A 72,089-nucleotide genomic window follows, 5' to 3' on the forward strand; every position below is an offset into this window, starting at 1 on the left:
TGTCCATTATTTTATTATTCATATCACTATTAGTTGATTATGTAATTATTAGAATTTTAATTAAATTAAAGTACAACAATAATTATATCATATTATACTTGTATTATTGTCTATTATTTTATTAAATGTTTGTATATTGTCTATTATTTTATTATTCATATTACTATTAGCTGATTATGTTATTATTAAAAAAAATTGAATTAAAGTAGCACAATGTATAGTATTATACTTTTATTATTGTCTATTATTTTATTATTCATATTACTATCAACAAGACTATCAAATATATTAGTGGTGAAAGTTTAGATAGGCAAGTATATAGATAGTATTTTTTTTTGTTAAATTGTTTATGGTAAGAGATAACTAATGATAAATATTTTTAAAAGGGTTATTATTTCATAATAAATTTTGAGGGGCAGTACGTTAGGGGTAATATTTATGTTATAATTGATCAATAATTTTGTCTAATACGGTAAATAAGTTCCAATTAGGTCCAATAAGGTCTAATAAGTTTCAATCAGATCCAATAAGGTGTAATAAGTTTCAATCAGGTCCAATAAGGTCTAATAAGTTCCAATCAGGTCAATAAGTTTCAATCAATTTCAATAAGGTTCAATCAGGTCCAATAAGTTGAATCAAGTCCAATCAGGTCTAATAAGTTCAGTTTAGGTCCAATAAGTTCAATTCAGATAAGTTCAAGTCCAATAAGGTGAAAAAAACACGCCCGAAGTCAATGATATGCATATGCAATATGAGTAAGATAAAAAGGGATATTTAAGAGTGGAGGGTTTGGATGTACATATATTTTGAAAATTCAACTTTGGTCCCTGAAATTCGGACAAATATCACTTTGGTGACTTTTTTTTCATATTCCTTTTGGCGACCCAAGGTTTAAAATATGTTTCAAATTTAATATCTTACCTACTTTTATGTTTGGTAGGATGTGAAATGTTTTCTATGAAAATGAGATTACTTTTTCTCTCATTTTTCGTTGTTTGGTTTTGTAAAGGGTGTAAAACAAGTGTTCCTTCAAGGGAAAAGAGGTGTTATACAAGTGAATCGTTTTCCTTTCAGAAATTAAGGAAAAACACACTTGGCAACCTTTTACTCTCCTTTTATCTGTTCTCTACCTTGCCCTTCCATTTTTCTTTTCTCCATAACTTTTTTAACATTGAACCAAACAACGGAAAATACATACCTATCATCTGGATACAAAATGATAAATACATCATATAGGACCCATATTAGAAACCCTGTCAAAGGCTTTCAATAGGAATACACCCAAATTTTACAGGATTGGGGGGGTTGGGGGGGAAGGGAAAGATTTTCTCTGACAATAAGTATCCACATGCAGGCTTTAGCTTCTCAGCCTGCCAGTAGAGTATGGCATTGCAGTAGGCAGCAGCCTCCCACAGCTCGAACCTCCAAAGTTGTTTGTCAAGGATTTTGAATAAATTAAATGAAGGAGAGCAACAAACTATTGCTTCATCTGTAAATGCAGCAGCCATCTACAGCAGCATTGTACAGTACCAAGATCCCCCCAGCATAAATAGAGAGTGACCAGAGGCTTGTGGTGCAGTTTTTCATCTATATACTTACAAAAAGAAGCTACAAAAGGTAATAAAAACTCGTATAATGTCATAGATGTTAGCTGATCATTCCTGTCTGATCAATTACTGTACCGACTTGCTCACCACATAGCGCTCCTGATATGTTACCGGGTTCAAGAAGATTGAAAACCACAACTGCACAAAAGAAACACAATCTGATCTGATCAATTACTATACACTTCGCGTAACTGAATCAATAGAGCCACTGGTACCCTTTAGTTGTGGCCTGTGGGTATTTTTGATAATAATAAAAATAACAAAAGTGTGATAAAAGGCACTGGTATCCCAGAGGAGAGGATAGAGGTGTAGCTATGAGCCTGTGACTTTAGGCCAATTCTATCACCCTGTAGATGTGGGTATGTTGATAGATCTTCTCAGTGTTGCCATCAAATTTTTCTGCAGCTCCACTTCCAAAATATGTAAAGTTTTAAACTATAAATCTGAAGGTAATCTAGACTATTGTTATGCCACCTTTCATCACGAAAACAACAATTACAAGGTTTATATAGTCCACACTGACTGAACCCAAGCCAGGCCAATTTGGATTTATCAGCTAGCCTACTTGATCCCAGCAACCTAATGTGACAAGCAGCATATCAGGCAAGTCAAATCCATCACCATTCTTTTGACTATTTTCCAATTATTTCAAAACTCAGATACTACTTGTGTACTAGCATAGTATTGCATCTCCAAACATTGGCCTTCCCTTTCCAATAAAAACAATGTAATCATAGGAAATCTTGTAACCTAAAATAACTCAGAATATTCTTAATCCCAACGAGGTATAAGACAGTATTGCATGACGCTGGGTGCCTAAGAGGAAATAAACATAAGATACAGAATTAAATTTCAATTTCAATGTAAACAGATGTATCTATGCTGTCCATGGTGTCAAATCAAGGCCGCATCACATCGTATTTCCCGTGTCGTAAAGGTTTTCAAATTTACTGAACCGATATTACCCGCATAGTAAAGCTGTAAAAAAAAAGGCATTTTAGACGGGTTTTAGCGATGTTTCATTGTTTAAGCCGATATTTAGCGGTACGACAACCGCATCATTACCGTTCCCGCATCACCGTGACCATTACTGCGACCGTAACCGAAATCGTATTTTCGAACTATGATGCTGTCTGCTAAAAGAAGTTTGTTGCCTTGATTAGGAATCTAACATGGTAGCATTATCAAATGTAAATGTACCAATCAGGTGTTGACAGTTAAGCTGCTTAAACTAACCAGGAATAGCATTCTCTTCACAAATGTCAACGCCGTCATGTCCATAGATGTGGAAACCTCTGGAAGCAGCTTCTCTAAAAGAAACGTGAACAAACATAATGCCATTGATTCTGGAGTTACAGTCATATATAGTATCAATATGGGTGCCTTTGACAACTGCCTGGGCATTAACTGAAAGAAAGAGGACAAGGATGTACTCTGGACATGAAACTAAGTGTGAAGGATCCCTGAACCACCACCAACTCCAGCAAAGATCACCACTCTGCCTTTCTCTAAATGTCTAACTGTCCTTTGTCCATTGTATGGCTCACCCATCTTCTCCAAGGCTGACTGGAGCAACACCGAGTTCATTATACTTGCCATCAAAATGCCAAAGAGTGTGCAAATCACTGTAAGACATGGTATTATAGAAGTCAAAAGTGTCTTCAAGCTGCTAAGACAAACTTGAGATTAGCATAAAAGTTTAAGATTGCAATCCACTTGGAACTGAAATAATCACATCTTAATCTTTAGTGCGTCCTACCAATCACAAAAGAAAAATATCAAATCAGGAAATTTCAAATGGTGAGGCACTGTTTTTATGTGCTACTAAGTCTGGTGACAATCTAGCTCCTGCTGTTCTAAGAAACAGCAACACAAATTGAGTACTTTTGTGCTTGTGTCCTGTTAATGTAACTTGCTTCTACATGAAAACTGTACTTATTTGAAGTGGAGTTCTGAACTAATAAAACCTTTATACGTCTAGATGCTATATGTTCAAAAAAAAACAAATCAGTTTACACAACTTGAATTGCAATTAAAAAAAATAACAGCACCAAGAGCCTTATACCACTTCAAGGGTACCAACAGAAAGTAGATATGCTGAAAAGCTGAAGGGCTGGAGAAAGAAAGAACTAGTCCAACGATGAAAGATATTAAAAACAAATAAGGCTCACAGATTTTAGGCAACTAGGATTGTTCAAATAAGTATCTATCAACACCACAACACTTCAAAATTTCTTTCCCATAAAAGCAACAACACTCTTACAGTGTACTCGGTTTAGAATTTTTTTTGGACCGAGTGCATTAATGAAGCTTTAAATTTGTAATCGAATGGGATTATATTGATACTGATATCAGCATATTGCATCGCATTCTTGCAAAATCATCACAATTTATTCAAATAAAGCAACCACCAAACAGAATTGAGCAACTGACCTCGTCATCCAATTAAAAACTAGCAACTGACCTCGTCATTCAAATATACGTCTCCACAAATATATTCTTTCAGATGAAATAATCACAAACACTAACCAGGATATTATAGATTGCACATTCTTTTTTTGGAAAAAAAGTACAGCTAAAAGGACTTCCTAGACTTAGCCTTCACATACCAGACATCCGAGGCGCAAGAATAAATCCTTCTCTTATTCAGTTAAAACAAATCCAACTGGGGACACTATTTTCTTTAGTGAAGGCCATGAAAACACCATCCAAGCAACAATGTCAGGAGCCATACTTCGACACCAGTTCAAGTTTATCTCCTTCAACCTTCGACAATGACAGACCACTTCTCTTGCCCCTTTGGAGGTAACTCCAGAGCAACCCATGACATCCAAATACAAGAGGGCACGACACTTCTTGGCAATCACTATGAGCCCATCATCATTAAGCCCTGATCCCGCTGCTCGTAGAACTTGTAATAAATGAAGTTTTGCATCAATGCCAAGACTTAATTGCCCCACATCCAATCATTACTATTGTAGACAATGTGATAAGCTTTTCGCAGAGATCAATACACCATGAAATGGTATAGATGAGAGATCCCATAGTTTGAGCTCATGAAGTACTATATTATCTAAATATTCTCAAGCTGAGACTACATCGTAAGTGCTGTACTACAAACATAACAATAATATCCTTGAGTTACCTTCTTAGGAGGTTGATCATAAATCCGATAGGAGCCCTTTAGGATATAGTGGAAGGAAATCTCATATACTGTACTAGAGTAAAAGCAATCGGAGCATTTCAACTTATACATCGACGGACTTGAATATCTCCAAAGTGACGAGATCGAAGAGAAGTAAAAAGAAGCGTGTATATTTCTAATTTCCAAATTATCAGGCAACTTTGCCTTGCTATGTGATTATCTAATGGAGTATGAATTCAGATCACAAATACATTAAAGAAAAGAAAAAATCATATAATATGAAGTACTGTAACAAACAGTGAACACTACCATTTTCAAAATCCTTCTCAATCTTTAGTAGGAAGAGTTAAACAGAGCTCATACAAAATAGAGAAATTTACTGAACATTTTAAGTCTTGCCTATTCTTCCATTTTATTCTCATCATTTACAGTATTATCTTTGTTATTATCATCTTTACCTCCTTCTTCACCTTCACAATCCATAGAGCTATTACTACTATCTTCGTCTTCAGACTCATCAACACTATCATCTACAACCGGTACTGCTTTTCCTTTCCTGAGAAATACTCGGCTACCCGTGTAAAATCCAACTTTACTACCTTCTTCATCTTCAGAGCTATCTTCAGACTCATCAACGCTATCATCTACTACCGGTACTGCTTTCCCTTCCTTAAGCAGTCCTAGGCTCTCTAAATACGGACCTAGGTAAAATCCATATATTTGCCCTTGTACTTGTCCAAGACATTTCTTACTTCTAGTAGATCTCAAACGATAAGTTTCATCATCTGAACAATCAGACACTTCCTCTAATATCAATATATCTTGTTGATGTTTTCTTAACCAAAACCTCTGAGGCTGAGCACAATCATGAGGGACAGTAAACTTGAATACACAATTCCAAGATTCAACTACACCATACTCTTTCATCACCCAAATACAATAACTCTTAGGAGTTTGATCCTCATTGTCGGAAAACAAGCAGCAATCGATCTTAACCAAGGCTAACATATTTTGTGAGTCCATGACTTTTAAATCCATCTTGAAAAGATTACCGCCTTCTAAACAACTTGGCAGCTTAATCTCCGTGAAAACCTCTTGTTCCACATCAAATTTAACAACACTTTTCCAATTCCCTCCTCTCCAACCCACCCAATGGCAACCTCCTTTCATGAAAACTTGTGTATATGTCTGATGCACATTCGGGTTTCTAATGTCGCAACTAACGTTCTCGACTCCTCTAACGCCTTTCCACACTCCGGTTTTCACCGAGTAAACCTCAACACCAGGAGGAGCACGGCCGTGTGGAAAGAGATTCTCTCCACAGTACGCAAGACGAACAACCTTATAATCAAAACTCCTTCCAACAAAACCAAAACCTACACAAACTTCCATCGACCTACCGTGGGTTTCGATCGTGAAATTCGGCTTAGGAAGCTTCACAAACTTCCTTATACAAGGATTCCATAATACAATCGAATTATACCCTTCATATAAATCATCAGATAAACATATTACACCATATAAACTGCCAACAACATTGAAACAACGGCCATAAAAACAATCAATTGGCATGATTACTTCATGATTACCAATAGTAAAAGATTCATGATCACATTGTAGTGAATAATATTGTCTACTTTTACTTTGAGAGTAGTATCTGAAAAATATATTAGGGTTTTGTAATGATTTCTTGAGGTGGGCAACCATGAAAAATCTACCTGTTATAAAAGTGAATAGGGTTTTACAAGTGCAACTACATGATACCAAGCTTTTTAAGGGTAATTGCAAGAAGATGTCGACTAATAAATCTGTAGGCAATAAATCGAACAACATTATTACCTGATGAATTTTGACTTTGTTTTTTCTTGGAAATTAAGATGTTTTTTTCTTGTGTTTCGTTGATGATTTTCTTGAATTCGTATGAGTTTCTTCAATTATATAGGGTGTTTCGCCGTCTTTGTATCGAAATATCGGAAATGAAGACGATAAACCGAAACCAGAACGGTTTCGGAATTTTCTTTTTTTTTTATTTTTTTACATCAGGTTTCGAATTTTTCAAGATCACTGAATTAACTGAGCTTAATTTTTGTAAATCAAACTAATTTTTTAAAAAAAAATTGAACATCTTTTTTGCTAAATTGAACTCAATTCTACCAAACTAAAAATTTTATTGAACCTAGACCTGAATCCTTAGGGTCTAAATAAGTTGAATTCGAACCCAAATCCTTAGGGTCGATAGGGTCTAGGGTACGGGTCATCTAATAAGTCTCTAATTACTCTTTCAAACCAAAGAGGGTCACTCAAATTGGAGATTATGTCCTTTTTTCGTGCAACAATCCCAACTCAAGAATATGAATAACAAGATGAGTAAATACATCCCTTAATTAAAAGGAAAAATGGATCAGAATACCCCCAACTTTGGGCGGTCCGCTTTTAATACCCCCAACTTTGGATTATTTTTAAATACCCCCAACTTTGGGGGTGGTCCACCAAAAATGCACCATTTACCTGTTATGACCGGATGAACTGGTAAACCAAAAAACCTCCCCCCTCTGCTCATCTCTCTCTCCTCTCGTCATCCCCCCACCCCCCACCCCCCCTGCCACCTTCCCTGACCACCACCACCCATCGAATTCCCCCTTTCCTAACCCCCTTCGAAACCCCTACCTGCCCCCCCTACCTGCACCCCCGTCGATTTCCAGCAAACCCCCACCGAAAGACTTCAGTACTGTGACGAAGGAAGAGGTCAGAAACCGAGAAAATCGAGGGGGATGGGAGGGAGATTTCGACGAGGATTAGGGGAGGGGGTTCCGAAGGTTGTTAGGGCAGTGGGGGGGATGCTGCTGTGGGGGTGGGGTTGGGGGATTGGGGGCTGCTAGGTTAGGAGTGGCGAGGGGGTGGCGAAAATCGAGGGGGAGGGGAGGGAGATTTCGACGGGGGTTAGGGGTTCCGAAGGTTGTTAGGGCAGTGGGGGGATGCTGCTGTGGGGGGTGGGGGTTGGGGGATTGGGGGCTGCTGGGTTAGGAGTGGCGAGGGGGTGGCGAAAATCGACGGGGGTTAGGGGAGGGGGTTCCGAAGGGTGTTAGGGAAGTGGGGGGCTGCTACTGTGGGGGGGGGGGGTGGGGGATTGGGGGATGCTGGGTTGGGAGTGGCGAGGGGGTGCGGGGGTGGAGGGAGGTGGGGGACTGCTAGGGGATGGGAGGGGGGGGGGGTTCTGGGGTGGTGGGAGTAGGGGGATGGTTGGGTAGCATGAGGGTTTGCAGCCAGGGAGGGGGGAGGGAGGGTCTGGGGTGGGGGGAGGGGTGGTTGAAGTGGTGGTGGGTAGGAGTCAAAATTAAAAATAAAAGAGAAATAAAAAAATTACCTTGTTAACAGGTTACAAGTCATCTGGGTGCATTTTTGGCGGACCACCCCCAAAGTTGGGAGTATTTAAAAATAATCCAAAGTTGGGGGTATTAAAAGCGAACGGGCCAAAGTTGGGGGTATTCTGATCCATTTTTCCTAATTAAAACCCTTATTTCGATGCAAGTTTAGTTAAGTGAACAAATAGAGAGTCAACTCTTCAATTTTATCTTTCAATATTTCATTGAAGTGACTATTAATTAAGTTTTCATGGAAGCAGTGGCGGATCCAGGATTTTGAATTCGGGAGTCCTAACAAAACCATTTAGGAACATACGAAAGAAATTGGACAGTAATTTCGTGACACATATTGAGAATGAGAAATTGAGTTCTTTGATGACAAAGCTAAAACTTTACACTCGATATATCAATTATTGTAAAATGATTTTCTTGTAATTTATTTTAATACGTCATCTATCTTTTTAACATATCTAGCCATTTGACTTTATACTCTTAAATAACAAATTTGACTATTCATTTCTTAATACTTAACTTTACTAAAATGTATGATATTTTATGTAACACCCCGATAATTAATTCTCTCTTTTCAAAAATACATTTGTAATATAAAACGTAGAGAATCATCAAAGCATTATCGCATGTGTGATAACGTATCGGCTTATTTAGAATTTTGCGACGGAAAACATATAACTAAACTTTAGAATTGAAATATAATAAATAAACAAAGTACTTTAAAAGCCAAACAACAACACTACTGATGTTAACTTCAAATCAAACTTAAATAAAATTTATCTAATAAAATCATAATTAAGTCAATATGTTACACAAGTTCTCCATTCACAAATCCCCATGATGCAACATCTGCAAATTTGTAGATGTCAATGCACTAAAGAATCTGCTCACTAATAATGGGTCATCACTCATCACAGGATCAATAAGGCAAAGCGATGATCAACATATACAAATAAAGCGCCTAATCAGCAAAGCTGAGTACTACATAAAAATAATTAAACATTCCTAACATGATATTAATAAATAATAAGCAGGGATAAATAATAGCATAACAATCTAACAATATGTAGATAACTTTTACTGAAATATACTCTAACCATCTTTTTATTACTTTAATGGAATAGTTATTGGACCGAGTTGTCTAACTAAAAACCCGCCTTCACCTAGGAAGACGAAATACGGGCGCGACTCCGTATTCCATAATGACCTGCGATATCGATGAACCTTTTAATAAAAATAGGAATGGTGATCAATTTAATTTACAGAAAAAGCCATGGCACACTCACCAGGTACCCCAACTCCTGATTGTCCAACTTCACCAGTCTAAAGTTTATTACTATCCACGTTACACTTTACATGATTTACCAATTATTACTTGTTATGACACATAAGCAATACAAACACATATAATCAAACATTCACAACTTAATTCCTTTTTATCTTAGGATTAAATAGCGAACATACAACTTACAACCCAAGATTAATTCCTTCTTATTTCAATCCTTATCTTATTTGTTGAACCTAGCCAACAACCAACTTACCTCTCAAAGGCATAAATTATCAACTTACCAAATAAGGCACACAGTCCTCATTAGAGTAGTGAAAATCTCTATTATATAAGCTAAGGGGGGAGGTGTGTTGTCCTTTTTTGAAGTGACTAGAATACCCTCTAATAATTTAAAATAATGTTTTTCTTTTTATACAAAATTGAAAAATGAGAATCAATGAAACTTGCCATATGAGTAGGTCAAAATAGAATATGCAATATAATTAATAACTTGACAAACTAGATTGACACAATCAATTCACGAAATCAATTATCAATTAGAATCTTCAACCAAAGAAAGTTAGCAATATATCGTGATAAGATAATATTTCATATTTACAAATTTCAAACAATATGGTTTATTAATATTTGTAATTGTTAAGGAACTATATTAAAGTCGTTGAAAAGAAATTATTAAGTCATCGACCAAATTTTTTAGTGACGGTATTGAACAGTTAAAAATCATTCACCTTTGATTTAAAAAGATAATAACATCTACAAAAGAACCTCAATAATTTACACTACCAAAATAATTTTAGATAAAAAAAACATGTCCATTTATATATACATACATAAGATTGTCAACGCATGCATCGCGTGTATATGCAACTAGTAATAATATAAGGGAACTCATGATTTAACTCATTAAATATATTAATTCCCCCATATGAACTAATAAATAAAGTTCCCAACCAACATGCTTGCATCAATATTTTATACAAACATGATATTCAACTTATAATTAAATCTTATACTCAACATGTTCGCACACATGCATAAAACATGTAATATCCAATCATAATAGAAATTATATATGAACTTACAAAGTTCCTATACATGATACTACAACTTTTCCTTCCTAAAAGCATGATACTACATCAAACATGTACACCACATAGGTATGTACGTACCTTATGTAGACAAATTGGTAAGCCACCTTTAACACCTTAAAAATCGCCTACAGAGTAATCTCCGCCTAAAACAACCAATAGAATTTAAAATCAATACTCTAAATAAATTCCAGCAACTTTAAAATATTTTAAATCTCCTTTAAAAATATCTAAAAGTTGTTTTTATCATTAAAACTTCAATTACTTATATTACCTTGCATAATACTACTATACTAGTTATTAAAATCCATAAAACTCCCTTAATAACAACCTTTTTAAAATTACAAAAACTTATAAATTATTAAAACTTCCTTTAAACATACTTAAACATGTTTAAATTCATAAGTAAAATCAATTTCATACTTTATAACATGCTACTGTGATTTACCAATCTTTAACACCCTAAAAATCCATGCTTTGATAATTAAAAACTCAATCTAAATATAATAATCAAATCTGAATTTTTATTCTTTCAATACATAATTTATATAATCATAGATTCATCATTAAAACAGTAATTTAAAACTTCTAATCATAATTAATACTAAAATAAAACATAAAAACATAATCTTTAATCAAAACTTAGGGAGGAAGAAAAGAATTAAACCAAAACCATCAATGAAAACAAAGGAGAGGTCGTCGGTGTAGGAAGGACAGCAGCGACGACAACACATCAACTCGGCGATGGTGGAAATTGTGGTGTTGTGACGTTTTTGGTGAAGAAGAAAGTGATTCTTGAAGAAGAAGAAAGAAATAAGAAAAAGAAAAAAGAAACGTGAAGGAGGAGAGAGGAGTAGTAGGGGTGAGCACAATTGGGTACCCAATATAATTTCATAGACCCAGACCCAGAACCGGACCCAGTGGGTATTAAAAATCTGGAATTGAAATTGGAACTGGTCCAACCGGGTCCTAAATTTTTGGACCCAAACCTGGAACCGGTGGGTAGCAGGTGCAGAACTGGGTACCCAGTTGTAAGTGTAACAACATACTAAGATGAGCCAATTGAGTTATAAAATTTTAAAAAAATAATTAAATGGGCCTAAAGGCCTATTAAATACTATCTTTTTACTACAAAACTAGGATTTATCATATCAATTTGTGTTTTTCGACCCACGAAACCTCTCTAGGCGCATGATAAGGTAACTTGCTATTGTGCACCTGGTGGCCAAATGGGCCGGAAAAAGAAGAACTCCGGTGCTAGTGAGCTGGCAACGGGATCAGGAAGTCAAGGGAAAGCTTCTTCAAGCTCTCAATCGCATGTAGTTGGGGCAGAGTACACAGAAGGCAATGGACAGTAACCCGCAATGTAGAGGTGGAGCCGGTGGTCCCTGAGACTACGATTCAGGCGATCGATGGACGGAAAAATGCATAGGAGCTAGTTGAGGAGGCCCGTAACAGTTGGAAGAGCTTCACTCAGAGTAGGATATCTGATAAAGGTATGAATCTTAGCTTTATTGCTCCAATGGTCGTTAATGGTGAATCAGTGGCTCAGCTAGCTAAGAAAGATGTTGATTCTATGAGTGAAAAATGGGAAAATGCGTTGATTGTTTATGTTATTGGTCAAAACCCTAGCATGATGGCCATAACTAACTACTGCAAAACTCAATGGGCACCCAAAAATGAGTTTAAAGTATTTAAACATGATGAAGGGTATTATGTTATAAAGCTAGATACAAGAGAGGATAGGGATTCTATACTGTACTCTGGCCCTCATTTGTTTTTTGGGAAAGCCATGATAGTGAAACAATGGACTGCAAATTTCAATTTTCATAATGAAGTGTTAAGGGTAGTTCCTATTTGGATTAAACTTCCAAATTTACCTCTTAATTGCTGGAGTCCATAATCTTTGAGTAGAATAGGAAGTGTTGTGGGTGTTCCTATTTATGCTGATGAGTGTACCACTAAACAACTGAGGATCTCCTTTGCGAGAATTTTAGTGGAAATGGATGTAACAGTTGCTGTGCCTCATGAAATTAATATTGCTGATTCAGAAGGGGTTACATTTAAGCAAAAGGTTGTGTATGACTGGTTGCCCCAATTTTGCCAGAAATGTCAAAAAGTTGGACATTCTTGTGAAAGGAAGGCTGGTCCTACTGCAGTGAAAAAGGGGACACAAAAGTGGGTAGAAAAAAGGAACACTGTCACCACAACAAGAATGTTAGCTTTCAGCGTCCGCACAAATCGGACGCTAAAAATGCGCGCGCGGACGCTAAAATATTTAGCGTCCGGAAACGGACGCAAAAAGCCTGATGCAAAGTACCTGGTCGCTAATAGCCGAATTAGCGTCCGAAAAGCGGACGCAAAAGTTTACCGACCGCTTAGAGGCCACTTCCATCCGCTTACAGGGTCGACGCAGATTAGCGTCTGCATGAAGCCGGACGCTAACTAGCGTCGGAAAGGCGGACGGTAGTTACCGTCCGTTAATGTGCAGACGCTAATCTGCGTCCGCTGGGCGGTCGGTACTCTGCATCAGGCGGTCGCTAATAGCTGGACACCTTGTGAGTATGAAATTGCATGAGGCGGACGCTAATTTCTTAGACGGTCGCTATTTTTATTTTTTTTTATTTAATAATAATGCTAAATGTATTTAACTATTATTTAACCTGTTTCATTTTCCAACAAAATATACTCAAGCTGTCCGCTAATGCGCCGAATTCTGCACTAATGACCTGTTTTCATTAATTAGAAATTCATACATACACTAAATAAATTCATACAACATATAATATTAACGGTCTTAACTAAATTTATATGTTCTCACGTCTCGAAATAATACAAGATAGATAAGCAATCGTAGGAGCCTAAGTCGCACACGCATCACCACCGCCTGTGGGGGGTCTGAGGCCCGGAAACGGGAAGAACCACCACACTGGCTCATCATCTGACTGTAGTCTCCATAGTCGCCCTCATCTGCGCCAGGTACTCATCCTCACCCTGCGATCCTCCTCTCTTTCCTTTTGCCTGGCGATGCGTTCCTCTTCTATCACCTTCTCACCGCTCACGTTCTCTTTGCATCTCGGCTTTCTCTTCCTCGAACCTCGCAGACAACTGAGAATCATGGAAGGAGTGCAACTGGAGGACGAACTACCCCCCCCCTCGAAGACCTCTCAAAATAGAGGTCTGCACTCGTCCCCAAACCAGGAACCCAACCTTTCTTTCTGCCACCAACAGTCTCAAAGAAAATCTGGTTTGGGGACTTGCTTTCACCTCTTTCTTCACAATGAGCAAGAGTTTTGTCATAACTTTCCTGCAAGAATGAGAGAAATTAAGCCATATCGAGCCCTTTTTTGGGTTTCATGTTCCTATAATCCTACCTCTATGCTTATTTTAAGTTTTAATACCTCATGCGAGTCTTATAATACTCATTCAACCTTTCTACTACTTGGTTATATGATTCTAAACAAGTTTAAGACACTTAGCCATTGAAAATGAGAGAAATTAAGCCATTTCGAGCCCTTTTTTGGGTTTCATGTTCCTATAATCCTATCTCTATGCCTATTTCAAGTTTTAATACCTCATGGAAGTCATATAATACTCATTTAAGCTTTCTATTACTTGGTTCTATGATTCTAAACAAGTTTAACACACTTAGCCATTGAAAATAAGAGAAACTAAGTCATTTTGAGCCTTTTTTGGGTTTCATGTTCCTATAATCCTATCTCTATGCCTATTTAGTTTTAATACTCATGCAAGTCTATAATACTCATTTAACTTTCTATTACTTGGTTTATGATTCTAAACAAGTTTAACACACTTAGCCATTGAAAATAAGAGAAACTAAGTTAAGCCATTTCGAGCCTTTTTTTGGGTTTCATGTTCCTATAATCCTACCTCTATGCCTATTTCAAGTTTTAATGCTCATGCAAGTCCTAAAATACTCATTTAACTTTCTATTACTTGGTTGTATGATTCTATGCAAGGTTAAGACACTTAGCCATTGAAAATGAGAGAAACTAAGCCATTTCGAGCCCTTTTTTGGGTTTCATGTTCCTATAATCCTACCTCTATGCCTATTTCAAGTTTTAATGACTCATGCAAGTCCTATAATACTCATTTAAGCTTTCTATTACTTGGTTTATGATTCTAACAAGTTTAAACACTTAGCCATTGAAAATAGAGAAACTAAGCCATTTTCGAGCCTTTTTTGGGTTTCATGTTCCTATAATCTACCTCTATGCTATTTCAAGTTTTAATGACCTATGCAAGTCTATAATACTCATTTAAGCTTTCTATTACTTGGTTTATGATTCTAACAAGTTTAACACTTAGCCATTGAAAATGAGAGAAACTAAGCCATTTTGAGCCTTTTTTGGGTTTCATGTTCCTATAATCCTACCTCTATGCCTATTTCAAGTTTAATACCTCATGCAAGTCTATAATACTCATTTAAGCTTTCTATTACTTGGTTGTATGATTCTAACAAGTTTAAACACTTAGCCATTGAAAATGAGAGAAACTAAGCCATTTGAGCCTTTTTTGGGTTTCATGTTCCTATAATCCTACTCTATGCCTATTTCAAGTTTTAATGACTCATGCAAGTCCTATAATACTCATTTAACTTTCTATTACTTGGTTGTATGATTCTAAACAAGTTTAAACACTTAGCCATTGAAAATGAGAGAAATAAGCCATTTCGAGCCCTTTTTTGGGTTTCATGTTCCTATAATCCTACCTCTATGCCTTATTTCAAGTTTTTGAACTCATGCAAGTCCTAAAATACTCATTTAAGTTTCTATTACTTGGTTTATGATTCTAACAAGTTTAAACACTTAGCCATTGAAAATGAGAGAAATAAGCCATTTCGAGCCTTTTTTGGGTTTCATGTTCCTATAATCTACCTCTATGCTATTTCAAGTTTAATGACTCATGCAAGTCCTATAATACTCATTTAACTTTCTATTACTTGGTTTATGATTCTAAACAAGTTTAAACACTTAGCCATTGAAAATGAGAGAAACTAAGCCATTTTGAGCCTTTTTTGGGTTTCATGTTCCTATAATCCTACTCTATGCCTATTTCAAGTTTTAAGTCTCATGCAAGTCATAATACTCATTTAAGCTTTCTATTACTTGGTTTATGATTCTAAACAAGTTTAAACACTTAGCCATTGAAAATGAGAGAAATAAGCCATTTCGAGCCTTTTTTGGGTTTCATGTTCCTATAATCCTACCTCTATGCCTATTTCAAGTTTAATGCTCATGCAAGTCTATAATACTCATTTAAGCTTTCTATTACTTGGTTTATGATTCTAACAAGTTTAAACACTTAGCCATTGAAAATAGAGAAATAAGCCATTTCGAGCTTTTTTTGGGTTTCATGTTCCTATAATCCTATCTATATGAAAATGTATGATCCTATATTATTTCAATTACCTTGAATTTGTTGGACTTTGTCATTGATCGGACCTTCTTTCCAGACTCATCCCTCATATGTGTGTCCATGAACAAGTCCACAGCGGAAGGCAGCACCCCTCCACGTTGTGCGGCCTACACGTTCAAACACATTAATTAAATAAAGTTTATGGATTACATATATTCAAAACAAGTTACACTTACCAATCTCTTGGCGCGCTCTGCTGAGGAAATGGAGCCCAGGCAATGAGAAGGAGGTACGTTGTTGGTCAAGTCACCTCCTCGCCGGTTCTTGCTAGCCTTCTGAGATCGTGCTTTGAACTCCTTGTCTTGAGCGTTCTTCATCATCTGCTCGTGAACGCTCAGAGACAACCATGTCGGACATACACCACCCTTCTTCTTTACTATCGAGTGGTGATTATCTTTCAATCTTTTTGCCATTTTTCTGTCGAATGTAGACCTCACTTGGGAGTGAAGCTCCTCCCTCCATTTATATGTGCTCTACATGTATATAAGAAACCAATCACAACGGGTTAGTTTACATATATAAGAACACCAATCACAACGGGTTAGTTTACATATTATAAACTTAATAAATACGATTTCACCTTGAAAAGATAGAACCATTGGTTTTTTGTGTCGTCATCAACCTGCGACCAGTTCCTCCATGGATGATGGAAATGTTGCTTGAAGCATTTAGTCATCTCGCGAATGACTCCATTGTCTTCAAACCTGATAAAAAGCAATCAAAACCCAGTGAACAACACCAATAAAATCTATTAAAAGTAATAAAATAGTACGCTCATATATAATATAGCTTACCAAAGTCCATTTGGGTCCAACTCCTTTTTCTTGTCGCTCTCCAACTCGCCATCACGCTCAGGTTGAGGCTCAGGCCCCTCTCTGCCACTACCCCCATCACGAGGACCACCTCCAGATCCGGCACCTGATGACATCTACAAAAGCTTGAAATTATTCACATATTATAATCAATAAACAATGAAATTAACCATAAACAAATTACAAAACTGTAGTACTAAATATTGAAAATCACATAATTAATCAATTTTGAAAAAGGTTCAAATTAAAAACATATTAACTAAAACACATATAATAGAAATAAATAATATGTCTTACACATAGAATACGACAAAGCGATAAAATGACAAAAATATTGTCTTACAACAAAAGCAAACTACATAAGGTAACAAAATACACTAAACGTCATCAAACAAATCATCCTCGTCATCATCATCGTCAGCCAAGTCACCAGTCTCGTCACTGCTTTCATGTTCACTTGGTTCTCCTTGTTCATTCGGCGCCTCAAATTCCATGATCTCTTCATTATTGTTATCGTCACCAGCATCATAATCTGGTATCTCATCTGGAGCACAAAGAACTGCAGTGGTATCAGTTCTTTCCTCCTGAAGAACATCCAAATCAACCGGGGCATCAACTTCGGACCTTGCCTTCGTTTTAAACACAGCCCACCATTGCACTTTATCCCTCCTAAGACTGGGATACGGCGCGTAATATACTTGGCTAACTTGGTACGACAATACAAACGGATCATATTTTGGGTATCTCTTGGTGTGATTGACTTCCACAAGTTTGTACTGTTCATGAATGTTCATACCCTTGTCCGAGTCCATCCAACTGCACTTGAACAAAATTGTCTTATAAACAGCCAAATTACCATGGTACACCAGTTCGATAACCTCCTCCAAAATGCCAAAGTAATCAGCTCTATCAGCAGCTTGTACACATACACCATAATTCATAGTTGACTGTTCTTGCCATATTCCTGCGTATGAAAGTTATATCCATTCACAAAAAACTGATTCCACATTCTCACTTGTCTGGAAGGACCCATAGCAAGAGCTCGAGTGACATCGTCACTTGTCATGGAATGAAGTACCTGATTTTAGGGACTAAGTTAGTACATGAATATATCTCAATGGTTATAACAAATAATGTATGAAACTCACATTTGTCTTGAACCAACTAGGGAACTCGGCTTCGCATTTGCTCCACACATCATCCTTAGCAATGTTCGGTCTTGAATTGACAATATAATCCTCGAATCGCCTTGAGTAAGTAATGTCACACACGTTAGGCAAAGGACAAGTAGAATGTAACTCAATGGGTCTACAACTTCTCACCAAATTACCTTTCATAATCACTTAAGATGCCACTGTTTGCAAGTACGTAAAGATGTGCTCGATCGTACTCCTTGTCTTGCAACCATCGCAAACGACCATCTGTTCCCGGTCGACCGCAGTCTTCCCTGAACAACTCGGGGACACCAAGACCATGTGTGCTAGCGACATCAGGATTGACATTTCTTCCTAAGTCCCTTGATTTTGTGTCAACCCCGGGTTGAAAGTAGTTGGAGCAGAAGTTCCCTATCTCCTCAGTTAGGTAGGCATTGCATATTGAACCTTCAACACGTGCTTTGTTTCCCACTTTACGTTTTAAGTGGTTAAGCAACCTGTCATAAGGTAGGATTACACTTTATGTATAATTCAGTATTGTATGACACTTAAAACAAATTCAGTTACCTTTCGAAAGGGTACATCCACCTATACTGGACGGGGCCACCAACTTTTGCTTCATAAGGCAAGTGAACCGGCAAGTGCTCCATTGAATTAAAAAATGATGGAGGAAAGATTTTTTCCAACTTGCATAAGATCTCAGCGATGTTGTTCTCTAAGCGCTTCATCTCACTGACTTTGATTGTGGACGCACACAAGTCTCGAAAGAATTGACTTATTTCGGTTATCGCCTTCCAAACATGCAAAGGAAGCAATTCTTTTAGACCAACCGGCAACAACCTCTCCATGAATACATGACAGTCATGGCTCTTCAATCCTTGCAATTTACTATAATTAAGATCAACGCATCTACTCAAGTTCGATGCAAAGCCATCTGGAAACTTCAAGTCACGTACCCACTCACAAAATACCTTTTTCTGAGCCTTTCGAGTGTGTAAGGTGCTTTAGGCTTGCCAAATTCCCCACACCTCATCAACAAGCTCCAGTTCCCGACGTTTGCAAACACGTGCCATATCCTTTCTTGCACTAAGGGTGTCTGAAGTTTGACCCTTCACATCCATCACAGTGTTAATGAGTTGGTCGAAAAAATTCTTCTCAACATGCATGACATCTAAGTTGTGACGGATAATCAAATCTTTCCAATATGGAAGCTCCCACAAAATATTCTGTTTCAACCAACCTTTTTTATCCTTCTTCAATCGGTTCAGCGCCTCGGGACCATCAGTTGCTTTAGGTAAGTCCTTCACGCACTGCCACAGTTCCTCTCCAGACATTATGTGAGGAGCTACGCCATTCTCAACCTATTCTTACAAAAAGCAGTCTTATTCCTTCGAAATGGGTGGTCAGAATGAAGAAATTGTCGATGACAATCGAACCATGTCACTTTACCCCCATGTTCAAGCCAGAATGCCTTGCTTTTATCCATGCAATAAGGAATGCCTTCTTTCCAGCAGTAGACCATCCGGACAACATACCATACGCAGGAAAGTCACTAATTGTCCAAAGCAGCGCTGCTCGAAGGTTGAAATTTTGCTTCCTTGAAACATCATAGGTCATAGCCCCAATATGCCACAACTGCTTCAACTCTTCAACTAGAGGTTGCATAAACACATCCAAGTTTCCTTTGGGATTTTTAGGCCTCGGAACGAGCAAAGAAAGAAACATGAATGGTTTCTTCATGCACATGGATGGAGGCAAATTGTATGGTGTGAGGATAACTGGCCAGCATGAATATTGCCCTCCGAACTTACCATATGGAGAAAATCCGTCGGTGCACAGCCCGAGTCTAACATTTCGAGCCTCGCGGCGAATCGGGAAAGGTTCTATCAAAGTGTTTCCATGCTTCACTGTCACTTGGATGTGCTAAGGTACCTTGCATTCGAGGATTGTCGGCATGCCATGTCATTTCCTGAGAGATGTTCTTAGTTGCAAAACCTCTGCAACCTCGTGTGATTGGAAATAGATTAACACTTTTGCAGGAATAAGCTTGCCTTGAAGTTTTCTTTATCCGATCATTACCGCATACACTACACTTATCTAAGTGAGCATCACCTTTCCAAAACAACATACAACCTTTAGGACATGCATGTATCCTCTCATGAGGAAGCTCCAAACCCTTTAGAACTTTCTTTGTGTCGTAGAAAGTTCTTCCCATGTTGTTGTTCTGGGGTATCACCTCATTCAATAAACTAAGAAACCCATCAACACACCTGTGTGGTAGGTTATACTCACACTTCAAACTTATGATTCTAGAAGCCATCTCCAACACGGACATCTTGCTCCCTTCATACAAGGGATTCTCTGCCGCCTTGAGAAGGTCGAAAAACTTCTTTGCTTCACCATTCGGTTCTTCTTCAACTGAGTTTGAACCGGCAAGCAGGCATGATCTTCAGTATTCCCTAAAGCATCCACAACCATATCCACATACGGATTTGACTGAGCGAAAGATGAGGAGGACCCCGTAGCACGTTCACCATGACATAACCAGTCAAAGTAATTCGGTTTAAAACCCTTACTGTACAAATGTACTTTGACCGTGTCCACATCCAAGTAACGCAAGTTATTACACCTCATGCATGGACATTTTATCTTGTCACCGTCATTTAAATGTGGATGTTGTAAACAAAACTCAATGAACTTATCAACCCTTTCACAAACTCAGTTCTAAGGGCACGTCCATCAAGTCTGTTATACATCCAGCTACGTTCCTTCCTTTTCATAATTTAAAACTCTACATACAACTATAAAGTATCAATTCACTATATTCATTACTTGTTAATAGAAGTACGTACGATATGTAGTAGACAAATATTAGACAATTTATGAATAATAAGAATTACTAAACATAATTTGTAATCAGCAAAACATTGCAATCATGCAAACCAAATTCCATTTAATAATTAATATTAATCGGTAAATACAGTAAATTCTAGCCCCATATAGTATGGACCATTACTTATGATTAAACACATTACTTTGTGACAGATGTGTATGTAATGGATCAGTGATCCCATCTCTCCATCTTTCTTTTCCCATTTATTATCAAATTTAACTTTATTCCCTTGATGTGATATGATCCCATCAATTTTAATTTGTTGTATTTGCTAACGTCCATATTGGAACATAGAATAGTATTGGGAGGAATTTGAGAGAGACGGGGTGGAGGTAAGTGTGGGGCAGGGCAAAAAAACTTCTTTGAACTTTAGTAGTAATACTCCATTACTTTTGTTATGGAGTTCTATTACAAAATTTATTGTTTCTTTAGTAAAAGACTAAAAGTCATAAATATGATGCACTAATGTAACTTTGGCTTTTTGATTTGAGGTAAGTTTAGGACTTAGGAGTGGGTATGAAGTCATATTTTAACAACTTGTTTGTGTTTGTTGCTCTCTTTCAAAGAGAGCATTGCAAGTGCATTCTTGATTCAATTATCAACCACAAGTTCACTTAACAACAACAACAATAACAACAAATTTACTTTACACCAACAACTACAACAAATTCACTTAACAACAACAATGCAATTAAAAACACCACCACCACCAACAACATCAACAACAACAATGCAATTAAAAACACCAACAACAATAATCATCACTCACAACAACAACACCAAATCAAATATACCAAAAACCCCAATCAACAAGGAATTCAAGCCAAAATTAACAAAAATAAGGTAGAAGTTCATACCTTAAGCAATTGTAGAAGAGATAGTGAAGGCGGCGACGAAAGGGCGCCGGTGATGCTCCGGCGACGGCGGGGGAAGCGCGTTGAAGGCGCGTTGAAGGCGGAGCTACAATCGAGACAGTGGAGGCGGAGAGAGATGCGGAGAGAGTAAAGAGAACCGGCAGCAGGGCTTTGACGGCGGCGACGATACTCCGACGACAGTGGAGGCTAGGGGATTCGCCGGAAAAATTAATAGTACCGCGGTTCGTCGGAGAGAGAAACGCTGAGGTTAGGGTTTGGAGTTCTCTAGAGTTGTGGTCGAAATCTGGTTGGAGGGTCGAGTGTGATGATGGTGTAGACGCGTATTTAGCGTCCGCCTGGAGTAAATTAGCGTCTGTCCAGCGGACGCTAATTTACCGTCCGCCGAAAAAACGGACGCTGATTTCACGGGACGGACGGTATTTTCCGTCTGCTGGTTGACCGGACGCTAATATTTGAAAAACGGACGCTGATTTCAAATACCGTCTAGTTTTGTCAACGGACGCTAATGGCAGACGCTATAAAAGCGGATTCTTGTTGTGCACTCAGGAGGAGGCTGTTGTGATTACTGATAATGAGCTACCTCCCAGGGAAAATGCTTTAGAGGGTGCTATTGGGGAGGAAGTGAGTGATGGGATCTCTGAGGAAAGACCAAAAACTCCTCCACCTGACAATGTAACTCCAGTAGTTACGCCAGTAGCACATTCTCAGAGGCAGGACCCAGGAGAGGAAGGAATATGGAAAGTAGTCACAAGAAAATCGAAGGACAAAGGCAAACAGGTGGCTTTTCAGCAGGCTAGGGTTGCAGTGAACTATGAGTTACCAGATGGAAGCTCAGCTGGAGCTGGGGGTGCTAAGGGACCAAACCCTTATTTATCATAATGATTTGCACAGCTTGGAATGTTAGAGGGATTAATGATCCCTTTAAGATAAAAGAGGTTAAAACCTTTTTATCTTCTCATAAAGTTGCTGTGTGTGCATTGCTTGAAACTAGAGTTAGGTGTCATAATGTGGGGAAAGTTCAGAAAAGTTTTGGAAAAGATTGGTCATGGTTTTGCAATTACAGTCACTCTCCTAGGGGGAGGATTTGGATTGGGTGGCAACATGCTACTGTTACATTACAGCTAATTGATGTGAAGGAGCAATTTATAGTCTGCAATGTGCTTAGTGGGAGGCACAATATTAAACTTGTGGTGGTTTATGGTTTGCACTCTATAATTGATAGAAGGAGTTTATGGAGTGGGGTGCAAGGGCATGTAACAGGTCAATCACCAATGATGGTAATAGGGGACTTCAATGATGTGTGTCACTCTAATGATAGGAAAAATGGAGCTCTAATTACAGAGGCAGAGACTATTGATTTTGAAGAATTCCTGTTGAATACAAGCCTTCTGGAAGCTAGAAGTACTGGATTGTATTATTCTTGGTCAAATAGCAGCCTGGGGGAAGATAGGATAGTTAGCAGAATAGATAAAGCATTTGTTAATCAAGTGTGGATGGGAGAGTATGCTGAGGTTGTAGTGCAATACCTTGCTCCTGGGGGTTCTGATCACTCTCCTCTGATGTTTGACATGGATGTAGAAAGTAGAGAAGGAGGAAGACCCTTCAAGTTTCTAAATGTTATGGCTGAGCATGAAGATTTTAAAAAAGTAGTACAAGAGGCCTGGTTATCAGTAGGGGGTAATTATAAGCTTCAGATGGTGTGGGGAAAAATAAAAGCTGTGAAGAAAGAATTGAAGAAGCTTCATACCCACCATTATGGTAAAGCTCATGAAGGGGTGAAGAGGTTAAGAGATCAAATTAATGACATTCACTGCCTTCCTAATTTTGACATGGATAGGGAGGCTCAGATAACAGAGAAAGAATATCTTGCTGAATTGAGACATTGGTCAAAAATTGAAGATGCAATCCTAAGACAGAAATCTAGGATTAACTGGCTCAAGCAGGGGGATGTTAGCACCAAATTCTTTTTCACTGCAACCAAAGCCAGACATGCCAAAAACAGAATTCAACTGTTAATAGATGACTCTGGTAATACCATCACAGATACACAGGAGATTAGAGAAGAAATTTTAAAGTTTTATAAGGTGCTTCTGGGTACCAAAGCTACTACTCTTCCTGGCATTGATCTAAATGTGGTGAGAAAGGGGAAGGTGCTTTCAGCTTAGGCAGGGAATACTTTGATCAGGACAGTTACTATAGAGGAAATAGAGTATGCTTTACAAGGTATTGGTGATGATAAAGCCCCAGGGCCAGATGGCATGAATGCAGTGTTTTTCAAGGAGAGCTGGAGCATTATCAAGCAAGATATTTGTGATGCAGTGCAGGAATTCTTCTTACACTCTTTTATGCACCTTCCTATGAATTGTACAGCAGTTACTCTTATACCTAAGATGCCTAATGCTAGTTAAGGTGAAAGATTTTAGGCCTATAGCTTGTTGCTCTGTCCTTTATAAGATAGTATCTAAAATCTTAACAAATAGGCTTCAAGCTGTGATTGGTGAAGTAGTTTGTGAGGCTCAATCAGGCTTTATCCCTGATAGGCACATTGCAGATAACATATTATTAGCTACAGAGCTAATTAAGGGATACTCTAGAGCTCATATGTCTCCAAGATGCTTAATGAAAGTGGACATCAGGAAAGCTTATGACTTTGTAGAGTGGGATTATTTAGAAAAGCTGATGCATGAATTGGGCTTTCCTGGACAGTTTATAAGGTGGATTATGGAATGTGTTAGAACTGTGTCCTATGCTATTCTTATAAATGGGGTTCCATCTAAACTTTTCCATGCAAAGAAGGGGCTAAGGCAAGGGGATCCTCTCTCCCCTTTCCTTTTTGCATTGAGTATGGAATACCTCAGCAGGTGCTTGGATGATTTGCAAATGGATCCTAATTTTAATTACCATCCCAAATGTGAGAAACTCAAGATCACACATCTTATGTTTGCAGATGATCTGCTAATGTTCTGTAGGGCTGATGTAAGCTCAATTGATTTGATGTTTAAAGCTTTCACTGAATTCTCTGAAGCTTCTGGGTTAGCAGCAAGTATTGAGAAAAGCAATCTGTATGTGAGTGGTGTCAGTGCAGAGGTCACTCAAGATTTAGCTGCAATTGTTCACATGCCAATAGGGGAACTACCTTTCAAATACTTAGGAGTTCCTTTATCATCTAAGAAGTTGACCTATGCTAAAAGTAAACCCCTGGTGGAGAAGATTACTCAGAGAGCCCAAACATGGATGGCTCAAATGTTGTCCTATGCAGGGAGATTGCAACTAGTGAAGTCTGTTCTAAGTTGCATGCAGAATTATTGGGCACACATTTTCCCCTTATCTAAGAAAATAATCAGGGTTGTTGAGAGTGTATGCAGAAGGTTTATGTGGACAGGGACAACTGGAGAAACAAAAAAAGCTCCTGTTGCTTGGAGTACTCTTCAACTGCCAAAGAGTACAGGGGGCTGGAATATTATTAACATGGAAATATGGAACAAAGCAGCTTTGGTCAAGCTTCTGTGGGCAATTGCATTCAAAAGGGACAAGCTTTGGGTTAAATGGGTCCATGCTTACTATATCAAGAGGGCATCATATGATACAGTAAGAATTAGTACTCAGTGTTCCTGGATACTGAGGAAAATAATTGGCACTAGGGATTGGCTGCAGAATATAGGAGGTTGGCAAGCTATGAGTACTGGCAACAAGTTTTCAATAAGGAAAACTTATAAGCTTCTGATGGGAGAGTTTGAAAGGGTGCACTGGAGAAGAATAATCTGTAACAATGAAGCAGCTCCAAAGAGTAAATTTATCTTATGGCTTGGGTTGCAAAACAGGTTAGCTACCACAGATAGGTTAAGCCTATGGGGTGTTAATTGTAATACCATATGCAGCTTGTGTAGGAGGTTTGATGAATCAGTGCATCATCTTTTCTTCTTATGTAATTATGCAAATGAAGTGTGGCAGGGGGTGTGTAATAGGTTGAGGATTCCAAGAATGAGCAGCAAATTTCAAGACATTATACAAGAAGCAAAAAGGCAAGCAAGGAAGAAAACTGGGAAGCTTTTTGTTATGGCTGTTACTGAATGCTTTTATGCAGTATGGAGACAACGTAACAGTCAAATTTTTGCTATACTGTTCTTCCAACTTCTAATGTAATTCGAGATGTGTTATTTAGAATTGTTGTTAGAAGTCCTGAGGAGATTAGAAGAAGCATGATTATGTAATGTGTTTGAATTAGGGCAGTTTGTAGCATGCTTGCTGGTGTGATTAGCGTTTGTAATCACCTCTTTTTGGTAATATATCTCTTCATTTGCCAAAAAATACTATCTTTTTACTTAACAACTATTATCCTATTACCAATTCTATATGAGTATATGAAAAAAACCAATTCTAAGTACCAGGTATCCGGACCCAGACCCGTTCCAAACGGGTACCCAAAGCCGAAACCGGTCAAATCAGGTACCGCGTCTGACAAAATTCTACCCATAATTGGAACAGGATGCAACTGTGTCCATTTTTTGGAACCGGGTCCGGGTCCGGGTCTGTATCTAGGTACCCGGAATTTCTACTCGCCCCTAAGGAGTAGGGCCGCCCGTTATATGTGAGGGGGGAGAGAGAAAGTTTGTGTGGGTAAAATAATTGGGTTCAAGGTATTTATATCTAGGCTTTCCTTTTAGGCTTAGGAAATGACAATTGGGTTTCAATAGTGTTTAATGATGTATAGAATTGATGATTTAAAACTCCTAAATTCCTAACATCAATAGAAATCATTTCCTACTCAACTTAAAAAATTTGCATTGTTCAAGCCCATTTACAAAAACCAACAATAAAACCCCTATTGCTCATTTGATTTTATTTTCCAAAATAACCCAAATATGACCCCGAAGGCTAATGATATAAAATGGCTTCATTCACTCACAAGCAAAATAACTACTCATAAATCACAATAAATTATAAAATGAAATAAACAGCAACTGAAAACATAAATTCAAACACTAATCTAGTATGAACAAGTAATAGAGTGAAAATAACATGGAAATACGTAAATAAAGCAACAAAAATATGAGAGAGAAAGAAATTCTCATATAAGTTGCAAGGACTCTCCAAATCTTCAAGTTTCCTTCTTAGATTCTTCAAATTTCAAGCTTTTCAACAAGTTTTTCTCATTTTTCTCTCTAGAAGATGAGAGCTTCTCTCTCCAAAACCTATAAGCAAAACCTCTAACTAAGCTTATGGAGGCTAGCCCTCCTTCATCCCCTTTAAAAGTTAGGGGTTTGTGTCTTTTAAAGGATTAAATATTACATCATTAAAACGGGTCGAAAAACAGAGATTTTCGCGAAGACAAAGCGACACGGACACTCCATATAGTTTGGATCATACTTTGCATACAATTTCACGTAGGCAGAAAGTTGTTGGGGTTCTGGCGCAGGCGCTCCCGACAATACGAAGCGGGTGCTCCGTTCTGACAGACGCGTTTGACTTATAAGAGTTTGACTCAAACCGAGTAATACAACACAAGTCCCTTGTATTTGTTGAATCACACAACTATTGATGGAGAAGTCTATCATTCATATATTGTTTGGGGAAGAAAATTATTGATTTAAACATGTTGAACAATCCAAATTTCCTATACCAAGATGTTGATAGTCTTGAATTTCAAGCAATGGAAACAATTTTCCATACCATTTTTAAACTTTCGCGTGAGAAGAGAATAAAACCAAATTTCAAACTCCCGTGCAAGGAAAGAAAGAATCCAAAAAATATGTAGAAAACTCACAAAGAAATAGAGAAAATGGAAGATTATGAACAATAAAAGCAGTAAAACTAGAAGAAAAAAGAAGAATTGAGGACTTGCCACCATCGGAAAGATCATGACATCCCCAAACTAGCTAGAATGAAATGATTAGGGTTTTTTTAAGAAGAAGAGAAAGAGGAGAGAAGGAGGCTAGGATTTACGTGGATAGTATAGATATTACTTGCCAAAGCTAATTGAATAACTAAAGGTGAAAGTATAATTTATGGATCATGTGTTCAAACTATGAGTTTGAAAATGCAAGTTTGGATCGAAGTTGAAACTCCAAAATAATAAAGACTCCTTTTTTTTTTACTTAATTTCAGTTTATTCAATTCAGTTTCGATTCGGTTCAGATCAGTTACTCTTAATAGTTCAATTTAACTTAGTTAAGTTTTTCTCCGTGCAAAAGATTGTAGCCTAATTACATAAAGATATATTACTTCAACATTTTACAAGAATAGACATCGATCTAATAGCCTTTAAATAAATATAAGTCTTGATCACTAGACTAAGTTGTATTTAGTTTTATTATCATAAAGTATTATATTAATAAATAAAAAAAATTTCTTATCCGGGGAATAGCCTGAGCCTAATAACTAATTACCACTCATATTTCGACTTCGCACACATAATATGCATATGAAGGCTATTTTTTTTTTTTAATATTCAAACACTTCCAATTAACTATAAAAAATATTTACTTTAGAATAAATCTGAATTCAATGCAATCCAAAAAAAAAGATATATAATTCCAATTACTTTGCCGATTCTAAAATAGATCGGACTTTTCCTTAAAAAAAATTACTTTGAATGTAATCCAAATATTTCACACCCTATGGCCTATGGGCTATGAATAAGAATGATCCACTAACAAATAAATTCTCATATCAAAATTCAAACAGCCACTTTCCGCTAAAACAATCCTCATAAACAAATCATATCCGTCAATCTACCCTTCAAGATCTACGGCAAAAACCCTCGATCCGTGCAACTCAAATCCCACCAATCACATTCCACAACCCTCTCCTTATAAATACAACCACCCTCTTTTCTTCAACTCAAAATCCTCAATTCCAAAACCCAAATAATCCCGCCATTTTCTCTCTCCTCAAAAAACCTCAACTTCACCAACCAACAATGGCGCCGAAATCAGAGAAGAAGCCAGCGGAGAAGAAAATCTCCGACGCAGAAAAGAAGCCGAAAGCCGAAAAGAAGCTCCCCAAAGAAGCAGCAACAGCAGTTTCAGGGGATAAGAAGATGAAGAAGAGATCAAAGAAAAGCGTAGAAACCTACAAAATCTACATCTTCAAAGTCCTGAAACAAGTTCATCCTGATATCGGAGTATCGAGTAAAGCTATGAGTATAATGAATAGTTTTATTAATGATATATTTGAGAAACTTGCTCAAGAATCTGCTCGTTTAGCTAGGTATAATAAGAAACCTACTATTACTTCTCGTGAAATTCAGACTGCTGTTAGACTTGTTTTGCCTGGTGAATTGGCTAAACATGCTGTTTCTGAGGGTACTAAGGCTGTTACTAAGTTTACTAGTTCTTAGATTTCACAATTTCAGTTTTGTTGTTTGGTGTTTTTAGTTTTGGAATGAAGTTGGTGTATAGATGATCTGATTTGAGATTAATGGAATGATGAAACTTTTGTTGAATCAATTAATTGTGTGTTGGTTTTGCTTTTTAATTTTCGTCAATTATTGATTTGGTATGCTGTATTGTGTAGTATGATAGCAGCAATTAAAAGTTTGAGGTAAAGTAATGGAGTATTACATGATATTCATATACTATGATTGTTTTGGGACTTGGACATGACTCATGAGTTTAGCGATGTTTAATTCAATTCTTATTGCTCCGAAAGATAAGAAGGTGAAGAATGATCATCGTTGAATGTGATGTGGAGTTCCACAAAATATAATCAAATCTCTATAGCACTCAATCAACTATACCAATTTCATACTATAAATATACATGTATACAATAACACAACTAGCAGTTATAAGCGGTAAATAATTGCAAGAGATTAGTCATAAGATGAGAAAAAATAGGAAAAATAAACTATAGTGGCTTTACTTAAAATAGGAAGAATTAGTTACTCATCAAAGTTCGGTACCCTATTTATTGCGCCTCGTTTTTTGTATAACTCATCAAGCAAAAACAAGGATAATTTAGTACCTTAAATGTATAAGTTAACAAAAGTTGGATTGAGTACCTTATTTGTAACTTTTATAATTAGGGTACTTTATTTGCAACTTTAGTGAAAGTTCAGTACCCAACATTGTAATTAACTCCTTTTGACCATAACTTTATATGTGCCTTTGATGATTGAAAATCCCAATGTATTTGAAAACAAAACCTAGAAAGCTTTCCAACGATACGTGGCATGTCCAATACGACTTTTGGTTTAGAAGTTATACCTTTTGGAATTTCACATTATTTTGTTGGAATTTGTTAATTAGGAGTGCACACTACTTAGTGAATCTGTCCATTTAGTGATTAGATTGATTTTTTTGTAACCGACGACATTCCTATTAGAATGAGGAGACACTATTATATTTGAAGGTTTTTAATTAGATTATAATACCCCTCATTATAGTTTATAAAAAATTAACTAGATGGAAAACACTCTCAACCCTCTCTCTCCTGAGGAAAATGATCAAATTTCTCGTTCTACAAAGAAACCCAAAAGGAAAATTACTCACTCAATCTTTGATAAAGACACTGATATGACTGAAAATACAAACCAATTGTTTGTGAAACCCAATCCCCCACTAGTCCCACAACCAACTCCTCAAATGCCATCTCTGTCGCGGTCTTTCAGGGACATGGTGGCCTCTGGACAGATGCAAGGTTTCATCACTAACCCCATCTTTCAGGCAGAAGATGATGCCGACCTATCGAATGATGACGAACTTCCGGCCGGAATGATTGACGACCCTCGCTGCCCTGCAATACTATTATCCAAAGAGGAAAAAAGAAGGCTCCGCCAACCTTGGAAACATGCGCTTATCATCAAGATGTTCAATGGTAAAATCGGATACATGTCCTTAATGAAAAGACTAAAAAGGAAATGGGAACTTAAGGGTGGCCTCACCCTCACAGACATTGGCCATGAATTATTCATAGGCCGATTTTCGTGCTTAGATGATTATAATCATGTGCTGACACAGGGGCCATAAATGTTAGATAATAATTATCTCACAATTCGTAAGTGGGTTCTTAACTTCCTCCCTACTGACCAACCCATGCAACATCTAACCACCTGGGTACGAATTCCACACCTGGTAACAAAATTGGCAAGGTGACCCGCATTGACCAAAATACTGCTCTAGCTCAACGAGGTCAATTCACCCGGCTGAGTGTAGAGAATGACCTCAATAAACCCCTACTGTCTAAATTCTGGTTTAAAGGGAAAGTGTGGAGAATCCAGTATGAAGGACTTCGTTTGATATGCTTTAAGTGTGGTAAAATTGGCCACCAAGAAGAGCATTGTGATGCCAAGCAACACGACAATGTTCCACGCACCGATGACGAGAATAATGAGGGTGCTAGTCACGAACCCAATCTCCCTCCACCCTCGCCGTCGTCACTGGAGCATGACTTCGGCTCGTGGAGTCTGGTAAAAAAACCACCTCCCAGCCAGTGAGGGCCACGCTGCTTGATTCTAGCCTTATTGGCGAAGCTGTTGATCAGGGAAATTCCTCCCAAAATTTGGCCCAGAACCTATCACCAAATCCCTTTAATTTAGGACTTTCAAATCCCCCCCTCTTGAAGGGTCTTTTTTAGGAAAGTCTAAGCAGAAAAATATTCAAAAAAAGAAGCCAACCCTCGCGCCAAAATCTATTATAATAAAAAATATCTCCAATGAGATCATGATTGACTCGCCCCAGACCCCCGCCCTAACTGTGTCTCTTGGCAAAGAAAACAACACGCCCTTTTTCCAAGCTAGCAGTGAATCTAACCCTAAGCCTCCTTCTCCAGGTATCTCACAAGACCACTTCGGAACCTTTATCGACACTCCCCTTGACCATGAACCTCATCACCCCTCGCCCGATTTATTTCCCAATTCCGTCGGAGAAGATACTAGGTGCCACGCTGCCGATGGAGGAGCCGTACTTAGGCACAACCGACCCCCTGAGTCACAAACTGGAGATGGAGATTCACTCATGGATGATGGATTCTTGGGTGAATCCAGAACTCCTGATGACATTGAAGCTACCCAATGATATTAAGCAAGCACTGAGATTTTTATCCGATGCCTAAAAATATATGTACCCGAATTCATCCGACCTCATGAATAGTGCACATAATCTTAATGTAAATAATATACCTTGGTTGTTGGCCCGCGATTTCAATTAAACTCGCTTTGGTTGGGAACAAAATATAGCTGTTCGTCAACTTCTAGGAGAAGCCAACAATTCAATCATTGGATCGAAGAGAACAACTTGATGGAAATTGAGTTCTCTGGCTCGTCCCACACATGGTCGCAAGGCAACTCGGCTGAAACTTGGCAAAGTGCGAGACTTGATAGGGCCTTATGTATGAATGGAGTCTGCAATTCGGTTCTGCGCGAGTTCGTCATCATCCTGCTCTCCAATCTGATCATTGCCCCCTTCTAATCTCCCCGAATGGCTTTGCTCCCATTGCTTCTTTGAACTGACCCTTTCAATTCCAGACAGCATGGCTTACTCACGACCATTTTCATAATTTTGTTGCTCTCAACTGGAAACAAGATGCTGCACTTGTTCCATCCCTCTCGTCCTTTTTCAAGGCTTTACAAGAATGGAATAAGGACCATTTTCACAACATATTTCGCGAGAAAAGGACCTTGATGGCTCGCATCAAAGGAATACAAATGAAGTTGGCCACTAATCACCATTCCGGGCTAATTAAATTGGAAGCAAAACTGCGTAGGGAGTTGGACACGATCTTGCACGAAGAAGAACTCTTGTGGTTCCAGAAGGCACGAGTGGAGTGGATTAAGGATGGGGACCGAAATACCACCTTTTTCCATTTTAAGTATTGTGGTTCGACGTTGGCGCAACAGAATTACTTCAATCAAGAATGAATCTGACCAATGGGTGCATGATCCATATGATGTGAAACGCATCATGGTGAATTATTTTGCCACGCTCTTCATGGATGACGGGGTTCATGGTGAGTATAATATTCCTTCTGGTGTTTGTACGGAATTCTCTAATGCTGATTGGGATAAGTTGAACAGACCTTACTCTAAATGTGATATTGATGTTGTGGTGAAATTAAAAACATGGCCTCGGTGAAAGCTCTGCAGAACTGGGATATTGTTGCACCCAATCTTTATCAATTAGTGTTGTCGGTGTTGGATGGGCATGGACTACCGGATGGTCTTAATGAAACCTTCCTAGTGTTGATCCCGAAAACTGATAATCCGGCTTTACCCTCACATTTTCGACCAATTGGACTTTGTAATGTAATCTACAAAATTATTACTAAGGCCATCGTAAATCGCATTAACCCGCTCCTGCCAATTGTGACATCTAATACCCAAACAAGCTTTGTTCCGGGGCGTCAAATCACAGATAATATTGTCATAGTTCAAGAAGTCATTCACTATGTGAAGAAAACCAAGCGGTAAGGGATATATGACTATTAAGATTGACTTCAAGAAGGCATACGATCGTCTTAAGTGGGACTTTATTCGCAATACCCTTCATGAAATGAACTTTCCTATCCGAATGGTGGAGGTAATAATGGACTATATATCTTCCCCATCCATGCGCATTCTTTGGAATGGAGAACCCACAGACAAATTCCTACCTTCGCGGGGTATTAGACAAGGAGACCCACTCTCTCCTTATTTATTTGTGTTATGTATGGAGCGGTTAAATCAGGTGATTGAAGAAGCAATTATTCAAGATCGATGGAAGCCCATCTATGCGAGTCGAGAGGGCACTAGTAGAATAATTGCTTATTGCCGCGGTGATATTGCTGCGATTTTACACATAGGCAACAATATATCACGTAAAAATAAAAAGAAAAATATAAAATAACCATATTGCTGCGGTTTCGGCTGAAAACCGCAGCAATACGATTTAAACAGATTTTTTTTGAAAATTTTTGACTATTTGACCAAACATATTGCTGCGGTTTCTGAAAAGAACCGCAACAATATATTAAAATAAAATTATTTGAACCTATTGCTGCGGTTCTTACAAAAACCGCAGCAATAGGCTTTTAAAATTAAGTATAAAAAGATTAAACTAGGGTTTCCTTATTAAATTAGGATTTCACCCCCTCATCTTCTATCTCTCCTCTTACCAGTATCAACTATCACGCCTCTCCTTTCTTTCCCTCATCTTCTCTCTTCTCTCGCTTCCTCTGTCTTCCTCTCGCTCCTTCTCCGTCGTTCGTCTCGAGTCATTCGCTGTTTCCTTAGTCCGCACCAGATCTTTCGCATCTCTCCATCAACGTCGTTCGTCTCCACCACCGGCGACCACCGGCGTTCGTCTCCACCTCCGGCGTTCATCTCCACCACCAACGTTCGTCGTTCAAGTCATTCGTGGTCATTCGAATGAGAAATATGTTTCTCTGTATTTTATTTCTCAACGTCGTTCCCTTTTTTTCTTTAATTTTTAATTTTTTTTGTTAAATCTCTGTATTTTTGTTCGAATGAGAAATCTATTCCTATTTTTTTCTTTTTCGTTTTTTTTCAAATTTATGTTTTTATGTTTTTATATATTTTGTAATTAGGGTTTGTAAAATATTATTTTTATTGAATATATGGCAGTTTGGGTTAATTACTTTTGTGTTGTTATTGTACTGTAATAGTCTCTTTGGATTTAAAAATGTTTATATTATAAGTGTATTATAACTACTACAAATTTACGTCTTGAGTAATGAATTTTTTTTTACCTGCCCTGCATATATTGATGCGGTTTCGAGAAACCGCAGTAATATACTTGTATTTTTATTATTAAAAAATATCTATTGTTGCGGTTTTGTCTAGAGACCGCAGCAATATATTAATTACCTATTGTTGCCCCCTTAATTGTTGTGCGGCCAAAACCGCCGCAATAGGGCATTTATTGACCGCAGCAATAAGCATTTATTCTACTAGTGGGGGCCAAAATTATCCAATATGTTTTTTGCGGATGACATCGTTTTGTTTGCTGAAGCTTCCCTGGATCAAGCTTCGGTTATTCAGGATTGTCTTCATCGATTTTGTATGGCTTCGGGTCAGAAAGTCAGCCTTCCAAAATCTCGAGTCTACTTTTCCAAAAATGTGGGCCTGCGAGACAGAGAGAATATATGTTCCACTTTAGGCATGGAAGCAACTGATAATCTTGGGCTCTATTTGGGAATGCCAACTCTTACAAGCAGGGTGGCAAAAGAAACTTATGGTCATCTTTGTGAAAAAGTTGATAGGCGTTTAACGGGTTGGAGATCCAAGTACCTTTCCTTGGCTGGACGCATTACTTTAGCTAAGTCTACCCCGAAGACGCTAGCTACGTATTCAATGCAAACCGCTATGATTCCTCGTACTGTTTCTGATGAAATAGATAAAAAAAACTCGACGTTTTATTTGGGGCGGTACGGAAAAGAAACGCAGTATTCACCTCCTCTCCTGGGAAACCTTGCAATTACCCCGCCAAAATGGGGGTATAGGCCTACGATCTTCCCGCCAAGTCAACTCCGCCTTCCTAACAAAGCATGGTTGGTGTGTACTCTCGGAACCATCCTCCCTATGGTTTCGGGTTTTAAGACATAAGTATTGCAAGGGGAGGTGTGACATTGACATGTTCACACCATCCTCAAATATGTCTAATGTTTGGCGTGGCATAACTGAGAATGCAAAATGATTAAACATAGGGTCGGTTGTTGCGGTAGGTAATGGGCGAACCACTCTCTTTTGGGATCACTGTTGGGTTTCGGATGATTGCCTTCTCTGGTTAGCCTCTAGCCCTATTCCTCGGGACATTGAGGGTGTGACAGTGGAGGACATGTGGGAAGTGGGTGTGGGTTGGAAATGGGATCTTTTCGCTAACCTTCTCCCTTGTATCATATTAAGGAACATTGCAGTTTTGAAACTGGTGGAAATGAGGAATGCGGAGACTTACGATATTGGAAAGGCTCTACATGGGGAGACTTTTCTATCAAGTATGCCATGGACATTATGCGAGATGACTTGTCTTCCCGATCAAGCGAAAAGTGGGAGCTTGCGTGGCGAGCCCCAGTTCAACAAAGGATTCGGGTTTTTTTTGTGGCTCCTCTTCCATGAACGTATTCTTTGTAATACAAACCGGGTTCATCGTCATTTAGCGGAAGACCCGAGGTGTAGCAGATGCAATAACAACAGTGATGTGACCCTTCTCCATCTATTTCGGGATTGCCTGCTCCGCGAACCATCTGGGCTTGTCTTAGGGGTTCGGCCAAACACCCGATATTCTATTCGGCCGACCTGCAGACTTGTCTTACCCACAATCTACAAACTGATATGAGGTGCCTAACTCCTCTCCCTAATGGGTGATTTGCTTTGCTACATCTCTTTGGTGGAATTGGAGGTGGAGAAATAGTGTCATGTTTGGCTGCATGGAAGACGTTCCTATTGATATTGGTTCTTTCCTCCAATCCCAGATCATGACTTCTTGGCATGCACTAGTACATGATCAGGACAGGACTCACGGAGGAAGCCGCCTATGCGAGGTGTATGTTAGATGGGTGGCCTCCCCATCCCCATGGATTACTCTCAACACTGATGGTGCTTCACAGGGTGAAGCCAAGCTTGCAGGGGGTGGTGGTATTCTACGTGATTGTAGGGGTTCCTTTATTCACGAATTCCCGGCAAATTTTGGATCTTGTTCAGCTTATAAGGCAGAACTTGCAACGACAGCTATTGGGCTTGAATTGGCCAAGGATTTGGGAATAACAAAGCTAGTACTTCAGATGGATAACAAAGCTTGTCTCGAGGTTCTCCAAGATGCCCATCACCATGGTGGAGAATGCGTCCATTTGCTCAACTCATGCCGGAAATTATTAAACTCCGAGGAGTGGGAGGTTCGTTTAAGTCACTCTTATCGGGAAGGTAATAAGTTGCGGATAGACTGGCGAATGTGGGTATCCTCCAAGGAGCTGCTGTGATTTACTATGAGTCTCCACCTCAAGATATCACTGGCTTGCTTCGAGAAGATATCATGGACGCCTCTACCCCTCACATTATTTATCAGTAGTTTGTATTTCTTTGGGTCTTTCCCTCTTTCGCACCAAAAAGAAATACACCCCTCATTATTCTATAGTTTCATTTTATTGTTGTTTAGTCTATTCTATCTATGATTCACACTTTTAACCTTAATTTTATTATTCTCCATTGCAATTAATCATTAGTAAGTTTTCATCTTAAATTCTTCATAGTTATGTTTTTTTGTACTCTTTCATTGTTTATTGATTGGATGTTATTAGTATTGCTGTCTTTTTGTGTTTAGTTTACGGTTTTCACCAAATACGTGAAATACCTTGAGTAATTTTTTTCACTAACTATCCCCTAATATTTAAAAATTCACCATATATGATATATCCCTTAATTTTTTTAGAATTCACTATATGCCCTTAATAACTAATAATTGTAAACCTATCGATTAACCTTTAATTTATATCATTCATTTACCGTAAGTTACAACCACACAATTACCTTCTATGATTTTTCTCATTTCCTCCATAACTCTCTTTCCTTTTTTTTTGTCATTGGTGGTGATTTGATGGTGGTTTGTCAAGGTAAATAACTCAAATATGGATTTTTTAGAGTTTGGTAATGATATAAGGGATAATTGATTAAAAGAACTGATAGTCGTGAGTCATTAAGGATGTAGATGAACTGTAAAGAAAGTGGAGAGTATATGTTGAATTTAGAAAAGTTTAAAGATATTTGATGAAAAAGAAAATTACTCGGGGATATTTGGTGAAAAATCTATTAATTTTATTATTATAGTAATCATGAGTTTTTATTGAATTCAATTTGTTAGCCATGTGTGAGCAGGTTAATTACTAGAATTTTGGGGATCTATGTATGTATAATTATGAGGGGGATTAATTTGAATAATTTGATTACTTAATTAGGAGTAGTCTATTTCTTATCGGTGAGTTCATGCTAGTTTCCAAATTCCAAAACACCATCGTAATCTTATACTAAGGTCCTGTTCTTTTGAATTTATTTTGACTAAAATTAAATTAAATTAAATTAACTGAATTAAAATTAAATTAATGGAACTGAAATTAATTAAACTAAACTGAAATTAAATTAGAACTGAAATTAGATTTATTATTATTTATTATTTATATTTATTTATTATTATATTATTATATTATATTTATTATTATTAACTAAAATTAAATTAAATTAACTAAATTAAAATGAAATTGATTGAAATAAAATTAAATTAACTGAACTAAAATTAAATTAACTAAAATTAATTGAATTGAAATAAACTTAACTGAATTGAAGTAAATTGAAAACAAGTCAAAAAGAATAGGGCCTAATCTGATAGTTTGACAGCTCATGAAATGCTCTTATTATTATAGAGTTAAGTACACAACTGGGTACTCAACTTTGTCTTTTGTTTCAGTTTGGGTACTAAACTTTAAAAAGTTTCAGTTTGGGTGTACTCAAAATGGGAGTTCGTTAGTTTTGTACCGAGCTTTGATAACTTATCGTTATCAAAACACAAAAAAAGGAAAAATATGACATGCATCAGTTTTTAACTTTTTGACAAACCTTTTAACTTTTTTCTCTCTCCTCTAATTCCTCTCCCCCGCTTCAACTACTTTTGCTCATTCAGTCACCCCAACCTCTGTTCTCCCTACCGACCACCGCGAATTCCATCGCGCTGACCGTCATAAAGCACACGAAACGATATAAAAATATTGTAAAGATTGGTAGGTGAGAAGCCTCAACATCAACTGATTGAAACCAATTGCAATTCAAAGACTTCAAACCTCAACATTGATTTTTATTTCATTTTTCTTTTCCTCATTATCATTATTATCATAATATACAAAACTTAAACTAAAATTTATTCGTTCCATATCTCTCGTTTATAATAAACGAATATTAACAATTGTATAATCAAAATTTATGTTCATAATTATAACAAACTAAAAACTATAAAATTATTCTTCTCATGAGTCACGGTTCCTGATTATATAGTAGAATTCATGAAATTAAACCAAAGAGAGAAATGTTTTTTTTAAAATACCGGAACACTCTGGCACCGACGACGACAACGCAACCAACCGCGATGCCGGGAAACATTGTGAACCTTAGTGAAGGAGGGGACTGAGGATGTGCGATTGAGACAGAGGTTTCAGGAGAACCCACAAAAATTCATCAACCCAACATACTCAAACCCACTGATAATTTGTGCAGAATTATTTCAGAGAAAATAAGATTGTAGAGAGAAAAAGAAGTTCAGACACATTCTCATTTTTGTGTGTATTGAATTAATTTACAATGTAGGGAAGGAAAGAGATATATATACATAGAGTTAACAAACTCTCTAACAAACTTTCTAACAGCTTCTAACAACTTGTAACAAACTCTTTTAACTAACTAATCAGCTGGCGTGTGATAGAAGTTATTAATATGAGCATCCACTGTTGACTTTGTTTATCAGCATCATCAGTTTAAGTAGCTTCAATACCCCCCCTCAAGGTGGGAGTGGGAGAAGAAACCAATCCCATCTTGGACAATAGAGACCTGAAGTGAGGAGAGGACAAAATCTTGGTAAAAACATCAGCCAACTGGGAATGGGTAGGCAAATAAGAAAGCTGGAGGAGGCCCTGTAACACTTTGTCTCTGGTGAAGTGACAATCTATATCTATGTGTTTAGTTCTCTCGTGGAACACTGGATAACACTTTGATTGTCACAGAATAAGGTAACAGGTTGTAGATTAGTGACACCCAACTCCTCTAACAACCTGACAAGCCAAGTAACCTCAGCAGCAGCAGCAGCCATGGCTCTGTACTCTGCTTCTGAGGAGGATTTGCTGATAATACTTTGTTTCTTGGATTTCCAAGAAATAGGGGAGTTGCCAAACAGTAAAATGTAGACAGTAATGGACCTTCTGGTGTCATTGCAAGCTGCCCAATCAGAGTCTGAGAAAGCTTGCAAAGTTAAAGAGTCATGACCAGTGAAAGGATGCCTTGACCTTGAGTGCTATGAACATATCTGAGGGTGTGAAGCAAAGCTTGAAGATGAGTAGTTCTGGGAGCAGACATAAACTGGCTTAAAGTTTGTACAGTATAGGCTAGGTCAGGTCTATTGTTGGTCAGAAAGTTTAGTTTACCAACAAGAGACCTGTAGACCTCAGGATCAGGAAGCATGTCACCAACTGCAGCTTGAAGTTTGATGTTGAGAGGAAGAGGGGTAGAAACTGGCTTGGAAATATCAAAACCACAGTCTGCAAGTAACTCTTTAGTAAACTTTTTCTGGCTTAGAATAACTCCCTCAGGTACATAGCCCACCTCAATGCCAAGAAAGTAATGAAGTATGCCCAAGTCCTTGCTTGATGCTGAAAGTGGAGTGAAGGTGAGCCTTAAGATCATTGATGGAATTTAGATCATTACCAGTGAGGATGATATCATCCACATAAACTGCTGCCATGGTAATATGTGTTGCTGATTTCTTGAGAAAGAGGCTATAGTCATTCTTAGACTGAGAGAATCCTTGAGTAAGAAGTTCATGAACAAGCTTGGCAAACCATTGCCTAGAAGCTTGTTTAGGTCCATAAAGAGACTTATTGAGTTTGCAAACATAATTGTTTGGGTTAGGAAAACCAGCAGGAACCTTCATATAAACTTCTTCATGCAAATCTCCATGGAGAAAGGCATTATTGACATTAAGTTGATAAAGAGGCCATTTGTGATGAGTAGCTAGAGCAATGATGCATCTGATAGTGGGCATTTTGACCACTAGGGAGAAAGTCTCTTCATAGTCAATACCATATCTCTGATTATAACCTTTAGCAACCAATCTAGCTTTACATCTCTCCAAAGAGCCATCTGCTTTGAGTTTAACTTTATAAACCCATTTATTACCTATAGCCTTCTTACTAGGTGGTAGAGGAACTAAGTCCTAAGTATGATTGGCAGTACGAGCTTGAATTTCTTTAGTCATAGCAGTGACCCACTCAGGCTTAGAAGAAGCTTCAGCATAAGATAAAGGTTCTTTGATTTCAGAAATAGCAGTAGAAAGAAAAGCTTTATGAGAAGGAGGGTAAGAATGATAAGAAACCAGATTACACCAATGGTGAGGGATGGTACTGTCAATAACAGAATGACAGTGATAGTCTTGTAAATAGGCAGGTGGTTTAGTAATCCTAGTAGAGCATCTAGGAGGTGGTGAAGTATGAAGGACCTGACTAAGGTCAACAGTAGGAGAAGAAGGAATAGAAGGAGGTGAGTTGAGGGAGGCAGAAGAAGATGAATGTGAGAGAGGTGTATTTGGAGGAGAAAGGTCAGGGGGAGAAGGTGGTGTAGATGAAATAGGATAGTCATCAGCATAGAAGTCATAAGTGGTTGTGGGAACAAATATATTGTCAGAGAAGCTGGTAGTATCAATAGAAATCAGGTGAAAAGGGAAGTGTCTTTCATGAAAGACCACATCCCTAGAGATAACAACTTGATTACTAGTGAGATCAAGGATCTTGTAACCTTTCTGTGTAACAGAATACCCAAGAAAAACCCCTGGGTGAGCCTTGGGATCAAATTTAGATCTATGAACTCTTGTGGTGGAGATGTAACATAAGCAGCCAAATACTTTGAGATGAGCTAAAAGAGGAGCCTTCTAAAAAAGCTTTTCATAAGGAGTAGCATTGTTGAGACTATGAAGTGGCATCCTGTTAATGAGATAAGCTGCACAGATAATGCAATCACCCCAAAATCTAGTTGGCACTTTGGAATGGAAGAAGAGAGCTCTAGCAGTGTCTAGTAAGTGTCTATGCTTCCTCTCAACAACCCCATTTTGTTGGGGAGTATCTGAACAACTAGTTTGGTGTAAGATACCTCTCTGTTCATATAGCTTCTTCATAGCACCTTCTCCTAATTCTTTGGCATTATCAGACCTCACACAAACAATGTGAGCATTAAACTGAGTAGAAACATAAGTAAAGAAAGTCTGTAGAACATGAACTGAATCAGATTTATATTTCAGAAAATGAACCCAAGTGAATCTAGTAAAATCATCCACTATGGTCAGAAATTGTGTACAACCTGAGTGAGTTTTGGTCTTATATGGACCCCATACATCAATGTGAAGTAATTCAAAAAGGTTTGGTGGTTTTAATGCTGCTAACAGGGAATGATTGTCTAGATTGTTTAGCAGCTGGACATACTTGGCAAATGATATCATGATGACATGATTTTACAATGCAATCAGGTAGTACATGTGTTATTTGCTTGAAAGGTAAATGACCTAAACGAAGATGCCATAGCTTGGCAGTGTCTAAAGCAGAAAAACATGAAGTATGTGAAGGAAGTAAAGGCTTCTCTGGTGTTAAAGAAGAAGCAACACTGTACAGGTCACCTTTCAATATACAAAGAAGCATTGAAGGTCATGTCTGTCCCTGGAGAAAACAAGAATCATGAGTGAAAATGATTTGACAATTCAAATCATGACAGAGTTTGTGCACTGAAATGAGATTGAACTCAAAGTCAGGTATGTGGAGCACATTATGTAGCTTAATATCTTTAGTGAGTTGCACAGGATCAATATGAGAGACAGGTATCTGCCTTCCATCAGGAATAGTGATGTGATGATCAGAAGTTTTTGTGGGAGAATATGAGTGAAAAAGGGTTAGAGTGGAGCAAATGTGGTCAGTAGCACCACTATCTAATAGCCAAGTATTATTAGATGAAGTAAGTAAACAGTAAGTACCTGCTACAAGAGCATGGCCAGATGTGTGTTGAGTATCAACAGCTTGAGCTCTAGAACTAGAAGGTTGTTGTTGAAGTAGACTCATCAGTTGATTAAACTGATCAATAGAGATGGAATCATGTTTTACTTCAGATGTGTTATTGTCAGAGTCATGTACATCATTAGAATGAGTTAAAGCTGCAACTCTTTTGTCTTTAAACCCCTTGAAACCTGGTGGGAAACCATGAATCCTGAAGCACCTCTCCATGCTGTAACCTGGCACCTTACAATGAGTGCAGTAGTAATGTGCACCAGGCCTTTTGTTCCCAGTTAAGTTTTGTGACTTGTTATAGGCAGGTTTATTATATGTAGGATTATTCTGATATGGCTTGTATGGCTTCTTGTCAGCAACAAAAGCTAAAGACTCATTATGAGAGGAGAGTTGTGCAACTTCTTGATGCCTCTCTTCCTGTGTAAAAATTCTGTATGCATGTGCCACTTTAGGAAGAGGTTCAGTCATGAGAATGTTTCCCCTCACAGTAGAGAAACAATCTTTCAGCTTCATCATAATCTGAAGTAATTTCTGTTCTTGATCTCTAGCATAGATCTTTTGAGTTAAGTTGCAGGTACATTTGTGACTAGTACAGTATGGTAAAGGATGAGCATCATTGATCTCATCCCAGATAGTCTTAAGTTGAGTATAAAACTCAGACACAGAAGCATTACCTTGTTCAGTGTCAGTAAGCTTTTGCTATAAGGCACAGACTTGTGTCATGGAGGAATATCCAAACCTCTCCTCTAAATCTTGCCATATTTCTGCTGCTGTTTCAAAGAAAAGAACACTTTTCTTGACAGATTGATCCAAATTAGCCAGCAACCAGGAAATTACTAGGTTATTACATCTCTCCCAAGCATCAAATTCTTTTGTTCCAATATCAGGAACCTCCAAACTTCCATCTACAAACCTCAGTTTGTTTTTAGCAGACAATGAAATAATCATTGAACGTTTCCAATCATTGAAGGCACTTCCATTAAATTTAACAAAAACAATTTGTGTTGAATTTGAATCTGAAGGATGTATGTAGTAGATACTACTAGGATCCTGGTTTAGAGGTAAAGTATTTGGAGCAGAATTAGGTGCTTCTTTTTCAGCCATTTTTCTCAATGAGAGTGGATTATCAGATCAGAAAGATGAATGGAGAAAGATATTGAGAAATCAGATTATCAGTATACAAAATCAGGAATATGAAGATAAGAATATTCAGAGTTCTAGATGATACTAAAACTATATTTTCAGAGAAATTTGCAAGAATTGAATCACACAATTGGTTTCAGCAAACAACTTCAATTGTTCAGGATTAATTTCGACAATTTCAGAAGAGAATTAGAACAATTTTGACAATGATTGAAGAAACTTTCAGCTATTTTCAGATTAAGAAAAAAATAGACCTGGATTTTCAGAATTTCTTGCGAATAAGATCTTCACATGAAGATTTTAGTGCAGATTGTAGTTTGAATGCGGAATTTCAGTTGTACGAACAAAGAACTAATGATCGCAGATTAATAACTCGCTCTAATACCATGATAATTTGTGCAGAATTATTTAAGAGAAAATAAGATTGTAGAGCTAGAGAGAAAGAAGTTCAAACACATTCTCATTTCTGTGTGTATTGAATTAATTTACAATGTAGAGAAGGAAAGAGATATATATACATAGAGTTAACAAACTCTCTAACAAACTTTTTAACAGCTTCGAACAACTTGTAACAAACTCTTTTAACTAACTAATCAGCTGGCGTGTGATAGAAGTTATTAATATGAGCATCCACTGTTTGACTTTGTTTATCAGCATCATCAGTTTGAGTAGCTTCAATACCCACAAAATAGAACAACAACACCCACAAAAATTCATCAACCCAACAAAGTTTCTCCACAATTTTCAGCCAAATTTCTCAATTGGGTCAATCAAAAATCGGATTTTTGGATAAGGGTTTGATGCAAAAGAGGGAATTTTAAACGAATTCGAATCTTTTTAAAGTTGAAATAAGGAACCAATGAAAATTTCGTTTTTCAATTTTGCTTTTCGCTGATATTTTGCTATCTTTTTTATTGCTTTTTTCTTGTTATGGGTTTGGCTTTTGACAATTTAAAGAAGATATAGGTGATCAAACTTGGCGTTCCACTTGCTTGACTAGTGTGATTAGTTTCACTTGACACGTGCTGATGCAAAAGAGGAGAGAGAAAAGAAGACTTAAAAAAAAATATAATTATCGTCACGTCACAATTTTTTTTTTTTGGTGCTGATAATGGTTAGTTTACAAAGTTCTGCACCAAAATTAACGGACGTTGGTACCCAAACTGGAACTTTTGAAAGTTCAGTTCCCAAATTGAAACAAAAGGCAAAGTTGAGTACCCAATTGTGTACTTAACTCTATTATTTTATGATTATTAGATAACTATATTTTTTGTTTTGTGCATAGGTAAGAAATATTTATATCATGCAGATCAACCTTCTATATACGCTACAAGTGTGATAACGCTTACTTGTTAAACTATTGATATGATAGTTGGCCAATGAATATAAAACCCGAGACATAGCGTATATATTAGCATAGCGAATGAATATAAAACCCGAGACATAGCGTATTAGCGTATAATGTTGCATGTATTCTGCCAATAAAATCATAGAAAATATAAATGGTCAATGGTTCACTTAGAATACAGATAATGTTTGATCTTTAATTTGGTACTATCTTATTGGCCTTGTACCATAGAATTAATAAAATTTAAAACTAATAATATCTTTCAAATTTCAATATACAATTAATTTAAACTGATCTTTGTTTAGTTACTAAACCTTATAAATACCATCATTTGGTTCTATATCATCTCATCATAAGCTAAGCAAAGATATAAACATTAACCAATATAGTTGTAGCCAGACAAGATGAAAATACCATTAGGGTGTGTGATAGTGTTAGGGATAATCTTTAGTTACCTGAATAATCAACTTATTATTAGAGCTGATGCTATTAAAGTAAGTACTGTGGTTAAACCATCTTTTTTCAATAGCATCATTAGCCAAGCTTCTTCATCTTGCAGGGGTAAACGTTTCTACTCGCGAGCAGCATTTCTACGTGCTGCTAAATCCTTCCCTAAGTTCGGAAGTGGCTCCACACTTGCTGCCAAGAGGGAGATTGCTGCCTTCTTTGCTCATGCTACTCATGAGACTGGTCGTAAGTCACCTTTGCATTCCTTGTCTTATTATCTACTCCCTCCGTCCCATAATATAGTGCTTGTTTATTTTTCACACGGTTTTCAAGACGTAACTTTGACCTTTAATATCTTCAATTTTGTATTAATAAAAAATATAAAAAGTTGACATTATGAAACTACGCATTGAGACAAATCTAACAAGATTCCGCATGTTTTTTTATATATACAAATGAGGATATTCGGTCAAAGATTTTAAAGTTTGACCACCAAAAATGAAGTATGCACTATATTATGGGACGAAGGGAGTGCTTGTGTATGTCTTAGGTGAGGTGAATTTACATTTACCTTGACCTTCCTCGTCTTATATCTATACATGGGACTAGTTGTAAGTAACCTTGATATCCTGTCTTTATTTATAAGTAAATGATAATATACTTCTCTTCTCATCTTAAAATATATCCGGATTCTGATGAGACTTGATCGATCTTACAATAGGCCAGTTAATTGCAACACTCGTCTAATAGAATACTTTAATTTGCACTTCAAATAACAAGCATTTGCTTGATATTTTTAATTAGTCAAAGTTTTATAAGCATTAGTGTCAATCATATTATTTAGTCACATTACTTCCTCGCTCAATCGTTTTTTTTTTTTAAAATTGTAACAGAATGATTTTTGTCCTATTCATATATTTCATTTTGACATACAATATTGTTTTTAACTATATAAATATGTTATGGTGTAAACTATCATTGGATTTATCTCAATATATATAATCTGAAATCTTAATGTTTTTATACTTGTAAAAAAATAAAAAATAAAAGATAAATTAATGGTCAAATTTGTGTGTCGGCAAGAGTCTAAGTAAATCTCTTGCAACATGAATAGTCTGTAGCAAAATAGTCGAGATAGGAATTCTATTTGTAGATAATTGGACTTATTGGCGCGCTATACTATACTATACTATACTATACAATACTATACAGACAATTAACTTTCTTTTATGCATGCATAATTGTAGATTTCTGCTACATAGATGAAATTGGTGCTGCCACTACTCCATACTGTGACCGATCTTGCTCAAGGTATAAATGCAAACCAAGAAAAAGTTACCATGGGAGAGGCCCTATTCAGCTTACATGGAATTGCAACTATGGAGCTTGTGGCAAGTACCTCGGCCTAGACCTGTTAAACCGACCTGAACTCGCGTCGTCGAACCCTACCGTGTCTTTCAAGACTGCACTTTGGTACTGGATGACTAGGGTTCATTCTAGAATGAACAGAGGATTTGGAGCAACTATCAGGGCTATCAATGGTGGCGAATGTGGTGGCAACCGACCTACTGCTGTCAAAAACCGTGTTAAGTATTACCGCAAGTATTGCAAGAAGTTTGGTGTTACTCCTGGTCCGAACATTTCTTGCTAAGCGAGCTAATAATGGAGCTTGGTGCATGATATTGTTGGCAGCAAGCTCCTGTCTAATACGTAACAGTTGGACGAATGTATTAAAATTATAGAAGTTTCAATGTTGTTTGTATGCGTGGAAATTGAGAAAAATAAGTGTTAGATATACACATGAAGAAAGTAATGTAATGGCTGGTAGTGTTATAATTAACTAATTAAGTGAAAACATATGTGTGCTTCTTTATTTTATCTACTAACTAAGGTGTCTAAGTAGAGTCCAAATCTTTTTTTTTAAGTACAATTATTGTCCAAAAAATCTTATTCTGTACTCAACAACTAGTTTTATGATATGTGTGATTAACAAATTAAGTGAAAAATTTGATAGACTTGACTATAATCGTCTTGTTCAATTACCCATGTGATAGACCTTGACTAGGATAGATTTTAATCATCGTCAAACTAGATGAAGTCAATTCGTCCCGTAGTTAATTTTTGACCCACTCCTGTCACTCGTATGGTGTGTTGGTTAGGTTGGAATCCCCGCTTATTACTCTAGTTTATATCCTTAGCTTGATTGTTTCATAAGTCAATTCTCTTAGTCTTTCTAGTTAATTATAATAGTTGCATAGTTGGTGTTTTGGACAAATTTCACATTTAAGGCTAATTTGTTTGAAGAGGGGGTTGACAATTAACTTGCAATACTTGGCAAAATAAAGGAACGAAGTATAATGCAGAAATAAAGATATAACACAAGACAGTTTTACGTGAAAACCCTGTAGATGGGGAGAAAACTACGGGGTCCGTCAATCCACTATAATAATATCAATTTGCAGTACAAGTACTCTGGTTTTGCCTGATTGACAGGACGATCAACTCAGCTTTTAGAGAGAAAGAAATGGCAAATTAAGATATAAAAGAAAAATGATGGAGAGAGTGAGGCAAAATATAACATTTAGGGTTATGAGTGACTAGGAGAAAAATTATTTATGTTGTATGGTTTACAATAGGAGTATTTATAATAGAAAGAATGAGGATTGAAGCAAAATCCGTCAAATGTGCTGCAATTTGTCAGTTCCTACTTTTTAGGGTTCTCCTTTGATCTTCTCAATAGTTTACCAACCGATTTAACCACAGACTTACTGTTTTCCTCTTCCTACACTTGCCACTATGTTAGGAACAACCCGCCACCATTTTAGGAGCTGCCATAACAACGTAACCTGCCACGTTGCCCGTTGGCAACATGTGCTTCCATCTTTAAACCAATCGCCTACTGCCAAGTGACAATGCATAATAATTATATTGTTGTCAATGATTGATTGCCACGTGGACTAGAATACCCCCATAACAATTGGTTAATCTTAAACCTTCAATCCACTGTAGCTTCCAAAATAACTTGTAATTCAGTTCATAATGTTTTTGGTATCTAATTGATAATCTCTATGGAATTTGATCCTTTCTTACCATTATACATGTATTTTGGCTAGTTAGGTTATTGATAGAAGTATATATTTTGTCAACGACCGAAATTCTATTTATCTCTTTTTATTTTCCAGTATTTTCAGAGTTTCACTGTTACTTTTCTTTTATAAGTCTGGTGAGGATTTTCATTGCTTTCAATAATGAATATTTACCTAATGTTAATGCTAGAAGGATCTAAGATGGAACCTTAAAAGCACAAAACTAAAGAATTATTAAAACCTAGCCTCTACATACTTTTTACCTCGCCAATGAGCAAAAGCACTCATGATCAACCCTAGAAATTTTCGTAGATGGAAGCACACTAAAAATCTTCAATTTAATTATACCTTGTATGTATTTCAATGTACAATTGTGTTATTTGTGACTTGAAACCTTGTGAAAACGACATAAGATTGTCCCCTCAAAAAAAAAACGACATAAGATTGACTTTGGATGCACATATCTCTAAACCTATAAATGTTTTTGATGTGGTTCAAATTGAAGGTAATAGCTTGTTCCAAGAGCTTTCTAACGACAAGTCATATGCCTAATTTTGCTGAGAAATGATAAAATTATGGTTGTTTGACAAATAACTGTTGAAACTGGAATTTTAAATTACGACCGGGTGAACATCGTCCGATCGTGCCTGAAACGTCAACTAGCTTGAAGAAAATGATCGCCCGATTGGGCGGATGTCGCTCGATCCGCGACGAGGATTTTGACGCGAGATGTGCCATTTCTTTCAGGGTTTTGTGCGGAGTATATTCTAGAGTTTTGTTAGGGTTCATTATGTTATAAAAGGATTGTAACACCCCGATAATTCTCTCTTTCTAGAAAATACTTTTATAACAAATCTAGAGAATTACCCAGGCATTATCGCCCGTGTGAAAACGTTTCGGCTTACTCAGAATTTTGCAGCGGAAAACTTACTAAAACAAAACCAACTTTATTAAACTTATGAAATAAGAGTCAAACAATGTTTGAACTGAAACACACCAACTTAAAGCTAATGTTTGAAATATAACTTCCTAGAAACAACTTAAATACGACTAATGTCACAAAAGCCTCTCCATTCCAGATTCCCAATGGTATGCATCTTCGAACCTGTAATGTCAATGCTTTCTTGACTCTGCTCCCCCGAAGGATCACCACAGGATCAATAGGCAAAGCCATGATCACAAACACAGACAAGCACGTAATCAGCAAAGCTGAGTACTACATATCAGACAACAATAATCCTAAACATGATACTACAACACAACTTGTAGAATAAAATAATAATACATAACAACTGCAGATGACTCTTACTGAACTAAACTCTAACTTTTATTTCTTCTTTAAATGGAATAGTTATGGGACGAGTTGTCTATACTGAAATAGGAAATACGGTCATGACTCCGTAAACCAGAATGACCTGCGATATCGAGGAACCTTTGAACTAAAGAGGAATGGTGATCAATCCAACCTCGAAGATACATATCACGGCGGACTATGTACCCCAACCCTTAGTGTCCAACTCTAGACGTGCACCAGTCTAAAGTCTATAACCTATTCTCGTTTCACTTTACGTTAAATATAATTATTACTTGTGTTGACACCACAACAACCAAATAACACATAATTCAATAATCACATAATCACAACAACATTCTTTTTATCTTTGAATTAACAAGTGATCCACAACTTATCAAACAAGATCCCCTTTTATTTCTTTTATCCTTTGTTGAACCTAGCCAACATAAATCCGTACCTTTATATAGGTATAATCCATACTTCAAATAAGATCCACGGTTCTTATAAGATAAATGATAATTCCAAGAAATCTATGTAACCCATGATTTCAACTTACTTAAATTAATCCACTTACGAATTAATACCAAAACTGAAATTATTGTTTGCATCAAACTTCCATACAAACAAGTCATACTTAAACATATTCTCAGTTTACATGTAGCATACAAGCAAATAACATGTAAAGCCATCTCAGTAAACCATATATATGAACAACAGGTCCTATACATGATACTACAAATTAAAAACATCCCTAGAGCATGTTTCTAACCATTTAGCACGTAGACTATGTACGTACCTTGTATAAACGCAACGGTAGGCCACTGTTTCGATCTAAAAGTCCCCTACTATATTCTCCGCCTAAACAAAAATAATCAAGTAAATACTTGAACTAAAAAAAATACAGCAACTTTAAAACGTCCCAAACCCTTTTAAACTTCTTTAAAAATCGTTTTTATAATTTAAACTCTCATTATTTTTAATCCCTAGTATAGATCAACTATTCTAGTGATTAAAAACCATTAAAAACCTTAAAATATTAACTTTCTGAATTTCCAGCATCTATAAAATTTTCTAAACCTTCTGAAAATATTTTAAATGAATAAAAAATCGTATTCCAATCAAAATTCATATTCATACTTTAAATATACGATTTCTAGTGATTTAAAACCCTAAAAATCACATCTTTCATGATTAAAACTAAAAATAATAAATCTGAAATTTTTCTTTTATACATATGATCCGAAAAATACATATCTCATAATAAAAATAATAACTCAAATCGTAATCATGCAAATAATAATAAAATAATAATAAAAATTAGAACTTTAATGGAATCTTAAAGGAGAAGTAAAGAAAACAACCAAAGTAAGAGGAGGAAAGGGGCGCCGCGGCTGTGACAGCAGCAAGGACCGGCGGAAATCAGTAGGCCTGTCAATCAGGTCGGGTTGGGTCGGGTTCGTGTTCGGGTCAAGTTAATTCGGGTTGAAAACCCCCAACCTGAACCTGATCTGTTTATATTTTCGGGTCAATATCACTAACCCTAACCTGATCTGAAAGTTATCGGATCAACCTGACACTGATCGTAAATTGACCTGATTTTTTTAAACGGGTTGTAAATGGGTCAACCTGAACCTGTTTGACCTGATTTTTTCAGGTTGACCCAACCCATATAACCTGATTTTTTTTTTACATTCAAAACAATTGCATAATTCAATGAAATTTCAATAAACTTAGCCAACCAAGTTCATACTTGGCAATAACATATATAATACTAACTACTAAGTACCAAGTTCATACTTAAAAATATTACAAACCAAATATTACAAACCAAATCCTTAATGTTTTAGAGTTAAACAACCACAAGTTCACAAGTTCACAAGACCACAACTCAACCACAAGACCACAAGTTCTGCCTCTGATGAGAGCTCAATCTGCTCCTTGAAGTCTTCATCAGCCATATTAAGCTGGAAACCAAAGTAAACAAATAAATAAAGAGTAGAAAAACAGAAAACAGAACATTTAACATAGCAGAAGAATAGGAAAACAGACAATAAAAAAACAGAACAATAAATTTAACAATAAATAGGAAAACAGAATAATAAAAAAACAGTTTCAATCAATGAGAATGTTCTGTTTTTTGATTATGAAATAAAACTCTCCTGCTGCTAAAAACGAAATGAAATTCTCATTGAAAAAACAGAGAAACAGAATAATATAGCATATAAGGAAACAGAGAATGTTCAGTTTCAATCAACTTTAGAAGGAAACAAAATAATAAAAAATAGCATAAAAAAGAAATGAAAAAGCAGAAAGAAAAATGAAATAAAATAGCATTAAAAAAATGAAATAAAATAGCATAAAAACGAAATGAAATAGAAGGAAAAAAAAGGAAAAAAAAGCATAAAAAACGAAATGAAATAACAGAACAAAAATGAAATAAAAATAGCATACAAAAAAACGAAATGAAATAGCAGAAAAAACGAAATGAAATAGAAGAAATAAAAACGAAATAAAATAGCATAAAAAACGAAAGAAATAATAGCAGAAAAAACAAAACGTAATAAAATAAAATGGCAGAAAAAAATGAAATAAAAATAACATAAAAAAATGAAAGGAAATAGCAGAAAAAAAATAGCAGAAAAGAAAAGAAAGAAAAAAGAAGACGAAGATAGCAGAAAAAATGAAATAGCAGAAAAGAAAAAAATACCTGAATGTTGAAGAAGACGAAGAAGAGTAGAAGACCAACGAAGACGAAGACGAAATTTCTCGATTGAATTTCTGTGATTTGTTCGGCTTCCACCAGTTGAAGAAATTCGGACTGTTGTTGCTAATAGTACTCGTGGCGAGTTGTTGCGGCGGAACTCAGAAGACCGGCGAGTTGTAGCGGCGACGAAGAAAGAGAGTGAGAGAGTGAGAGAGTGAGAGAGTGAGAGACAGAGAGAGTGAGAGAGAAATTAGGGTTAGAAATTTAGTGAGTGATGTCGGCTGAGGAGTGAGGACAGGAGGTAGATTTTTAGGGTTACACTTTAGAGACTTAACGTTCCTTTTTTTTTTGGCTGATATTAATTTATGGGCCCAACATCTTTGGGCTGGAAAATGTCTTTTTTATTATTAAATTATTCGGGTTAAGTTATACGGGTTGACCCGACCTGATTTTGACCCATTTACAAATCAGGTCAAGCGGGGTCAATTTCAGGTCAGAAAATTCAACATGAACCTGACCCATTTAACTTTCAGGTCGGGTTCAGGTCGACCCATTTAACTAATCGGGTTGAAAATCTCAACCCAAACCCGCTAATTTCGGGTCGGGTTCGGGTCGAGTTGTCGGGTTGGGTCGACTTTTGCCAGGCCTAGAAATCACGTTTTTCGGCTTCAAGAAAAGGTTTGTGACGTTTCTTGTTCAACAAGAAACGTTACTTAGCGAAGAAGAAACGATTTTTGAGAGAAAAAATGGAACTCACGCTCAAGAGGAAGAGGAGAGAGAAAATGTCGAGTGAGAGAGAAGGCTCGAAGGTCACGTGCAAGGGAGGAGAGAGAAAATAAAGTGTAGGGCAAAATATTTGGGTTTTAGGATATTTAAATAGGCTAATCCTATTGGGCTTAGGAAAAGGAATTCAATAATTAAAACTTTGATGACTAACAAGATGGGCTTGTTAGGACTTTAGTCATCAAATTATCCTTTTCCCTTTTTATTTCTTTTGGGCTTTCGATTCCATTAAGTTTCTTTTCAAATATGCTTTTAATAATTAACTCTTATTTAAAACACGCTTAATAAATATTACAAACTTTATTAAGCTAAGAAAAATATTTTTAGTTGACTTTTAAAATAGTCAACCCTTTTAAAAGTCAAATCATTTTCCAAACCATTTGGATTTAAATATAATTCATAAATAACTTAATATATTTATGAAAATCCTTTTAAAATGTGGGGGATTACAGTCTACCCCCCTTAAAAGAAGTTTCGTCCCGAAACTTAACACAAAACCCTCGTACTTTCAAAAGTTTAAACTAAACATTTCGAAACTTTTTGGGGAAAAGGTAGTGCCTCTCGTGCACTTCCCATTTTTAAAACACTTGTGTTACTTACGAACACTTTTCTTATGCGGAGACTCTACTTCTTTTGCACTAACATGTGCAAATTGCCCAACATAGGCATACATATCATGAAAATGTCATAAAAATAGACAAAAAGCGCGAAATTTATCGCATTCTACCCCCCTTAAAGAAAACGAGTTACGCCCTCGTAACTCACCTCAAGGAATAGGTCTGGATACTTTTTCTTCATATCCTCTTCGGCTTCCCACGTTGCCTCTTCTGACTCGTGGTTAGACCAAAGAACTTTGACAATATGAACATCCTTGTTACGCGTACTACGCACTTTTCTGTCGAGAATCTTGACAGGTCTTTCCTCATAAGTGAGGCTACTATCTATCTGCACTCGTTCAGGCTCTAACACATGGCGCTCATCAGGGATATAGCGCTTCAATTGGGATATATGAAATACATCATGCATCTTTTCAAACTCCATTGGCAATGCCAATCTATAAGCTACTTTCCCAATGCGCTCCAAAATCTCATATGGGCCTACATATTTAGCACTCAGCTTGCCCTTTTTCCCAAATCTCATAACGCCTTTGGTGGGTGATACTTTCAGGAATACTTTATCACCTACAGCGAACTCATCTTCGCGTCGTTTTAAGTTGGCATAACTCTTCTGCCTATCTTGCGCAGCTTGAATTCTAGCCTGAATCAATCTAACGTTCTTGACGGTCTCCTCAATGAATTCTGTCCCCAAAACTACATTCTCACTATAGTCATTCCAGCAAATGGGACTTCTACACTTCCGTCCATATAACGCCTCAAAAGGTGCCATCTTATACTCGCATGGTAACTATTATTGTAAGAGAACTCAATCAAATCTAATTGGTCCTCCCAACTTCCTTGAAAATCTATAGCACAAGCTCGCAACATATCTTCCATAGTTTGGTTAGTCCCTCAGTCTGACCATCGGTCGCAGGGTGAAAGGCGGTACTCATCTTTAATGTTGTCCCAAGGTTTGACTTGACCTTCTTCCAAAACTTGATAGAAATCTAGAGTCACGGTCTGAAATAATGTCCTTTGGACTCCGTGCAATCTCACTACATGCTTGATATAGGTTGTAGCGAGTTGCTTCTTCTTCCATGTCTCCTTAATAGGTATGAAATAGCGGACTTGGTCAGTCTATCCACTATAACCCAAATGGTATCATTTCCACTCCTCGACTTGGGTAAGGCAGTCACAAAGTCCATAGAAATCGAATCCCACTTCCATCCAGGAACCTCTAGTGGTTGGACTGTCCCCATGGGCCTCTTATGGTCTATCTTCACTTTCTGACAGGTTAGACACTTAGACACATACTCGGCTACCTCTCGTTTCATGTTCGGCCACCAATATATCACCTTAAGATCCTTATACAACTTGTCACCCCCAGGGTGCACAGAATACGGAGTATTATGCCCTCATCCATAAGACGTCTTTTAGGTCGTTCACACTTCTGTGGTACACACCACCGTCCCTTAAACCTTAGACTCCCATCCCATGAATCTTGAAGTCTACCTCCTTACCTTGCTTCATTTTCTCTTTTATCTTATCTAGATGCTCATCCCCAACTTGACCCTCAATGATCTCATCGAAAATTGACACTCCCAAAGAAAGATTACTGAGTCTAGCCTCACTTTCCCCAGGATTTAAAATTTCTAGGTTCAACCTTTGCATATCTCTACACAACTCCTCAGGACTATCAAAGACTCAGCTATGACTCGATTTCCTACTCAAGGCGTCAGCCACCACATTGGCTTTCCCTTCATGATACTGGATGTCTAGATCGTAATCCTTAATCAACTCTAGCCATCTCCTTTGTCTCATATTCAAGTCTTTTTGGGTAAATATGTATTTCAAGCTCTTATGGTCTGTGAATATCTTGCAGTTGCCCCATAAAGATAATGTCTCCAAATCTTCAATGCAAATACTATGGCAGCTAACTCTAGATCATGGGTAGGGTAATTAGCCTCATAAGGTTTCAGTTGACGCGATGCATAAGCTATTACCTTCCCATTTTGTTGCAACACACAACCCAAACCATTCTTCGAAGCATCACTATAGACCTCAAATCCCTCATTCCCATCAGGTAGGGTTAAGACAGGTGCAGTGGTTAAACGATCTTTCAAGATCTGGAAGGCTTCCTCACACTTCTCATTCCACTCAAACTTGGTCCTTTTTCATTAAATTCGTCATAGGTCTCGCTATCTTCGAGAAATCCCTCACAAATCTCCTATAATAGCCAGCTAAACCCAAGAAACTTCTAATGTCAGTCACACTCTTTGGAGTTGGCCACTCACTCACAGCTTGAATCTTAGCAGGATCTACAGAATACTCCTTCCTTAGACACAAAATGACCCAAGAATGCTACTTTCTCCAAACGAAACTCACACTTAGAGAACTTGGCATATAATTGGTTCTTCCTCAAGGTTTCAAGATAATCCTCAAATGTTCATCGTGTTCGGTTTCATTCCTCGAATAAATCAAAATGTCATCGATGAAAACCACTACGAACTTATCTAAAAACTCATGAAAGATTCTATTCATCAAATCCATAAATATAGCAGGAGCATTGGTTAACCCAAATGGCATTACAGTGAACTCGTAGTGACCATAACGCGTTCTAAAGGCAGTCTTAGGTACATCCTTATCAGCTACCCTCAATTGATGATATCCTGAACGTAAGTCAATCTTCGAGAACACACTCGCTCCATTTAGTTGATCGAATAGGTCATCTATTCTAGGCAAAGGGTACTTGTTCTTAATGGTAACATTATTCAACTCCCTATAGTCTTACATAACTCATACTCCCATCCTTTTTCTTCACGAACAAAACAGGAGCTCCCCAAGGCGATGCACTAGGTCTGATATAACCCTTATCCAAAAGTTCTTGAATTGTGTCTTTAACTCACTCATCTCAGGAGGTGCCATTCTATAAGGTGCCTTAGATATAGGTGCAGTTCCAGGAACTAAGTCTATGGTAAACTCAACAGCTCTTGCAGGCGGCATCCTGAAATTTCACTCGGAAATACGTCCATAAACTCATTCACTATTGGAACATCCTCAAGTTTTAACTCAGCTTCTTTACTCACATCTTGCACACTACAGAAAAACAGCTCACACCCCTTTCTCATCAACTTCTGCACTTGTAGAGCAGAGATCACTCCAAAGTTTTTAGGTTTCCCAAATCGTCTATATGAGGTAAATTTTCCCGAAGGGTTTCTCAACACTACTTTCTGGACTTCACAATCGATCCTGGCCTTGTAATGACTCAACCAGTTCATCCCAAGAATCAACTCTAAATCCCCTAAGTTAAACTCGATCAAATCGGATGGAAAACACTCCCTCCTATCTTCAAAGGTAAGTTCTTAAATAACTTAGTACACTTAACGACTTCCCCAGTAGGAATACTAACAGACAAGTCAATTGACTCATACTCCACCAATCCCAGACTCTTTAAAACAGAAGGCGAAATAAAAGAATAAGTAGCCCCCGAATCGAATAACGTTTTAACGAAAACTGAGTTGATAGAGAAATTACCAGTTACCACATCCGCAGATCTCTCTGCCTCGTTATGACTCATCACGAACACTTTTCCTGCAGGTTTGTTCTGGGTAGAATTATCATTAGCAGCAGGCCTACTATGGTTCCCTTGGTTATTTTGACCTCCAGGCTTAGGACCCTGGTTCCCTATTTGATTAGACCCTGGCTAGCCTGATTACCGTTTCCCTGAATTCTCAAACCTTTTCCGTGCTTTGCGTAGCACTCATACTCTCTGTGACCCTTCTTCTGGCAGTAATGACAGGTCACTGCTCTCCTTTACAGTCTTTCCCAGGATGGTTTTTGTCACAGAACTTACAATGTGAACCCTCTCAGGTCTACCCTGACTACGATTATCCTGGTTGTTCCTTCCTTGAAAGTTCCCATTCCCATTCCGGTTTTTCTTAAAGTTACTTGGTTTCCTCCAGTACTAACCTCCTTTCTCTTCTCACCAACTATTCCAGCCTTCTTATCTCTTCTCGATTGCAACCCATAAATATGAGAAGCTCTCCCATACACTACATCTAAGGATGTAAAGGTCTCACCCCCTAATCCCAGCTGGATCTCATCAGTCAACCCCTGTTCGAACCTCTGAGCCTTAAGCTCCTCAGTAGCTACAACCTCAGGTGCAAACCTAGACAAGGCTATGAACTTACTATAGTATTCAGAAATGGTCATACTACCCATTCTAAGGTTGATGAACTCTTGGGCTTTCTGCTTCCTCATGAAGGCAGGGTAAAACTTTCCTCTCAGCACAATCACAAAGGCTTCCCAATTGAATCCCTCAGCAGCACTCAATCTAGCCCCATTTTCTCTCCACCACAAGTCAGCCTCATCTTTAGGTATAAAACAGCTTGTCCTACTCTCATGTCAGCAGGGCAATTCACTACCTCAAACAACTTTTCAAATTCCCTAATCCAGTTTTCTAGGAAAGTAGGGTCAGCTTGTCCCTTAAAGTAAGGTGGTTTCACTTTGGACAGTCTTTCAAACATTTCTCCAGCAGTCTCTGGACGTTCAACCTTGTCCTGGTTCAGTTTCTCCGCCAAGAGGCGAATAGCGTCAGCTAGTTCAGTGTTGTTAGCCATTCTACTTCGGGACCTGAAAGTAATATAACTCTACTCAGGCTCCAGAAAACTAGTATAGTCATCTAAGCAAGACAATACTTGATTTGATCACTAAAGATCGCATCACATACAATTTCACTAAGTTTCAACATGGAATGTTCACTAATATTCATACAGTTGTTCACGTAAGTAAATTCATAGTCACATGAATTTAGGCAAGAAAATTGAATCACATTGAAAATAAATAAATAAAAAAAATATTCCCATTACGTGTCTAAAATAAATTTTTACTCCTTGAATAAACAAACTAAATTTTATTCTTCCATAGAAGGGAAAAGAAAAAAATGTGAAATAAAATAACACACTAGTATATATATATATATTTCCTAAAATGCTAATCCTATAAAACACCTTTGTCTTGTTGGCACATACCCAACATTATTCTTTTAACTAAAACCTTATGTACCTCTAATATATATATATATAAAAAAAATATCTTAAGTTTATAACTATGGCACTACACTGCCATCCTATCCTTATCTTCCTTATATTGTTGAGGTACAAAGTCTTCATCACTAACTTCGTCCTCTTCGTCAGTCTCATAGTAGTCAACGAATTTCTCTTGATCTTAGACTGCCTAGTAGGTATGGTGTCCAAGTCTTCCTCAGGTTCAGATTCCACCCTCATACATGCATCATATATGTCTTCCCTGGTAGTTCCTCTAGCATGATCCATTTCTATGATGACTTCATCATCCCTAGCATAGTGTCTTCTCAAGATGCGACGCATTATCCAATGCAGTTCTTCATATTCCTATGGTCAATGGGTGGATGATGGTCGTCGTCTTCATCGTCAGTCAGGACGATAGGGTTAAAGTAGTTTCCTAAATTTGCAGCCATAATAGTAGAGCTACATCACAATAACCCAAAAGGTTTAGCACTCTTCCTTAACGTATTCCCACCAAGAATCAAAGGATAAGAAAACAAAGGCATGTAAAATATAACACTTAATAGGCAAGAAGGATATAACAATTAGCAGGAAAGAAAACATTCATGCATCGTTAGTAGGGAAGAAAAATAATAATGCACTTATTTGCAGGGAAGAAAATTTATAATGATGCTGAACTAAATTTTCAATGCAGGCATATAATATTTTATCCTATATGCCCTTCCTATACTACCCATTCTCACAATGCATCTAAACCTTAAAGTATGAAAATAATGCAGCACTTTTTATAAATACGTTACTTTTGTGCCTAAAAAAAATTTATAAAACTTTCGGTCCTAAGACATTCGAAAAAAAAAAATTTACTCGACAATTTTTTTTTTTTTTTATTCGGCTCCATAAAAATTTCCGAAAAAAAAAAAAACGAAAACGAAAAAAAAATTTCGAACCCCTCAAATTTCGGAAAACGAGATTTTCGAACTCTTCATTCCGACACTTTTCGGTTTTAAAAAAAAAATTTTGATCCTCAAAATTTTTGTGTCTCATTTTCGAAATGAAACGTAGGAGCAATACTAAGGTTTCCTTCAAATAACCAATAAGCTAGGTAACTTAAGAAGCTAAAGTCACTTAATAAGCTAGTTAGTTAGGCGCCTATAAGTCTTAAACTAACCTAAAGCTCCCAGATACCACTTTGTAACACCCCGATAATTCTCTCTTTCTAGAAAATACTTTTATAACAAATCTAGAGAATTACCCAGGCATTATCGCCCGTGTGAAACGTTTCGGCTTACTCAGAATTTTGCAGCGGAAAACTTACTAAAACAAAACCAACTTTATTAAACTTATGAAATAAGATCAAACAATGTTTGAACTGAAACACACCAACTTAAAGCTAAAGTCTGAAATATAAACTTCCTAGAAACAACTTAAATACACTAATGTCACAAAAGCCTCTCCATTCCAGATTCCCCAATGGTATGCATCTTCGAACCTGTAATGTCAATGCTTTCTTGACTCTGCTCCCCGAAGGATCACCACAGGATCAATAGGCAAAGCCATGATCACAAACACAGACAAGCACGTAATCAGCAAAGCTGAGTACTACATATCAGCAACAATAATCCTAAACATGATACTACAACACAACTTGTAGAATAAAATAATAATACATAACAACTGCAGATGACTCTTACTGAACTAAACTCTAACTTTATTCTTCTTTAAATGGAATAGTTATTGGACGAGTTGCTCTATACTGAAATAGGAAATACGGTCATGACTCCGTAAACCAGAATGACCTGCGATATCGAGGAACCTTTGAACTAAAGAGGAATGGTGATCAATCCAACCCTCGAAGATACATATCACGGCGGACTATGTACCCCAACCCTTAGTGTCCAACTCTAGACGTGCACCAGTCTAAAGTCTATAACCTATTCTCGTTTCACTTTACGTTAAATATAATTATTACTTGTGTTGCACCACAACAACCAAATAACACTAATTCAATAATCACATAATCACAACAACATTCTTTTATCTTTGAATTAACAAGTGATCCACATTATCAAACAAATCCTTTTATTTCTTTTATCCTTTGTTGAACCTAGCCAACATAAACCGTACCTTTATATAGGTATAATCCATACTTACCAAATAAGATCCACGGTTCTTATAAGATAAATGATAATCCAAGAATCTATGTAACCATGATTCAACTTACTTAAATTAATCCACTTACGAATTAATACCAAACTGAAATTATTGTTGCATCAAACTTCCATACAAACAAGTCATACTTAAACATATTCTCAGTTTACATGTAGCATACAAGCAAATAACATGTAAAGCCATCTCAGTAAACATATATATGAACAACAAGGTCCTATACATGATACTACAAATTAAAAACATCCCTAGAGCATGTTTCTAACCATTTAGCACGTAGACTATGTACGTACCTGTATAAACGCAACGGTAGGCCACTTTTAAGCTAAAAGTCCCCTACATGAATTCTCCGCCTAAACAAAAAATAATCAAGTAAATACTTGAACTAAAAAAAATACAGCAACTTTAAAACGTCCCAAACCCTTTTAAACTTCTTTAAAAATCCTTTTATAATTTAAACTCTCATTATTTTTAATCCCTAGTATAGATCAACTATTCTAGTGATTAAAAACCATTAAAAACCTTAAAATATTAACTTTCTGAATTTCCAGCATCTATAAAATTTTCTAAACCTTCTGAAAATATTTTAAATGAATATAAAAATCGTATTCCAATCAAAATTCATATTCATACTTTAAATATACGATTTCTAGTGATTTAAAACCCTAAAAATCACATCTTTCATGATTAAAACTAAAAATAATAAATCTGAAAATTTTCTTTTATACATATGATCCGAAAAATACATATTTCATAATAAAAATAATAACTCAAATCGTAATCATGCAAATAATAATAAAATAATAATAAAAATTAGAACTTTAATGGAATCTTAAAGGAGAAGTAAAGAAAACAACCAATAAAGAGGAAAGGGCGCCGCGGTGTGACAGCAGCAAGGACCGGCGGAAATCACGTTTTTCGGCTTCAAGAAAAGGTTTGTGACGTTTCTTGTTCAACAAGAAACGTTACTTAGCGAAGAAGAAACGATTTTTGAGAGAAACAATGGAACTCACGCTCAAGAGGAAGAGGAGAGAGAAAAGTCGAGTGAGAGAGAAGGCTCGAAGTCACGTGGAAAGAGGAGAGAGAAAATAAAGTGTAGGGCAAAATATTTGGGTTTTAGGATATTTAAATAGGCTAATCCTATTGGGCTTAGGAAAAGGAATTCAATAATTAAAACTTTTGATGACTAACAAGATGGGCTTGTTAGGACTTTAGTCATCAAATTATCCTTTCCTTTTTATTTCTTTGGGCTTTCGATTCCATTAAGTTTTCTTTTCAAATATGCTTTTAATAATTGAACTCTTATTTAAAACACGCTTAATCAAAATATTACCAACTTTATTAAGCTAAGAAAAATATTTTTAGTTGACTTTTTAAAATAGTCAACCCCTTTTAAAAGTCAAATCATTTTCCAAACCCATTTGGATTTAAATATAATTGCATAAATAACTTAATATATTTATGAAAATCCTTTAAAAATGTGGGGGATTACAAGGACCCCCTTGGTGGTCATTATTAGACACACACTTTTAGCCTTTAGTATTTTTGGACTCCTTGTAATTATTCCCCTTTGTTTTTCTCCATCTTATTGAAGAAGCTCTCGATTCCCCCACCTATGGACGTAGGTCTATTTTGACTGAATCATGTAAATCCTTGTGTTCTCTTGTTTATCTTCTTTTTTTTCTTTTCTCGATATTATTATTTCATTGATTTATTCCGCATTAATGAGACATCACAACACCCTTTTCCTAACAAACTGGTACTAGAGGAAGGTTTTAAGGTTTTAGGTCTTCATATATGAGTTTGATTAACTTATGTCAATGAAATTTAATATTGAGAAATTCAATAGGCAAGTAAATTTTGGCCTATGACAATTGAAGATGAAAGCCATTATGGTTCAAAGTGGTTGTCACAAGTGAAGTTGCATCCAAAAAACCTTCGGGTATGACGGATGTCAAGTGGGAGGAGATCATTGAAGGCTCTCTCGACAATTCATTTATATTTATCTAATGAAGTTTTGAGGGAGGTTGCTCAGGAGACGACTACTGCAGATTTGTGGTTGAAGTTGGAGTCAATTTATACGACAAAGAGTGTGACAACCGTCTACTACTCAAATCTAGACTTCATGATCTCGGTTCAGAAGAAGGTAAACTGCTTGAGTCTCATTTAGATGAATTCTTCTGTATTATTATGGACTCGCAAATCATCGATGTTGAGATCGATGATGAGGATATGGCTATTATTAGGTTGTTGTGTTCTTTACCCAGCCTTCATATAAGCATTTTCGAGATACTTTATTGTATGGTGAAGATGATTTGAGTCTGCAGGATGTTAAGGATGCCTTAACTCATAGAGATTTAATCGACAATAAGTTGGTTAATATATCTAATAATCCTTCTCAAACTAATGCTTTGGTTGCCAATGGAGGTATGAACTTTAGCAAAAATAAAATCTGTAACTATTGTCACGTGAATGGTCATGTCAAACCCGATTGTTGGAAATTAAAGAAGAAGAATGGGGAAAGGTCTAATGAGGACCAATACGCAAATATTGCCAACGATATTCTTGATGATGATTTAGCACTTTAGGGTTATAAGTTTTTGCGGCTACGATTCTATGATCTCTTCATGATTGGTGCCCTTTGAGATCTCTTGGTGAAACGAGAAACCTTGTGGATTTTGCCAAAGAGTCTATGATAGATTGCTTTTGAGTTTGTAATAAAGTAGCAATCTTGGTTATGCATTATATTTTGTTCTAATTATGTTATTTCTTACCTCAATTTTGTACTTTTGTGTTTTGTTAAGTATAATTGCAATATACAAATTATTGATGTAATTTGATTTTCTAGAATTGCTTGAGTTTGTTTTTGAGATGAAGAAGTGTTTTAAAGAGATTTGGTTAATTTTGAATAAGCATGCTTGACATTGGTGACTTTATACTCTCAATATCGTCGATGTGATGGTTTCGTATACGGAGTTTTGTGTTCGAAGACGCATCGGTATAAAGTTTATAGAAGATGTCCGTTCTAGATTGCCTAAAGTGAGCGGGCTTATGGAATTTGTTTAAGGTGGAGTTTCTATATTTATGGTAAGCATCATATTTGATTTTTAGTTCAAGGTGGAGTTATCTTGATTGATCAATTTCAAGTCAAGGTGGAGACTTGTTATTTGTGACTTGAAGCCTTGTGAAAAGGACATAAGACTGGCTTTGAATGCACATATATCTCAATACATAAATGGTTTTTATGTGATTCAAATTGGAGTTGATGGCTTGTTCCGAGATCTTTCCAACGACGGTTCATAAGCCCAATTCGACTAAAAAACGAGAAAGTTATGATTGCTTTACAAAAAAACAGTCGAAACTGAAATTTCGTCTCAGCTCGCGCCCGATCGGGTCGGGTGATGTCCGCCTGATTGGGCGCCCTTAGCGAATTACAGCAGCTGATCGTGCCGAAAACGTCAGCTAGCTTGTAAAAAATTGACCGCCCGATCGATCGGGTATATGTCGCCCGACCCGATCGGGAGATGGGGATTTTGATGCGAGATGCGCGATTTCTTTCAGGATTTTGTGCAGAGTATATTCTAGGATTATGTGAGGGTTACTTATGTTATATAAGGACCCCCCTTGGTGGTCATTATTAAACACACACTTTTAGCCTCTAGTAATTTTAGGACTCCTTGTAATTATTCTCTGTGTTTTTCTCCATCTTAGTGAAGAAGCTATCGGTTCCTCCACCTATGGATGAAGGTCTATTTTGACCAAACCACGTAAATCCTTGTGTTTACTTGTTTATCTTCTTTATTGCTTTTCTCATTCTTATTTCATTGATTTGTTCCACATTAATCAAAGCTTACAACACCCTTTTCCTAACAAATTGTATTTCTTGAGATCAAAAGCTATGATTTATATATGCATTTCCAAACAACATATATAAACTAGATCCAAGATGACCACAACACATACTAATTTCGAAAATTTTGATTTAATGCCTTAGCATCTTTCATCCTTTCACCATCGAGCTGACACGGCAACACATCACATATTTTCACGAGATATAATGCCTTAGCATCTTTCATCCTACAACAAGAATTTTAGGGAGATAGCAAGGTGAGAAGTATCAAACTCTAGTCTCTAAGAAGAGAATCTGAAAACTTAAAATTGAAAGAAGGGGATTTAATGAAAAATTATTTTTCAAAGGTAAATAGTAATAATGAATCAAATTACTCCCTCTGTCCCAGAATACTCTTGACATTTATCAAGGCACATAGTTTTAGATGATAAGTTGTTGTTTGGTTATCAATTGCTATTTTATTGAAAAGTAGATGTGATAGGAGTTAGTAAGTCGTAAAAGTAGTATTATTTTATTTTAAGCAGAGAAAATGTGGGCCATGGTTAAGTTGGTAGGTAATAAGAGTGTATTATTTTATTTGGAGAGAGTGTGGGCTAATAGTTAAAAGGTAGAATGATTAAAATAATAGTGGGTCATATCCCAAAACAGAAGTGTATGTAAAGAGTATTATGCGACAGATAAAAAATGAAAGTGTAAATAGTATTATGGGTCGGAGGGAGTAAAATTTAATTTTATGGAGAAGAAATTTCAGATGAAAAAATCGTGAAGAAGATTTTTTTAGTCTAATAGGTAAATATATTATTGTTATTATTGAAGAAACAAAAGATATATAAAAAATTACGGTGGAGCAACCTATAAGATCTTTGGAGTCGCATGAACAAAGGAAAAATTTTCATATCAATGAAGAAATAGTTGAGAGTGCTTTTGCAGCATAATTTAAGAAAATGCACAAGAAGAATGTTGATGCTGAAGACGAAGAGAAATCATCCAAAGGTATAAATCAAAAATTTTCCTCTAACATTTGCAAAAAGAATAACCATGATACTGCAAATTATTATAAAATAAAGCCATAATGCTGGGAATGCAAAAGGTTTAATTTGGACATATAGGAAAGAATTATATGACCAAGAAAACTAAAAAGATTGCCAATTTTGATAAAGAAAATCAAGAAGAAACTTTTTTTTTTTTGGTAAAATGTAAGTATTATTACCAAAAGCATCAATTAGCCTCCAAATACAACCTACCACCGCTCAAACAAAAGAGCAGGAAAACAACAAGCTAAGCACTACAACCAGCAAAGCAAACTAACACCTACCATCAAGAACAAACTTTAATTTGAAGAAGATTGCTTTGAAGTTTGCTAATGAGTACTAGTACCTCTGTATTAACAGTCAAAAGCCAATCTCTGCTGATAGCAACTTAATTCCACATGTGACAACGACTTATACCAATTCTTCCCACACTTTTGTTTCCATGATTAAATCCAGAATCTTGGCCAAATAAGACTGAAAATTACGCTTAACAAACCGTGAATCAATTAATATTCACCTTTGTAGAATAATTCTATATGATCTTCATATACAAGGTGATTCAGAGCCACACCAAAATAGTTTTAATGGAATTTGATCCTATGGATTTCCCCGCCTTAGCCATTATTCTGCTTAAATATTCCGCACAAAGAACAAACATTAAATATGAAATTGAAATGTCTTGCCTTATACCTACTTGAACCCTTTAAAAAACCATGCACACTACCATTTAGAAAAATAGAGTAAGAGGAATAGTGACACAATATCATCACAAACCTTGAATGGAAATTAAAAGCTCTTAGTTTATTGGTCTAACTTCATCACACACATTTTGAGACGTATGGTTTTCTTTTTATAATGTTCCAATAAAACTAGACAAATCACAATGCTTTATTTGATAGTTCTCCCACTCAGAAAAGCAGTAATGATATTAGGATCTCATTCAATTTTATTTCCCATAGTAGTTTAGTTCCTATCCAGTTATAGTTTTAGAATCTTACATATGTTCATATTTTGGTGATTATTAATATTTTCGGAAAGTTGGAGCATTTTGTCTCTGAGACACAGTGACCTATTCATTATGAAGATCTCCTTGGACTTGAAGAGTTGATACACGAGTAACTTAGAGGTTTGGTGGCGCGAGAAGTAATTTTAATTGGAGGGCATAAATTTTAATGTTGTTGACTCCTGTGTAGCTGAAGGTTCTTGGAATATGGTCGTTCACCATCAACTTAGATTCAAGCTCAATTTACAACGGCTGTAGGATAGCATATGGTAAATATCACGGCTGAGGGCGTGGACGTGGCAGAGGTTAATTTTTCCCGAGAAACAATAATTTCAAAATTTCGGGAAGGGGATAACAGCAAGAAAATTGCAAGCAACCCCCCCTCCCCACACACAAAAGGGAAAGATGCATGTTATAATAGATGTGGTATGACTGAGGATTGGGGCGCACTTGCCACGCAACCAAACATTTAGTAAAACTCTACCAAGCTTCCAAAAGAAAAGGATGCGAAAGCAAATTTTGTCAATGAGTCAAATATGTCCATGCCCAGCCTTGACATATCTAGTTTTTTTTCATGGATGAAACTAGCTCGGGAAAATATTATATCGTGGGAGAAAACAATAATGTTAAGCTAATGCATATATCACTAAGTTTTATTTCTTGTTTACTTGTACTTTTATTTCAGTCATGTACTTCATTACTATCAATAAAATATGTATTTTATTTCTCTTTAACTAACTTTATATTTATTTACTCTAAAGATATGGATCAAGTTGAAAATGAAAATCAATTTCTTTTGGATAGTGGAACAACACATATTGACAAATAAAGAGTATATTTCAGAATTGACAATGTTCTAAACTAAGGTCAACACTATATCCGAAACAATTAATTTAATAGAAGGGTGTGCAAATGCTTGCATAATGCTCCCAGATGGGAGAAAATTAACCATTAATGATGTATTATACTCAAGTAAATCTCGAAGAAATCTCATAAGTTTTCGAGATGTGCGTAAAACGGTTATCATCTAGAAACAATGATGGATAGCCAGAAGGATTATCTATGTATCACAGAAAATAAATGTGGTAAGAAATTTATATGTGAAAAATTACCAGTATATTTATCAGGATTATATCTTATTGATACACGCCCAATAATTGAAATAAATATGATCTCTAAGCGAAAATTAGAAAACAAAATATTGATTACTTAATGGCATGACCACTTAGGTCATCCTGACATAGGAATGATGCATAAAATAACCGAAAATTCAACTGGACATTCAATAAAAGACATATATAAGAGTTCCTAAATTAGATGAATTACCTTGTGTTGTATGTTCTCTTGGCAAATTGATAACAAGGCCTTCTATACATAAAATTGCAGCTGAATCTCTAACATTTTTGGAGGGAATACAAGCATATATTTGTGGGCCAATTAACCTTCTATGTAGTCCATTTCGATTCTTCATGGTATTAATTGATGCCTGAATACGACGATCACATGTGAGTCTTTTGTCAAGTAAAAATGTTGCTTTTGCAAAAACTTCTTGCTTAAATTATTAGATGAATTTTTGATTTTTACCACCTTATAAATAGCCTGCTACACACTTTACCACCTTTTGTTTTTTTTTTTTCAATTTTAACACCTTTAAGTTTCTAACTCATTAAAAATCGCCACCTTGACTCAACTCAGACGAAAAATCCGGTGAGGGGGTCCCAGATCACTATTTTATGTTTAGCTTCCCCCCATTTCCCCCTTTCATCCTCGATTTTTCATTTCTTTGTCATTAAAATCCCAATTTTGTATTTCAATTCCTCTAAAAACCCAAATTTCTTTGATCAAAACCTAAATCAAGTTAGGGCTTACCATTTTCTGATAAATTCGACCTCAATCAAAGGAGAAATTGGAGATTCCGCTACTATTAACGTTATGATTTCTCCGATCAGTTTAATAGGCTAGGGTTTTTCCTCAATTTTGGGCATTTCTTGTTCATTGATTTTTTGGTAAATTAGGCCTAAATTGGGGAATCTATGGTGTTCTTTAGCATAAAGCTTGTTGTGGATTTCATTCATATCCATTATTATAGGCCTATAATGTGTTAGTCTTTTTCTCGAAACCATCAGAAGTATTCCTCTTGCTACAAAAGTCGATATAAAGGAGAAGAGAGAATAGCTTGGTATTCTGGATATTTGGGTGAAGTAGAGGAGAGAGAATGTAAATTAATCTATGTAAATATAAAAGAGGAGTTAGATGATTTTTACAGAGAGGTTGTTGATAGGGAATTGAAAATAAGAATGTGATTTGTTTAAGTAAATGGAATGGTGAAGGAAGAAAGAGAAAGGAATCGGGAAGAGAGAGAGAAAAATAGGGGGAAAGTTTTTTGATCTGATACCTGTCTTATCAGATTTTTGGCCGGAGCACGAGTTAGGTGGTAGTTTTTAGTGAGTTGGAAAGTTTAAGTTGGTAAAAAAAACCAAAAGGTGGTAAAGTGTAAAACAACCTACTTATAAGGTGGTGAAAATCAAAAAAAATCTTGATTAGATTAAGAACTCATTTCCTAGATCACACAATACAGAAATTGAGGCTTGGCATCGAGGGGAATTACATCCCAAACGCTTAATGTCGGTTGCCTCTCCATTGAAATTATGGTAGAACACCTTGTTCCACATGTTCATACACAAAATGGTTTAGCTGAAGCATTAATTAAGAGATTACAATTAACTACAAGACCATTATTAATAAAGTCAAAGTTGTCTTCATCTACTTGGGATCATGCTATATTACATGCAACATCACTAATTCGGTTAGCCCCACTGCCTATCATATTTCTCACAATAACTATTAGTCTCTAGAAGAGAACCAAATGTCTGACATTTGAAAATATTTGGATGCGTCGTATATATCCCCATTACTCCACCTCACCGTACAAAAATGGATCCACAAAAAAGGCTGAGAATATATGTTGGTTTTGAATCACCATACAGTATGAAGTATCTTGAATGACAGGTGATCTATTCACAACAAAATTTGTTGACTGTCATTTTAATGAGAATTATATTTTGCCACCCTTAGGGGAGAAAAGATGGACCCACAGAATAAACAAATTGAGATCATATGAAATGCAACACAATTATCATGTCTAGATTTACGAACTAATTCTTGTGAACAAGAAGTGAGAAATTATCCATTTACAAAGTGTTGCAAGCTAATTGCCCAATGCATTTACGGATATCAAGAAGTAGGGATGGCAATGGGTCATGGACCCGACCCAGACCCGCTAGGACACGACCCATTTATAAGGGTCTGGGTCCAGAAATTTTAGACCCAATGGGTCCGGGTCGGGTCTGGGTCCCGAAGAGCGTGGGTCGGGTCCGGGTCCACATATGCTAGACCCAGACCCGCCCCGCGGACCCATTTACATATTAGAAATTTTTTTTTACCTAAACTCTAAAATTTTATGAGAGACATGTAACTTTATAAGTTGTAACATTTTAATATTTTATCAGTTAATTCTTAAAATTTTATTTAGAGAATGCTTTAACCATGGATACAAGAACCTATATATATTTGGGGGAAAATTTTAAATTACATATATTTGAAAATGTGATGAAAATTTAAAACTAAGAAGGACCCATTTAGGACACAGTAAGGACCCATGGACCCGCTAGACCCAGCGGGTATGGGTATGGGTCTGAAAAATCTAGACCCAACGGGTCTGGGGCTGTGAAAAATAAACGGGTCTGGGTGCAGATGGACCCGACCCAGACCCGCCACATTGCCATCCCTATCAAGAAGGTGATAAGATCACACATACCAACAGAATTAAATTGCCCCTTGTAGATATTGAAATTCCAACTGTAAATAAGGCATTGGATAATGAACCTATGGCACGTAAGCGAAAAAGACAACAATAAACTCCAAGATGAGGAAAATACTAAAAGAAATAAGGATGACATTTCCAACTGAAAATATTAAAATCCAATCTGACGATAAAGATAAAGATGCCTCAAAAGATAAAGAACGCGAAATCAAAACAACAATGAAACATCGGTTAATTACATTTCCACAAAGAAACAGTGGAATCGGAAAAATGTTGTCTTGAATGATATTTTGGCTTACTCCATACTGGTTGAGATTAGGGGTGTTAATGAGCCTAGCTAGCTCGCAAAATATTCAAGCTTGACTCGAATTTTCTAGAGCCGAGCATAGCAAAGTTCCATTCAAAAAGTTCGTTAGCAGGCTCGAAATATGATTTATCAATATTATTTTCAATATTATAGGAAATAAATGAAATGGTATATTAAATTTTGCACAATACTTGTGAAAAAACTCAAACTATGTAGTTTAAACCTATTTATAGAATATATGTAATATAGTTTTCTAACTCAAGTTCAGTTTTAAGGTAAACTAAACTAGAAAATTTAAGCTCGAAAAAACACGATATTGGGCTCGTGTTCGAGTAAAATTCTAACGAGCCGAGTCGAGCAAACCCCAGGCTCGGTCTCGGTTCGACTCGTTAACACCCCTAGTTGAGATAATATATGATAAAATGATATGGGACCAAAGACAGTAAACGAATGTTGAGGTAGACAAGATTGGCCAAAATAGAAAGAAAGCAATCCAAGCAGAACTAAAATCACTTGAAAAACGTGATGTATTTGACAAAATAACCCGCACACCTAAGGATGTGAAGCTAGTCGGATATAAATGTGCATTTATAAGAAAAACGAAATGAGAAAAATGAGACTGTTAGGTATAAGGCAAGACTTGTTGCACAAGCATTTTCTCAAATGCTAGGAATTGATTATGATGAGACATATTTTCCAGTAGTTGATGTGAGAACTCTAAGGTTTCTGGTGAGTCAAACAGTCTAAAAAAGATTGCAAATGCGGCTAATGACTGTTGTGATGGCATACTAATGTGGATCGTTGGATGTAGATATTTATATGGAAGTTCTTGATGGGTTAAAATTACCAGAAAATTACATACCGAGAAAAATATTCTCCATAAAATTAAAAAGGTTGGTATATGGGTTAAAACCATTTTGGTAGAATGTGGTATAATCGTCTTAGTGAATATCTTCTAAAGGAAGGATCTAAAAATAACCAAATTAGTTCTTGTGTATTTATCAAACAATCTCAATCAGGTTTTGCCATAATTGCAGTTTATGTTGATGACTTGAATATTAA

At 36.7% G+C, this 72,089-nt stretch overlaps 3 protein-coding genes and 1 long non-coding RNA gene across 4 annotated transcripts; 3 read left to right on the forward strand and 1 right to left on the reverse strand.

Annotated features, from left to right (window-relative positions):
* Positions 1 to 22,553: 22,553 nt before the first annotated feature.
* LOC104898633 (uncharacterized) lies at positions 22,554 to 23,840 on the forward strand. Its single transcript, XM_010685728.1, has one exon. It carries the CDS (start codon positions 22,554 to 22,556, stop codon positions 23,838 to 23,840), a length of 1,287 nt encoding a protein of 428 aa, XP_010684030.1.
* A 4,666-nt stretch (positions 23,841 to 28,506) lies between these two features.
* LOC104898597 (probable histone H2B.1) lies at positions 28,507 to 29,123 on the forward strand. Its single transcript, XM_010685694.4, has one exon. The coding sequence runs from the start codon at positions 28,595 to 28,597 to the stop codon at positions 29,012 to 29,014; it is 420 nt and encodes a 139-aa protein (XP_010683996.1). The 5' UTR covers positions 28,507 to 28,594; the 3' UTR covers positions 29,015 to 29,123.
* Positions 29,124 to 45,260: 16,137 nt separating this feature from the next.
* On the forward strand, positions 45,261 to 47,343 carry LOC104898598 (endochitinase At2g43590). Its single transcript, XM_010685695.2, has 2 exons — positions 45,261 to 45,585; positions 46,587 to 47,343. The coding sequence occupies exons 1-2, from the start codon at positions 45,297 to 45,299 to the stop codon at positions 46,988 to 46,990; spliced, it is 693 nt and encodes a 230-aa protein (XP_010683997.1). The 5' UTR covers positions 45,261 to 45,296; the 3' UTR covers positions 46,991 to 47,343.
* A 4,082-nt stretch (positions 47,344 to 51,425) lies between these two features.
* LOC130592114 (uncharacterized) lies at positions 51,426 to 52,627 on the reverse strand. Its single transcript, XR_008970302.1, has 2 exons — positions 52,427 to 52,627; positions 51,426 to 51,683 (listed from the first exon to the last, which is right to left on the reverse strand). It is a non-coding gene; the product is annotated as an uncharacterized LOC130592114 (long non-coding RNA).
* Between the last annotated feature and the right edge of the window lie 19,462 nt (positions 52,628 to 72,089).

Source organism: Beta vulgaris, chromosome 7 (assembly GCF_026745355.1).
Source record: "Beta vulgaris subsp. vulgaris cultivar EL10 chromosome 7, EL10.2, whole genome shotgun sequence".
NCBI classification, from domain to species: Eukaryota; Viridiplantae; Streptophyta; class Magnoliopsida; order Caryophyllales; family Amaranthaceae; genus Beta; species Beta vulgaris.

Bases quoted from the DNA above. Each gene is read 5' to 3' on its own strand.
- LOC104898633 (XM_010685728.1), top strand. From the start codon at position 22,554: ATGATTTGCACAGCTTGGAATGTTAGAGGGATTAATGATCCCTTTAAG.
- LOC104898597 (XM_010685694.4), top strand. From the start codon at position 28,595: ATGGCGCCGAAATCAGAGAAGAAGCCAGCGGAGAAGAAAATCTCCGAC.
- LOC104898598 (XM_010685695.2), top strand. From the start codon at position 45,297: ATGAAAATACCATTAGGGTGTGTGATAGTGTTAGGGATAATCTTTAGT. The intron at 45,586-46,586 runs GTAAGTCACCTT...GCATAATTGTAG, and splicing joins TGCTACTCATGAGACTGGTC to ATTTCTGCTACATAGATGAA.